Consider the following 72,089-nt stretch of genomic DNA (forward strand, 5'->3'; position numbering starts at 1 on the left):
TATAAGCTCTGTTTGGTAATGTTCCTAAAATAAGCTAGTAGTTTAAAATAAGCTAGTAGCTTCCTAACTTTTTTTCCATCTTTAACCTTATTATTTTAAAGAAATGACATCATTTACGCATCTCAATTAAAACCTTTTTGGCTAAACCTCAAACTTTTTCTCTTCAATATGTTTGGTTGTAATTTTAATTTGACATTTGTGTTTGAACATTGATTTTTGTATGAACTAATCTTATGAATTATAAACATTTTGTTTTACTTTATATATTTTCAAATATATGTTCTTACTTTATATTTTATTAAAATATATTGATTTCACTATTTTGTATTTTAATATATAAACAAACCTATTTAAATTTAAAACTATTTAAATTGTATGAAGATGCCATTTTTTTGTCTTTTTACATTTATCAGCTTATCAGAAAGCTAATTTTACCAAACACTTTTAAGCATAACATCTAGCTTAACAACTCTTCAGATTTCAGCTTCAAACTTATAGCTTTTCAGTTTTCAGCTACTTTTCAGCTTTCAGCTACCTTTTCAGCTAGATTTGCCAAACATAGCCCTAGAAGCAGCAAAGGTAGTTTGTGCAACCAACTATAATGATATGAAGTCTACTTTTCCTAATGCAATAGAGGACTTTTATCCATACTATTGCTTGGATTTGGTATACCAATACATATTGCTCGTGGATGGATTTGGTAAGTTCGAACAATTTCTTGTTTTAGATAGGTACCCTACATATATTATTAAAATTTACTAATTTTATTGTCATGAAATGTATGTGAAACTTACAGGTGTACATCCTAGGAAGGAGATTACGGTGATAACTGAAGTTGAGTACAAAAACTACATGGTTGGAGCAGCTTGGCCCCTTGGTTGCGCCATAAACTACATGGTTGGAGCAGCTTGGCCCCTTGGTTGCGCCATTGACGTGATGGTTGGAGCAGCTTGGCCCCTTGGTTGCGCCATTGACGTGATCTCATCGTCAGCTAATAAATTGTTATCCGCCATTGACGTGATCTCATCGTCAGCTAATAAATTGTTATCAAAATATTAAGTTATCTCATCGTCAGCTAATAAATTGTTATCAAAATATTAAGTTAATGTTCTTGATTTAATAATGCTTTAATTTTGGTTTTATGCCACAGTGGCCTGCAAGCTCATATAATAATCATGTTTACCGTTGCCAATATCAATAAATGTTTATCACGTCAGGCCACCTTATTGGGTGCACATATATTTATTTGGCATGTGAGCTTGGAAAAAATAACGACTGATATTTTAAAGATAACGACTATAACAATTATTTCGTGATAATATATGTTATTGTTTTAAAAATAATTTTATCAATATTTGTGTAAGTATTAAAGCGGTGTTGTCCTTCAAAATTGATACAAATATCTTAATATTTGATCCGTAGATTAAAATTTATACTAGCTCACAATATTTAGAAATTGATCGATATGGTTGGAGATAAGAGAATATTGAAAGTGCTGACCGACTTGACCTAAGCGAAAAGACCGAGCAAAGGCTTAGCTTGCAGTAGTGTTCGCCCGCCTTAAGATCCGCCCCGACCTTCTTATTAGGTCGTGATGAACTACCTGACCTTCTCCACTTGCAAAGCTAAGCCTTATTCCTTTAGTTCAACCCAATCCTAGTAGAAACAAAGGCAACAGGAACCTTAGCACACGTGGGGAATCAACAGAGCCTCCGACCTCCCCCTATGCATGGGTCACACGTGTCGCACATGCTGAGCTTTCGGCATGTGCTCCCTTTCCACCCCCAATAAATACTGCATTAAATGCTAGGGAGGGGAACTTTTGGCGTCTTAACTTATCATACCATAGCTCGAGAGTCTCTGACCTCACGTTATTACCCAGGCTTAAACTTAAACCAACAAGAAGACTATTAAATGAACGCATCTACGATCTGAAATCATGAATTTGTACGTATTTGGGGAATCACGACATATTTACTACATTTTGGTGCTATCTGTGGAGATTCGGTATAGAAAAGCCGTTCGTTATGTTCATACCGATCTTTGAGTATGTATCCATACCTAGATTTCTTCAACGAGCTAGAGGCTTAGAAAAGCAGTTCAGATTTACAGTCTCACTTAAATTCTCGGATGGATCTTAACCAGACCCCAACAAGGTGGGCGATTCCACTCGAGCTCGTAAATATGATACACCAGGTACCCACATTCCCGGCTGCTCCTACTTAAGCGCTTTATCAATTCCAAATGAATCCAACAAGAGTACAAGACCCGACCTTCTAATGGTGCCAAAATTTGCCTCGTTTTTATGCCCTTACTTATCCATACCAGCTTATGCCACCGATGTATCCACAACCAATGTACATATACAGCCTTCGGCGCTACTAGAAGCTGTGCCATTCGAGTCATCCTAAACCTTCTCTCTTACCTCATAGGCCAGTGTAAATCAAACCTGGTTGGTTCCGGAAGGAGAACCTAGTGTATATTCAAGTCCACGATGTAGTGATTTTGATCGGATCCGACTGCCAGTGCGAGACCGTTTGGGGGTACGAGCCTAGGGGCGAATGTCGGTTGATCACTCATCCGCTGGTGGATGGGGAGATTCTGAGGAGAGTAGTGATTCCAATCCTTGTCGCCAAAGGATCTCACGGTAGGAAAACTGAGCTAAGCTTCCTATAGGGATACTAGATAAAATCCGACAAGAGTTCAATAGGTGGAAGCAAAACTAGATGCCTCAACCTGCAGAAACGAGCACACCTCTGCTGGACAAAATCAGCCTACAAACTGGAGCAGTGTCGCTTGGACGATTCTAGACGCGTCGAGAATTACTCTCGACGTCGAGAGTTGGCAGAATGCCAAGTTTTGGGCACTATAATGTCTCGACGCGTCGAGAAGTCCCAGATCTGAAATTTTTGCTACGCGGAATTGCCTGTTTTACCCCATTCTCCACCCCACTATAAAAGCACCATTTCCTCTCAATCCTAAGGGTTGGGCTGCGGTTTTGGAAGACAAATGGAGTGAAGATGAGTGATTATTCACACTCCAAAGGTGGAAGGAGGGATCCCAACACCTTGGAAGAAGAAGAACCATTGCAAAAGCTTTGAAAGGAAGATTGGATGATCAAAAGCTCACACGAAGAGAGGAAAAGAGATTGGAAGCATAATTTGGGAGAATTTCTTCATCTCTTCTTTAATTTAAGTTTTATTAAATCTTCCTTTGAATTGATTGTTGTTGAAACTATGATAGCCATGCTTGGCTAAGCTTTTATTTGAGATTTTTTTGGATTGAAGAGTGTTTATGAACCTATATGCCTTGTTCTTTATTTCCTTTATGATATATATATTTGGGTTTATATCTTGTGTTGCAATTGTGTTCTATCTTGTTGATGCTTGTAATTGGTGGCCTAAATTACTTGTATCTTGCTATAGTTGTGTCTCGATGGGAGTTAGGGCATAAATTAGAGTACCCACAATTGCACTTGGCTATTGTTTCTTGGAAAAGAGCTTTTGGTAAGGAATTTTAAGATGCTTGTTCTTGTATTGTTGGAATTATGGGAATAATTCCCCGCTTGTATGCATTTTCACACTTGTTTGAATCCAAATTAAATATTTCACTCTAGGTTGACATTAGGTGATTAACACTTAACCCCCAAAAATCCCGCTCTTACTCTCTTGAATCCAAAATTAAAATCCGTTTGCCTTGTTTTATTTATTTTGTTTGCATATTTGTAGCTAATTATCTGATAGAGATTAATTCATCTATGTATTCAAGTGTATAGTAATGTAAAGTACAGGGGAGAATTTAGCCCAAAGAAGCTCTTTTTATTCACCATTCTTGAATAGTTAGAGAGAGATCAGAGAGCATTCTTTCTGGGTCATCTTTAGAGAGAAGAAGAGAAAGGCCAAAAGCCAAAAAGTCCTTTCCATGGTGCAATAAGGCCCCTTAAATAGGGCTAAGTTTAATACCTGTATTCATATACTAGTATACGCATTAAATACCCCTATCATTATCCATTGTAAACGTTAATTAGGAATAACTTCTCATGAATGAATTAGTAGCTTGTGCTTGATACCCCACTTCCCTGTGGATCGATAACCCCGGAATACTCTGGGTATTTGTTTGTTAAAATATGCTACAATCAACTATTAAGATTTGCGTAATATTATAAAATATGGTAATACAATTCCTAATATAATATATTCTTTCCTACTTTCCTATTCGTAATATAATTCTATATTAAAATTACTAATCGTAATAATACAGTACATATATTTCTCTGCAACGTAATATATACCATTAATAAAAACAAAATCCTCAATTTTAACTTCTTGCCCAAAACACTTCAATACTATTAAGGTTTGTTTAATATTGTAATAAAATTTCTATTCGTACCATAATTATTGTACATTAAAATATGGTAATACAATTTCTAATAAAATATATTCATCTCTACTTTCCTTTTCGTAATATAATTCTAGATTAAAATTACTAATCGTAATAATATAGTGCATATATTTCTTGCAACGTAATCTATACTATTAATAAAAACAAAATTATCAATTTTAACTTTCCGCCCAAAACACTCATACACTATTAGTATAAGATTTGCGTTATATTGTAAAATATGGTAATACAATTCCTGTTCGTACTACAATTGTACATTAAAATATGGTAATACAATTCCTAATATAGTATATTCTTTCATACTTTCCTATTCGTAATACAATTCTAGATTAAAATTAATAATGATAATAATAGAGTACATATATTTTCCCTGCAACGTAATTTATACTATTGGTAATTCATAATGTTGAATAAAATACAGACTGTTATTTCACTATTAAAATTGTTCTATAAATAACATCAAAAGCAAAGAACAATTCTAGTATTGAATATTGTCTATTCTTTTATGCTATTTCTCCTTATTGTTTAGTAATGGAGTCCAGAGAATATCAACGCTCTACGATCAACCAACAAACACTCAAGTGTTTATTCCATTACTCCCAGGTAATTTTTTTTCTAATATAGTTATACTTACTGAATATCAAAATATAAGTGTATCTCAAGATATCTCACGTGTCAAATATTCTTAATATATTATAACAAATCAATTCCGTGCATCGCACGGGTGAAAATACTAGTTAATTAATTATAATACGTACATAATTTATTAACTGTAAGTACATAATAAATTAATTGGGAGTACGTAATGTATTACTTGTAATAAATATAAAACTTATTAACAAAGGTAGCTAATATGAATTTTGAATTGTTTTGAATCAAGGTTCATAATCTAATATGGACTCTAATACATGGTATAACAAACGAGGCAAAAGTAATTCAGCTGGAAGCTATAGCCCGCCCAGGAGCTCCCAACTACAACCTAATAAGGTCACGGGTTGCAGCTGAAAGTTATAGCCCGCCCATGTGCTCCGAACTACAGCTACATACCGTCCAGATTTGCGATCAAATTATTATTATTTATATGAGGGAGTAATATAATACTTTATGCAAAGTATTCTTGCTCAGTAGTGCCCTCATCCTGCCCCATAATGGTCGGTTGGAACTTGGAATTTTACTAACAGCCCCCAGAAGCAGCCACACTGGCCACTACATACCATACTTTTTTATATTTATTTTGAGCAAATACCAATTTTGGTCCCACGACTATTAGCAAAATGACAATTTTGGTCCACATGTTTCATTTCTACCAATTTTTGTCCCACGACTATTGTTTTAGTACCAATTTTCATCCACGACTATTGTTTTAGTGCCAAAATTTATCGCGCCGGTCACTCATCCGTTTAAAACGTGCAAAAATCTAAAATTGTTAAGCGTATTTTCATCATTTTCAACTTAATATCTTAATTTGAGTATGAATAAATGGATTTAAGTCCTAAAATCGATCAAAATTCGCAGTTTTCCTCCTCATTTTACCTTAATTTGAGGAGGAGAATTGTGAATTGTGATCGATCTTAGGGCTTAAATCTCTGTATTCATGCTCAAATTGGGATATTGAGTTGAAAAGGACGAAAATACCTTCAAAAATTTTAGATTTCGGCACGTTTTAAATGGATGGGTGACCGGCGCGATAAATTTTGGCACTAAAACAGTAGTCGTGGGACCAAAATTGGTATTAAACAATAGTCGTGAGTCCAAAATTGGTAGAAATGAAACATATGGACCAAAATTGTCATTTTGCTAATAGTCGTGGGACTAAAATTGGTATTTACTCTTTTTATTTTTGTATAATAACTCCCCATGTGTTCTAATTAAAGTTACCTGTCTACCACATATAAACAGGGGCATGATTTCATAAAAATAACCCATTTTGTGAGAACGGTGAATTAGATCTATTTCATCTTGTATTGCTTGATTGTGCATCTGAAAACATCCTCCAAATGTGTTGTCAAATATATTTTTTTAAAATGCGGTGATATTTCTGTATTACAACTATGCATATTGTAATGCATGATTGTGCATTTGTGAATAACTGCGCATCTTCTAATGTATGATTGTAAATTCAGTGTCTATTACTTTTCAAATGCAAAGTCAACTATCAAATTTTAACCACCCATAGTCCTTCCAAGAGGACCGCGACTGGTTAAATTTTGAAAGTAGAAAGACCATGGGTGGTTATCTTGGACCAGGGATGGTAACAATTTGAAAGTCGAAAGATCAATGGTGGTCAATTTGAATGTTTAAGGCTAAATATGGCAAAATCACTATATTGAGAGGACCTCATATGACATTAACTAATGTATAATGTACTTTATGTGTTCGAATAATGAAATTTCTGGGGTAAGATAATGTACGTTATGAGTTAGAATATAATAATGCACTTTATGTGTTAGAATAATATACTTTATATGGAATGAGTGTTTGGTAAACAGTTGTTAGCTGATAGTTGATTGGGTTTTAGTGGTTGTGATTAGTTGATGACATTAGCTGATTGTATAAAGATGTTTGGTAAATTAGTTGTTAGCTGATAGTTGATTACATGCAAAATGACTTTCTCAAAAAGATTATCAAAAAGGCTGCTCAAACAGCTTTTTGAATTTTAACGTTTTGGAGCAATAAACTGTTACAAAAAACTAATTAATCAAATACTCGTATTGCTTGTTTAACCAAGTCAAATAGCTAACAATTGTCAAATAAGCCAAAATTGACTAATAAGCTAACTATATGTTACCAAACATGGCCTTTATTCTTAACACTACATAGTGCAATTTGTAACCGAATAGAGTGAATGTTTTTTTATAAACTCTACAACCTAAACAAAAATATTAAACCTTAAAGTTAAAGAAACTAAATCATAAATTCTAAAATGTGAACCCTTACAATGCACTGCATTCGGTAGACAGGAAATTGGTTTTTAATTTTTTCCTAGAGTAAGTTCTCAAAAAAATATGTACATTTTTTGCACATAAGGAATCTAACCCAGTCAAATCCAAACTTTCAATATTTATGGCAAAATCAAACCCCCACCCCACACACCTTACTATTGAAAACAGGTCTTAAATGAAATTTCTCATCTAATAAACCAAATTATATTTCTTTGGACTGTTGGTTTGCTAGTCATTAAAATTTGAATAATTTTCACTCCAAAGAGAATTTATGTTCACCTAATTAAAACCCTTATCACAAGTAAATCACAAATTAATTTGTGTTTATAGGATACTTTCGATCATAAAATAATTGATGTATACACTTATTTTAAGGATAGTCAAAAAAAAAAAAAAAAGGAGAGAAAGAAAGAAAAAAAGATATGTACTTTTTTATTTTGATCATAAAATTTGAATGGATTTTAGCACTCAGATTTATAAAAATATAATGTTACATAAATTTAAAAAAATTTAACAAGCCTTTTAACATCAAACATAATTGTATATGATTAAGTTGTGGTAAGGTTAATTAATTTATATGTAATTAATGCATACAAAATAACCATGATCTTTTAATTTTCTCTTGGTGCAAAGAGTTGTTTTTTGCCATGAAAAGAGTGATCAAGTGGGTTAGACATGTTTACTAAATCAGAATGTCACTAGTTCAATTATTGTCAAATACTCTTTTAATCGATTTCGTTACACGATCTCCTGTGTTGTTTAGAAACTATTACACATGAAAAACGTATAGATAGTATCACTCAAGCATCCATACAAGCGCAACAAGCTCTCCCTCTCGATCTACGTACTGCACAACCCATACGGCTACAATAATGATCAATGAATTGAACACTATGGCTTCTGTTTGTCTAACTGTAGAAATTTGGCATTTGACATCCCATAATTCATTGAATTGAGATTACTTAAGAAGAACGTCATTTACATAAGCTTTAAGATTCAAGTATGAAGATCCATTTTCTTTCATGGAACTTTTAGCTAATTCTCTCCATTTCACAGCATTCTTTCTCAGCTCAGCTCCTTCCTCTCCCATCACGCATTCAATGCACCTCGTCAGCTCACGAGCTTCAACAATGTCGTCGTCTTCATTAGCTCTCACTCTCGCCCCAATTTTCCAAACATCTTGAATGAGCTTAGCATTGCAAATTTGGTCACTCCACAGTGGGAATGCCACAACTGGAATCCCCAAAGCCAAACTCTCTATAGTCGAATTCCATCCGCAGTGAGTCACCCTATAGCCAGGTGTTGCAGAACTTCTACTTGTGCACTCCAACGAACTATCTTCCCTTGCTTCTCCAATTCCTCCTTGCAACTCAACTTTTCTTCTGGCTTTTCCCCGTTGGCCGTCTCTCTAATCACCCACAAAAATGGCATCTTACTTTCCACAAGTGCTTGAGCAATCTGTTCCGCCATTGTGGTTGGGAGATCAGAGTAGCTACCAAATGCTAGGTAAATCACAGAACCCTTGGGTTGAGAGTCCAACCATTCAACATACTCATCTGACTTATCTCTTAAGTCACCTCCAAACGAGGTATCATAAGGATCTTTCCCATCCAAATATGCAGAAGGAACCAAGGGGCCAATCCCAATCAGTGTCATCTTCTTTATAGCCCTCAAAGCATTAACCTCCAAGTCATCAAAAGTGTTGACTAGAATTTTGGGGTTCTCTTCACTGTTAATCAGATCGATCTGATCTTTCATGGCCTAGATACCCCAATCCAAAACAACATTTTTTGTTGTCTTGGATAACATAAAAGAAGGGAAATCAGTGGGCGCAAGGGCCGGCAACCCAGGAAACTCAACCACTCCATTCTCACTACAACTTCTGAACAAATAATCCTGGTAACCAGAGAAATAATAGTAATAAATGTTCAAAACCGTGGCAGGTTGAATCCAAAGAAGTGTAGCCGGTACTTGAAGACTCCAGGCAACTTCCCCAACCCATGCCATAAGCGTGGTGAAGATAATCCGGGTAAATGGAGTACCCTCCGCAGCCTTGACCTTGACAAGGTTAGCCACGTATTCCGACCCTCTAGCCTTGACGGAATCGTACATTTGGTAGAAGCCATCAGCGGTGCCTTTGTAGCCGTCGTCATAGCCATCGGAAAAGGGGGCGAAATCTATGCCGGGTGGTATCGCCGAGTGACTAGATATGCGGCGGATAGCGAAGAGAGTGGTTGAGAAAGTGACACCAACTCCAAAGTTGACAAGGCGCTTAGCGAACTGTAAGCATGGATTAATTTGGCCATGTCCTGGAAATATCACCAGAAGAACATGGCAGTCGTCTCCCATCTTGGCTCTCTGAATCACTGAATGGCCAGAATGAACCACAAACGTATATTTCTAATCTCTAGTATGGGTTAAAGATATATATTGCATTGGCATAGCTTTTGGAGGTTTATCTAAAGAATCTGTTAAGAGAACCGACAAAACAATGACATTTTGAATGACGATATGTTTTTTTTTTCTTTTTTTTTTTTTAGTAAAAGAACTTCATTATAATAAATGTCTTTTATGTCTTAGGTCCAAAACTGACCATAAAACAAACTTAGCTCTAAAGAAGAGGTCCAAATTAGACCAAATGAGTAAACAAATAAAATAATGAACCCAAACCAAAAAACAGGCTCAGGCCTAACGAATGTAATCATTATTGTGTGTGTTATGGTCTATATAGCTGTGTGGACTATACTATAAAATAATGTAATTTTAGTACATTAAAAATATACATTGTATTCAAAGAAAGTATATTATTTGAGTACTGGAAGTACATTATTTTGTATAATGTACATTCAGTTTACGAATAATGTACTTTTAGTATATTAAAAATACACTTTTTGTCTGGTCCATATAATAATTTGCCAAAGAATGGAAACTAATAAAATAAAGAAAGACTCAAGTCAACCAAGACCCATCCAAACCTACAAAATGAAATATTTGAAATAAGAAATGTAGAAATGCAGGTGCAGAACCCCCTAATAAGCCCAAGTCTTCCCGTCAGTACTCAAAATCCGGCAGCATAATGGCAGAGCATTGGCATATCAACACTGCTAGGAACAACGTGCCAAGCAGACCATATAATACATGAGGCACACATATTGCCATAAAAAAATAAGGGGCATATGCTCCCATCAAAACTTGGCACACAGGCCATCAATCACTAAAAAAGATGGCACGCATGCCAAAAGTAAGTAAATGGCTTGCAGGCCGAAAGTAAGAGCATGACACGCAAGCCCAAAGGAACATGTCATGCAGACTACCAACTGAAAATAGTGTTAGCATAACCAGCAACAATCGAACACAATAACCTAAACCCTAACGGGATTAACTACTATTGGAAAGCAACAAGTTGATCAGACCAACGGATTTGATGAATCCTACCCGACCACTGTTCAGCTCGGGCCAGGGTGCAACTTCTTACCGTAAGCACCTACGTTGAGACATTGCATGTTTAAAGAAAATCCCACAAGAGCCAAACCGAGAAACTTGACACAAAGCCAAGCCATCACTGCCTTCAAAACAAGCAACCAACAATACCAACTCTCTTTCTCTTTTTCTTCTTCCTTTTGATTTTCTATACTTTTTTCCATTTTTTTCATCTCTTTCATTTTTATTCTCCTTTTTCTTTTTTTCCTTTTTCTTTTTCCAAAAACAAAGTGACAGGATAATTGGGCATTGACCCAAATCATCAGCAGTTCAGCACTGACCCGAAGACAAGACAACGGACGTTCAAACTAGCCGTTCAGCACTTCACTCCAACGGCTCCTCAGCTCCTCAACGTTAATGCTCAATTGCTCCTCAGCTCCTCAACATTAATGCTCAACGACTCCTCAGCACCTTAGCATTAACGCTCCATTACTGTGCTGAGGAAGATAAAAAGACGCTCACAACACTTGCAGAGGGACGACATTCTTACTAGACTAGAACACACACTGAATTGATCATTGTATTGAACACAAACACTGTGATCAACACTTCACCACTGTACTCAACACTATAGAAATACTAATACAAAAATACTCCGGTAACCATTATTACCGTCATTGGTGCTTTCATTGAGAGCCGAGATCGTATCCCAGGCAAACTTCACAAATCACAAAACACCCAGCGCATCTCATCACTATCGATGGTGCAATTCGGATCCAGCCCCGCTCTCATGGTTCTCATCGAGTGAACAATGGTCATCCCGGATCCAGCAGCTCTCATGGTTCTTATCAAGTGAACAATGGTCATCCCAGATCTAGTAGCTCTCATGGTTCTCATCGAGTGAACAATGGTCATCCCGGATCCAGCAGCTCTCATGGTTCTCATCGAGTGAACAATGGTCACCCCTCGGGTGATCTTCGTGGGCAGCTAAATGGTCACCCCTCGGGTGATCTTCGTAAACAGCTCAACAGTAACCACGTGGGAGATCGCCGCAAGGGTGATCTCCGTAGCCAACTCAACAACAGCCACGAGCGCTTCCTCCTCAAGTACCGTCCACCTCCTTCACTTGTGCGATCACCTCTTGTAAGCAGTGGCGCTACCCAGTGAGCGCTGCTCCCATCCAAGCAGTGGACTTACAAGCAGTGGCGTTATCAAGTGAACACTACTCCCATCCAAGCCATGGAATTCCAAGCAGTGGCGTTACCGAGTGAACGCGGCTCCCATCCAAGCCGTGGACTTCCAAGCAACAGAGTCATCTCCTCGAGATCTGAGTCAAGCCGAAGGCTTGGTTTCAAAGAACACCAAACTTTATTCCCTTAGAGCCGGCACGAGATCCGATCTCGCTAGCTACCTGACGGGAGAGTGTTTTTCTGAGTCAAGCCGAAGGATTGGTTTCAAAAAACACCACAGTTTAATCCCTTAGGGCCGGCACGAGATCCGATCTCGCTAGCTACCTGACGGGAGAGTGTTTTTATGACTCAAGCCGAAGGTTTGGTTTCAAAAAACACCACACTTTAGTCCCTTAGGGCCGGCACGAGATCCGATCTCGCTAGCTACCTGATGGGAGAGCAGACCTTCGACCACGCCTACGACTGGTCGAGGTGAGCTAGCACGCAAAAACGGAAAAACAAAAAAAAAGAGAGGCCGACCTCGCCAGTCGTGGTCGAGGCCGACCTCGCCCAGTCTTGGCCAAGGCCGACCTCGCCAAGTCTTGGCCGAGGTCGACCTCGCCAAGTCTTGGCCGAAGCCGACCTCGCCCAGTAGTGACCGAGGCCGACCTCGCCTAGTCGTGACCGAGGCCGACCTCGACCACTCATAGCCGAGGTCCGACCTCAGCCAATTATCCTGTCACCATCCGATCTCGCTAGCTACCTAACGGGAGAGTGTTTTTCTAAGTGAAGCCGAAGGCTTGGTTTCCAAAAAACACCACACTCTATTCCCTTAGGGCCGGCACGAGATCCGATCTCGCTGGCTACCTGACGGGAGAGTGTTTTTCTGAGTCAAGCCGAAGGGCTTGGTTTCGAAGAACACCAAACTCTATTCCCTTAGAGCCGGTACGAGATCCGATCTCGCTAGCTACATGACGGGAGAGTGTTTTTTCTGAGTCAAGCCGAAGGCTTGGTTTTAAAAAACACCACACTTTAGTCCCTTAGGGCCGGCATGAGATCCGATCTCGCTAGCTACTGACGGAAGAGTTTTTTTATGACTCAAGCCGAAGGTTTGGTTTCAAAAAACACCAAACTTTAGTCCCTTAGGGCCGGCACGAGATCCGATCTTGCTAGCTACCTGACGGGAGAGCAGACCTTCGACCAGGCCTACGACCGGTCGAGGTGAGCTCGCACGCAAAAATGCAAAAAAAAAAAAAAAAGAGGCCGACCTCGCCAGTCGTGGCCGAGGCAGACCTCGCCAAGTCTTGGTCGAGGCCGACCTCGCCAAGTCTTGGCCGAAGCCGACCTCGCCCAGTCTTGGCCGAGGCCAACCTCGGCCACTCATGGCCCAGGCTAGACCTCGGCCAATTATCCTGTCACCATCCGATCTCGCTAGCTACCTGACGGGAGAGTGTTTTTCTGAATGAAGCCGAAGGCTTGGTTTCCAAAAAACACCACACTCTATTCCCTAAGGGCCGGCACGAGATCCGATCTCGCTAGCTACCTGACGGGAGAGTGTTTTTATGAGTTAAGCCGAAGGCTTAGTTTCAAAGAACACCAAACTCTATTCCCTTAGGGCCGGCACAAGATCCGATCTCGCTAGCTACATGATGGGAGAGTGATTTTCTGAGTCAAACCGAAGGCTTGGTTTAAAAAAACACCACACTTCAGTCCTTTAGAGCCGGCACGAAATCCGATCTCGCTAGCTACCTGACGGGAGAGTGTTTTTCTGAGTGAAGCCAAAGGTTTGGTTTCAAAAAACACCACACTTTAGTCCCTTAGGGCCAGCACGAGATCCGATCTCGCTAGCTACCTAACGGGAGAGTGTTTTTCTGAGTCAAGCGGAAGGATTGGTTTCAAAAAACACCACACTTTATTCCCTTAGGGCCGGAACGAGATTCGATCTCGCTAGCTACCTGACGGGAGAGTGTTTTTCTAAGTCAAGCCGAATGTTTGGTTTCAAAAAACACCACACTTTTGTCTGTTAGGTCCGGCACATAATCTGATCTCCCTAGCTACCTGACGGGAGAGCCGACCTTCGACCAGGCCTACGACCGGTCGGGGGAGCTCGCACGCAGAAACGCAAAAAAAAAAAAAAAAGAGGCCGACCTCGCCCAGTTTGACCGAGGCCGACCTCGCCAAGTCTTGGCCGAGGCCGACCTCGCCCAGTCTTGGCCGAGGCCGACCTCGCCCAGTCTTGGCCGAGGCCGACCTCGCCCAGTCTTGGCCGAGGCCGACCTCGCCCAGTCTTGGCCGAGGCCGACCTCGCCCAGTCTTGGCCGAGGCCGACCTCGCCCAGTCTTGGCCGAGGCCGACCTCGCCCAGTCTTGGCCGAGGCCGACCTCGCCCAGTCATGGCCGAGGCCGACCTCGGCCACTCATGGCCGAGGCCCGACCTAGGCCAATTATCCTGTCACTATCCGATCTCCCTAGCTACCTGACGGGAGAGCCGACCTTCGACCAGGCCTACGACCGGTCGAGGTGAGCTCGCACGCAGAAACGCAAAAAAAAAAAAAGAGGCCGACCTCGCCCAGTTTGACCGAGGCCGACCTCGCCAAGTCTTGGCCGAGGCCGACCTCGCCAAGTCTTGGCCGAGGCCGACCTCGCCCAGTCTTGGCCGAGGCCGACCTCGCCCAGTCATGACTGAGGCCGACCTCGGCCACTCATGGCCGAGGCCCGACCTAGGCCAATTATCCTGTCACTATCCGATCTCGCTAGCTACCTGACGGGAGTGTGTTTTTCTGAATGAAGCCGAAGGCTTGGTTTCAAAAATACACCACACTCTATTCCCTTAGGGACGGCACGAGATTCGATCTCGCTAGCTACCTGACGGGAGATTGTTTTTCTTAGTCAAGCCACCTGACGGGATAGTGTTTTTCTGAGTCAAGCCGAAGGCTTGGTTTCAAAGAACACCAAACTATATTCCCTTAGGGCTGGCACGAGATCTGATCTCGCTAGCTACCTGACGGGAGAGTGTTTTTCTGAGTCAAGCCGAAGGCTTGGTTTAAAAAAACACCATACTTTAGTCCCTTAGGGCCGGCACGAGATCCGATCTCGCTAGCTACCTGACGGGAGAGTGTTTTTCTGAGTCAAGCGGAAGGATTGGTTTCAAAAAACACCACACGTTAGTCCCTTAGGGCCGGAACGAGATTCGATCTCGCTAGCTACCTGACGGGAGAGTGTTTTTCTAAGTCAAGCCGAAGGTTTAGTTTCAAAAAACACCACACTTTTGTCCCTTAGGTCCGACACGAGATTCGATCTCGCTAGCTACCTAACGGGAGAGCAGACCTTCGACCAGGCCTACGACCGGTCGAGGTGAGCTCGCACGCAGAAACGCAAAAAAAAAAAAAAAAGAGGCCGACCTCGCCCAGTTTGACCGAGGCCGACCTCGCCAAGTCTTGGCCGAGGCCGACCTCGCCCAGTCATGACTGAGGCCGACCTCGGCCACTCATGGCCGAGGCCCGACCTAGGCCAATTATCCTGTCACTATCCGATCTCCCTAGCTACCTGACGGGAGAGCCGACCTTCGACCAGGCCTACGACCGGTCGAGGGGAGCTCGCACGCAGAAACGCAAAAAAAAAAAAAAAAGAGGCCGACCTCGCCAAGTCTTGGCCGAGGCCGACCTCGCCCAGTGTAGGCCGAGGCCGACCTCGCCCAGTGTAGGCCGAGGCCGACCTCGCCCAGTCATGACTGAGGCCGACCTCGGCCACTCATGGCCGAGGCCCGACCTAGGCCAATTATCCTGTCACTATTCGATCTCGCTAGCTACCTGACGGGAGAGTGTTTTTCTGAATGAAGCCGAAGGCTTGGTTTCAAAAATACACCACACTCTATTCCCTTAGGGTCGGCACGAGATTCGATCTCGCTAGCTACCTGACGGGAGAGTGTTTTTCTGAGTCAAGCCGAAGGCTTGGTTTCAAAGAACACCAAACTATATTCCCTTAGGGCCGGCACGAGATCTGATCTCGCTAGCTACCTGACGGGAGAGTGTTTTTCTGAGTCAAGCCGAAGGATTGGTTTAAAAAAACACCACACTTTAGTCCCTTAGGGCCGGCACAAGATCCGATCTCGCTAGCTACCTGACAGGAGAGTGTTTTTCTGAGTCAAGCCGAAGGTTTGGTTTTTCTGAGTCAAGCCGCATGAAGATTTCCTTGAGGCTAGCAAACCCAAACAAAACAAAGGCATAAGAGCAAAGGAAACATGGCCTGGAAACATCAGAATCTAGAGACCAAGGAATAACAATTGAAGTGTCAACATAACCCTCAAGCTCATACAGAATTGACTCTAAAACCAAACATCTAAAGCTCTCAGCTAGACACAATTTAAGACAGCAAAACAGAACTCGAAAAATATCCCGAAACCCATCAACTACCGAAAGGGCCAACCCATAGCATAAACCATCCCTTAATTATACACCATGGCCACAGTGCTACCCACAGATTCAAAGTATGAGAGATTGACCTTTAAAGAACTATCTAGCAGAGGCTCCCATCTAATAGTACGAACCACATGCAGGGGCACGTATGAGTTAAAGTATGACAAAATGACAAACCTGTTTGGTGGCAAAATGTGCTCTCTCAGCCATCGCCTAAAGAGACACTCTGCCATACCCTTGGCCAAACCATACACCACCCGCGGCACACTCGACAATCCTCTACCATGCAAGCATGCATACCTGTGTTTCCATAAAACCCAAAGAATGAGAAAAAAACAACTTGCAAACAACAAAGAAAACAAGACGATTATGTGCAATCATCTGCCTCTACCCAGCCAACAGAGTCCACAGACAATGGTCTGCTAACCACATAAAAAATCGCTACACAACCTTTATGGTATCCCTTGTATAAAAGATGTGATCAATAATTTCCCTAACATGAATATGGCAACACTAGCACCTTGAAACTATAATGTGCCCAAACCTAGCCATAGCATCATCCATGGGCAGACGCCAACGTAGCACCCGACAGGCCAAGAAGGAGACTTTAAAGGGCAAGTGCTTATGCTAACATGCACTCAAAAGATGATCAAATTCAGCGGGCTCAAGTCTAAAAAGAGATTTAGCAGAAGAGAAGGAAATTAAAACATACCATCTGCAGCCACTTGCCAAATGGGCATATTAGCCGAACGTTGCTCTAAATGGGATATCACCATGAGTCAGACGTACGCCAACCCAAGACTGCTTCCACCTCGTCCCTAGCGCTGAGCATGCGCTTCCAAGTAATTAAATCTGGACTCTACACCAATTTCACCACCAGGTGAACGCAACTGCAATACTTAGCTCTCATGAAATTTCCTCACAAAGAAAACATTGTACAAAAATTTCACCATAGCTTCGCACTAGATGCTCGAATCAGGTCCAGATCAAGGAAACCCATACAACCTTCTTTTTATGGGGGGCGAGTGTTTTCAATGATGCTTAACTGTAACGAGCACCCTCCCCCCCCCCTTTCCTCCAAAAGAAGCTTACGAAGCACCACTCTGGATCCTGGATAACCTACTCAGGAGGAGCACAAGCTGCAATAAGATGTAAAGGAATAACCTGCAAAACAGAATTGATCAAAACAACCTTCTACCCTTTGGATAGTAACCGACGCTGCCTCCCAAGGCACTTGGCTTTAACCTTGTCCACCATAGATGAGAAATAGATACGCTTCTTCCTACCCACATAAATAGGACATCCCAGGTATGTAAAAGGAAATGGCCTATGAATGCACTTAGTAACATCCCTAATCCTACGAATGACACGACTATAAGTGTGAGGATGCATATAAAAAGCCCTGTTTGAAAAACTGACTGACTTGAAATCTCCTTGATCATATTCTTTCAAAGCCCTAATGACCTTAAAGATAACCCTTTGCCTACCAGTACTAAAAATAAAAACCTCATAAGTGTAAGCAAGATGATGAATATGAGGAGTATCATCATGCTGAGAGAAACGAGGATACAGCATCACGAGGGGCTATCACGCACATGAGGCATGCCGTGAAACAAACTTAATAGAGCTACATCTACTATCACGAGCAGCGTTATGTTGTGGTTCAGTTCGTGAGTGACTAACTTCAAAGAGTTTGGCATGCCTGTCACGAGGCCTATAACGCCACGATAGGCCTCGTGAGGAGCATAATTTGTAGCTATAAATAAGGGACCTTGTGTTCATTTCAAGGCAGTAGATATTAGACATTAGAATATATAGGAATTGTTAGTTATATTGACTTTTGCTCTAGACAATTTCCTTTTATGTTCTTAGCTCTTAGAACCCTAGATAAACAAGGATATATAGTAAAAACCTACATGGGTTATAAGGAGAATAGTGGAATAGGAAATATTTTTCGAACCACTATAAAAATATCTCTCTCATCACTTGCACTTTAAAATTTATATCTTATCTCGCGACTAAGTTTCATACACGATTGTTAAAGTACATCCCATGATATGGGATGTGGTAGAGAACGAGCTAATAAGGATCGAGAATAGATATCAACATGTACGGCATCTCTAGCAACATGAGTAGGACTGTCGAACCAAAGTTCAAATTAGGATGAAGAAGAAACCCCACCTCCACCTCTAAGACTAGTGAGAGTTCCAAAACCGGCCCTATGACAAATAGACCAAGGAGGACTACGTCCTAACCAAACTTGACATTGATGCTAAGAACAAGATCATGAAGAGATTTAGATAAAGTAATCTTTGGCAAAGTAAAGGTACACACGGCAACGACCAAACAACTTTGGGACAAGCTAGCTAATCAAGCTCTCAACTAGAAATGAGCATTCTTAATAATTATTATTACTTAAAAAAGAATGTCATTTACATAAGCTTTAAGATTCAAATTTGAAGATCCATATTCTTTCATGGAACTCTTAGCTAATTCTCTCCATTTCATAGCATTCTTTCTCAGCTCAGCTCCTTCCTCTCCCATCACGCATCCGATGCACCTCTTCAGCTCACAAGCTTCAACAATGCCTTCTTCATTAGCTTTCACTCTCATCCCAATTTTCCAAACATCTTGAATGAGCTTAGCGTTGCAAATTTGGTCACTCCACAATGGGAAGGCCACAATTGGCATCCCCAAAGCCAAATTTTCTATCGTCGAATTCCATCCGCAGTGAGTCAAGAAACACCCTATAGCCTGGTGTTGCAGAACCTCTACTTGCGTACACCAACGAACTATCTTCCCTTGCTTCTCTAATTCCTCCTTGCAGCTCAAATTTTCTTCTGGCTTTTGAACACCAGTCAGCGTCTCCCTAATTACCCACAAAAATGGCATTTTACTCTGAATAAGTCCTTGAGCAATCTCTTCCATCATCGCGTTTGGAAGATCAGAGTAGCTACCAAATGCTAGGTAAATCACAGAACCCTTAGGCTGAGAGTCCAACCATTCAACATAGTCATCGGACTTTTCTAGCAAGTCACCTCCAAACGAGGTGTCAGAAGGATCTTTCCCATCTAAATATGAAGAAGGAACCAAAGGGCCAATCCCAATCAGTGTCAACTTCTTTATAGCCCTCAAAGCATCAACCTCCAAGTCATCAAAAGTGTTGACTAGAATTTTGGGTTTCTCTTCTCTTCACTGTTAATCAGATCAATCTGATCTTTCATGCCCTGGATAGCCCAATCCAAAACATTCGTTGTTGACTTGGAGAACATAAAAGAAGGGAAATCAGTGGGAGTAAGGGCCGGCAACCCAGGAAATTCAACCACTCCATTCCCACTACAACTTCTGAACAAATCCTAGTAACCAGAGAAATAATAGTAATAAATGTCCAAAACCGTGGCCGGTTGAGTCCAAAGAAGTGTGGCCGGGACTTGAAGACTCCGGGCAACTTCCCCGACCCATGCCATAAGTGTGGTGAAGATAATCCGGGTAAACGGAGCACCCTCCTCAGCCAAGTTTAGCCACGTATTCCGACCCTCTAGCCTTGACGGAATCGTACATGTGGCAGAAGCCATCAGCAGTGCCTTTGTAGCCGTCGTCGTAGCCATCGGAAAAGGGAGCGAAATCTATCCCGGGTATCGCTGGGCGCTTAGAGATGCGATTGATAACGTAGAGACTGGTTGATAAGGTGACTTTAACTCCCAAGTTAACAAGGCGCTTAGCAAACTGTAAACATGGATTAATTTGGCCTTGTCCTGGATATATCACCAGAAGAACATAGCAGTCGTCTCTCATCTTGGCTCTCTGAATGGGCAAGAATTGAATCACAAATGTATATTTCTAATCTCTAGTATGTGTTAAATAAATTGCATTGGAATAGCTTTTGCTTTTGGAGGTTTATACAAGGAATCTGCTGAGAGAACCGACAAAACATACTATGATATGTTTACAATTTAAATCTCGATCAGAAAGCAAATTTCATTTTATATTAATTGAGCTTTGTCCAGAGTATTTGATATTTAATACTCCCTTTGTCCCATTTTACCTGTTCTATTTACTATTCATTGGTCAAACCAACTCTTTCTTCTTTGCTTATTTTCTTTAGTAATTTTTTATTATTTTTAAATTTAATTTTTTGTGTTTAATAGTACTTTTAATGTAGTTTCTAAATATATAAATTTTATATATTAATGCTAAACTTAATATTATGAAAAATTGGATTAAAAATTACTTCAGTCAAGCATCGTTAAACGAACCAGACAACCATTTTGGGACGGAGGTAGTATAATTATATAGAATTATATAAAACTCAATAATATGATAAGTTTCTCTAACCAAGTACAAATGTGCTGGGTACTTGTATGGCTTGCATAATAGTTTAAGGCAAAAATTTGCATCAAGCCGTCTCATAAATCCTTGTTAACGAGACCGGTCATGTTAGATAAGGGGCCGGGGTGCAAGGGGTGCATATATATCACAATTTCTGTTATATGTATTACAATATTTATTACTAGTAACAATTAATTTTACCCTAAATAGTACACAATTTCAAATATAAATATTACAATATCAATCATACATAACGATTTATTTTTATTTCAAAATTATATTAAATTTCTACAATGAATATTACAATTTCTTTCATAAGTAAAATTTCGCATATAAGCTAAGTATTGCAATATTTATGTAGATTACAAATACAATTTGTAAATTTCACAATTTCAATTATAAGCAGTGTTGCAAAAGTCTCGCCTAGGCGCTAGGCGCCGGCCGGTCGCCTATTCTATCACCTTAATCAGTGGTCTAGGCGGCCGACTAGGCCGCCTAAGCACCGGCTATACCGCTAATTAGGCCTAACCGCCTAGGCTTCCTTGGCACCAACTAGGCCACCTAGTCGGTCGATTAGCTATTTTTTTAATGGGTTATTGCACTCAAAAAAATATCGTTTTTAGCGAAATAACCTTAAATTGTTCAAACTCTAGATGTTTTTTAGGTTAATATTTAATATTTTAGTATTAACTATTAAAGTATTTGTATAGTTTATAATTATTAGTCTTTTAAAAATTAAAAATACTTAAACAAATTTTTAATAAAAAAAATATACGGCCGCCTAGGCGCCAATTAATCTCCGCCTAGGCGTAGGTGCCTCTGAGCGCCTAGCAATTTTTTCAACTATGGTTATCATTAGTAACAATCATATTTACCTTAAATAGTATCACAATTTCACATTTAAATAGCACAATGTTATTATAAGTAACAGTTATTTATTTCAAATTGGTATTAAATTTTTTGTTGGTCCCGATAGGGTGGTGAAAAGTCTAGAGAGGGGGGGGGGGTGAATAGACTTTTCTAACAATTTAAAAACTTTATAACACTTCAACAACAAAGATTTCAAGTGAATAAAATCAACTTGAAATTTGCAGCGGAATATCGTACGGTAAAGTGCTATAAAATAAAACTGAAGAGATACTTGACATGCAATACGATAGAATATCTTAAAATAGCTCAAGGAATATGTATGCAAAGTTTGAGACACATGCGAACGTGGGAACACACAAACCCAGATGATATGATCAACACAGTACGTAAAGGGTTAGTTAGTTAAAACATGCAAATAAGTAAAGTGTAGTAAAGTAATTGAGAGGCAGAGATTTATAGTGGTTCGGAGATGGTGTAATTCTCCTACTCCACTTCTTCCTTGCTCCAAGGAAGGTTTCCACTATCTTCAATCACCTAGATACAATAGTGTGAAACTCCCGTGAGCTACGCACAAAGCTACACTCAACCACGAGCTCTCCGCACCCAGCTAAGCTCACGAGCGTTACGCACAAAGCTACGCTCGAACGCTACGCACAAAGCTACGTTCCCGAACGCTACGCACAAAGCTACGTTCCAACTTAGTGTTACGCACAAAGCTACACTTAGTTTATCCGAGTGTTACGCACCCAGCTACACTCCTTTCTACCCTCGGTAGAGATACAACTGATGTTTTAAAGAAATAAAGATTTCTTTTCTAAGACTTGAATTTCTCTCGTGTATAGCTCAATATCTCAGCACTTTGTATTTTTCGTTGTAAGTCCGATCTCAGTATTCCCCCGTTCTCACTTGTGTATCTCTTCGTCGTGCTGTTCTTTAAGTCTTCTTGGGCTTTTTATAATTCAAAGAATTATTTGCCCGTTATGAACATTCAAATTTTGAACGTTCGCTTGATTTGATTGGGCATTCCAATCTGATCTTGATGGCCATACCTTCTCATTTAATGACCATACCGTTGATCTGATAACTTGCCAAATTGATCTGATAAAATCTTCATTTTGATCTGCACATTTAATGTCGCTGGTAACTTTTGACAAATTACCTCTGTAAATTGCTCACAAAGTCTTCTTTTACGGCTTGATTGATCCTTGAAACTTGTAGCCTCCAATTTTTGACTTTGTTGCCTTCTCAGCTTGATATTGCGGACTTTGTATCCTTCAGAGCTTGATATTTTTGACTTTGTTGCAATCTTGATTTGATCCTTTGGGCAAGTTGATCTTTTAAAATATTTTCTGGGTGGTTCTTGCTTGAGTATTAACAATGATCTTCAGAAAATCACCACCTTCAGATTTCTTCTGGTTCATAGCATCACGTACTGGAATAAATATGAATTTCTTCTGGTTCATAGCATCACGTACTGGAATAAATATGAACCATGCAAAAATGGTTAAGTATAAATTCCACTTTAGATTGCTCCATGCAAAAATGGTTAAGTATAAATTCCACTTTAGATTGCTCCAAAGAGCTCTTCACGCATGTATGAACAATTTAGAGGTCACGCGCATATAATCCATGCAAAGTTGCTCCATGTTGACTTTGACTTCCTCCATTGACCAAAATTGACTCCAAAGGTCTTGGCCGTGTGACTAGCTCCAAAGCTTCTTCCTTAGTATTAAAATGTAGCAAGTAGAATTCAAATGCTGGACCTTTAGGTATGTCTTTTTAAGCCTTTAACCATTTCTCCATTTCAACTCATTCAATCATATCCATCAAACAAATATATTTGATCCTTCTTAGCATTTCAACTCATTCAATCATATCCATCAAACAACCATCAAACAAATATATTTGATCCTTCTTAGCATTTCAACTCATTCAATCATATCCATCAAACAAATATATTTGATCCTTCTTAGCATTGTGTAGCGATATATTTGATCCTTCTTAGCATTGTGTAGCGTATGGTGTAGGGTGTAGAGATAGTGGATCTTGAACTTCTTCTCGCCTTTGACTATTTGACTTAAACTGCCTTTGACTATTTGACTTAAACTTCCTCCATTGGACTTTGACTAGCTCCATGAGTTACTCCATAGGTTCCTCTATTGACCCGAAAATTGACTTTGAGCTGTGATACTACTAGCTCCATTTCTTGCTCTCCAAATTCAAAATGTTCTCAATGGGATTCGAACTTGTGTCTTCTAGTGTCTTCTAGCAAAGATAATTTAGCCTTGTCCATTGGATCATATACACTCATGTGTATAGTGGAAGCAAATGACTTACAAGAGTCATGACAAAATAAACTCTAATAAGCAATAATTCGAACCAATCTAATGTCATGACTTGTCTTCCGGGTCCAAACTCTACACTCTAAAAATAAAATAGGGGATTTCTAAAATTACAATTTGGCTCATCAAAACTATTACAATTTTATTCCTAATAATTTCCCCCTTTTTGATGATGCCAAAACCTATACTCAATCATATTTGGTTCAGTCTAGAAATCAACTGCTTTTTTTTTTCAATTTTATTGCGACTAGCCATTACGATGAGTTTTCAAAAATTTTTGACCTACGGCTTTATTAATTTTGACTTGTACGAAAAATATGCATTGTTGGGTTAATTCATTTTAGAATTTTAATTTTGTACCAACATGCATGCTACATAATATTAAGTCAAATTAAAGACATAACACACAAAACTAACAAAGATAGATATAATAGCATAAGAGACCTATAAATTCAAACCATTACAGAATAATTCGAATCATGTCAAAATATCATCATATGTCATGAACTTGCAATTTTTAAAGTAAGCTAGGAATAAATTTAAATGCCCAACATACTATTTATTCTTTTCCTTAGCTTACCAAAGTCATCCTTGTCTTCCAAGTGGTAGAATTTCTGAAATACTCTACCCACTTTGTAGCATTCTGCGGCCTCACGTAGATCATTTGCGGGAAAAACTCCACGCAAATACCATCTCGCGCATTCTCTTGGGTTTCTTTCTTCTTGATCCAAAATAGCATCATGTGTGACTCCAAAGTGATCGGCAAATAAATCTACCATACGATCTTCACGCTCCTGTTCAGTCATAGCAGGTGCATTCGGTTGGCTTGCCTGCCTTGCTCCTGTAAATGTAGAAAATACATTTCCTGCGGGGTTAGCAAAAATTTTAAAACTTGATTTTACTCTCCCCTTGTGTTCGTTCCCCCTGAGTTGGTGCGGTGGAACTTGAACCAACTTGGCCAAATTGATTGACCTTTCTTCCCCCTGTTTTGGCAGCATCCAATATACTTGGGAAATAGTGTGCATCCCCTTTCTGTTACACCCGAATTTCACGATCAAGAGAGAGGCATTCTTCTTGCTTTCCTTTGAGATCCTTAATGTCCTTGGCCATGTCATGCAACAAATCAACTAATGAATTACAAGTGCCATAAATTGTTGCATTTTCTTCCCTTACTTTTTGAATTTCCTCATTTTGAACCTTGCAAAAATTATCAACTGTTTTCTTCAAACCTTCCAACTGTTGCATTTGGTGCGTGTACATGCCTTTCAAAATAGTGACTTCACCTTTTTGAGCTTGAATAATTTCGGCAATTGCAGCTTTGTCCTTTTGAAAATTGACACTCCATTCGGCTTTTAGGGCCGTTATTTCATCAGCATCACTGGATTAATTCTTGCAATTTTCTTCTCCATTTCATTCATCTTTTCACTCAAAGCTTGAATTTTATCATTGGTGGCCTTGGTAGAATTCTCAAATCTTTCATTAAAGTCTTCCATTCCATCTTTAATGTGCTCAAAGTGTTGCTCCAATTCGCTTCGTAGACTCTCCAAAGTATTGATGAGCATATTTTATACCTTGATTTAAATAAGATTAATTTTATATTTTATATTTAATTATATTTAGTATATGTAGTTATATTAGGATTAGAGTACTTAGTTAATTAAATTTATATAATTGAGCTTATTAGTTAGATTAACTTCAATAAATTAATTTAGTGGGTACCTGAAGGAATGTAGGTGTAGTGGGAATTGCATGTGAAGGTATGGAGGGTGTTAAAACGAAGAATCATGAACTCCCCGAGTGTCGTATCTCTCACGGATGGCAAATTGGAGAATATACAACTTTGCTACCTTGGTTTGTTTGAATAACGTTAAGATGGATCATGTGGATTTTGGTAAAAAGAAAATATTAAGAGGGCAAAGGTTAATGGAATAAAGAGGTAAACAAGGGAAATAAAGGCGGATGGGGCTAAGATGTCATGGAGATTGGGTCAAAGCACAAGGTAGAGTGTTGATTTCTTTTGAGTTACGGTTGAAGGAGCTTAATTGGAACATTGTCCTGAGTGGAATCACACTCAAGCTCCCAATCCTCAGTCGGTTGGGGAATTTTATCAAACACTTTATCTACAAGTTCCCTCCGGATCTCATCTTCTCAGATTGAGAGCGGGAGATGTGGGTAGTGGGCTACATCTCTTTGCGATATCTCGACAAAGAGATGATCATATACTCTTGAAAAGATCGGGGCCCTCGATTTAACAAGATCATACAAAACATACTCACAAATTCAACATTCCCCAAAGAAATCAAACTCATTCATCAAATTAGATCATGAACACCAATCATCCATTCAATCTAGCCCCTATCCTAGGGATTAGCCTCTCATAGGCTTCAACAACATAAAAGCATCAAAATAGAAAAGCATATCTACAAGATCAATGTAAAAAGCAAACAACTTTAAGGAAAAAGGAAAGGCAAGAGTAATCCAAAGAGAAAACAAATCTTGAATGAAAGCAGTTACCCAAAAGATCTTCAAAGCTATGGAGATCTAGTTTTCTTCTCCAAGGAGCTCCTCCTCCTCCCCTAATCCTCTCTAAACCTAACCTAATATTTGGAATAGAAAAATGTGAGAAAAGCCTCCCTAAACCTAGCTGAAATGTCCATTAAATACTAAAACATCGCGCAGATTTTCTGGTGCCGCCCCACGTCTGCCACACGCGTGTGGACTGGCGTGGACGGTTACTGGAATATTTCCACGCCAGCTCACACGCGTGTGAGGCTCGTGGGCGTGGTTTCTTCATTTTCGTTTCCTTTTGTTGTTTCTGGTGTGGTCTTCGTGTGCTCCCATGTGGATTGATTCTTCCTTTCAATGATTTATGCTCCTTTTCGGTTGATTTCAGCCTTCATTCCTGTGGGAATTCTTCAAAACACTCTACACAGAACTCATTTGCAATTTGTTAGTAAAATAGCATGTAAACACGTAATTGCACTCTCTAAGACTTATTTTTAGCAAGAAATCGACTTAATAAGTCTCTCTAAGACTTATTTTTAGCAAGAAATCGACTTAATAAGTTATAGATAAATAGGTATTTAGCAAGAAATCGACTTAATAAGTTATAGATAAATAGGTACTTTTGGCGAAATCGACTTAATAAGTTATAGATAAATAGGTACTTTTGGCGTCTATCAAAGTTTCCACACTTTAGAAATAGGTACTTTTGGCGTCTATCAAAGTTTCCACACTTTAGCTTGCTCGTCCACGAGCAAATTGTACATTCAAAACCTTCTCATTTAGATGCCAAAAGTATCTAAGCTAAAGATATGCTCAATGATAATCATTCATTCAGTATCTAAGCTAAAGATATGCTCAATGATAATCATTCATTCAAAACACAATCTAAAGATATGCTCAATGATAATCATTCATTCAAAACACAATCTACCAGGAGATGTGAAATCCTTCACACATTCAAAACACAATCTACCAGGAGATGTGAAATCCTTCACAGTATCTTCAAGGAATGATAAAAATGTGCCATACACTGCTATGAATATTCAAACAAAGCGAAACCCCTGTCGGTCACAAGTTGGACGGTTAATTAGTTTTCACAATATCAAGCATGCAGTCCAAAATTTCATTCACCTCTTATTGTGCAAAGGCCTTAAGTTGATCCCCCTAGTGGGAACGATGTACAAAACCTAATCAATCGGCCTCCCTTATCGCCAAAGCCCAACATAAAAGTAAGTGAAAATAGATCCATGGGCCTCTCTTCGCCAGTGGCTTGGGCGGTTACTCATTTTTCTCACTTCCTAGGGTAACATCGTCAAGCAACCCGACTTCACATGGAGCTCCATGATTTTTCGAAGGCAGTGCAATGGGTGCTTGAATCCTAGCGAAGCGGCTTCCCTCATCTCAATTTTCTCATCTCCTAGGGCCATTTTATTGTGAACAACCGACTCCAGATATAACATTTGTATATTTAGGAGACTATGGTTGTTCACCACCTAGCGAGATGGCTTTCCTCGTATCTTATCTCGGGGATTGGCCTTTTTGCCTTTTCTACTCATTTCTCCGAATAACAACCCCTCATGCCTTTTACTTGGGAAGCGGGGATATTTCTCTCAATGCTCACAGAAAGCTCTCCTTTTGCCCCATGTTCTATTCTATGATTATTCAATTCTGGGCTTCGCTTAACTTATCTTTCATAAATTAGGGGTTGTACACTCCCACTTCGAGAGATCCTTAACTAAGGTCTTTACAAAATATGAGGTGAATACCACACAAGCATACAACTTTTCAAAATTTTTAAAGGTCAAGGTAGGGGTACTTCCAAGGTTATTCAAAGAGTAAACTTTTTGGCACAGATTTAGCATTCTCCAAAGATAGAATGAATAACAACACATGCTTGTGGCTTGATTATTTTTCAAACAAATGAGATAAAGCTCTTAATTAAGATTTTCATTTCAAGCACAACTACAGCTCTTTCCACACTTTAGATCAAACATCGTCCTCGATGTTGACATAGAATGTAATAAAATAGAGAAACAACAAAACATGCATTTTTCCACACTTTAAAAGGAAAACATGAGGTTCACATAATAGATAAACAAGGGATAAGAGGTAGATGACCTAGTAAGCATCCCATGTCATATTGCTTCAAAATGCTTGGATGGATGATTCTCATGTTCTTGCAACGAGATCTGCATGGAAATATGGAGTCTACAAAAATAGGGAATTTCAACTCGGATGTTATTTGACATAATAAAGTAAGGATAGTAATAAAGCATGGTAAATAACGGGGTGCCTCCCGGTCAGCGCTACGTTTAACGTCTTTAGCCCGACGAAAATGTCATGAAGATTGTGTTATTTATCTTCCCAGGGTATTAGCTTGCAACATTGGACTGTCCCTTTCGAATTTTCCGTTCCATAGTATTTCTTGACTTGGTGGCCGTTTACTTTAAAAGATCATTTTTCTGGATGCATGATCTCCAAGGTTCCATAAGGAAATACCTTTGTAACGATATAAGGCCCTGTCCATCTTGATTTAAGTTTCCAAGGAAACAATCGCAGTCTGGAATTGAATAACAACACTTTATCTCCCTCAATGAATTCTTTGTTTTTCCTGATATGCATGTCGTGGTAAAACTTGGATCGTTCTTTGTAAGATCTGGATGTCTCATAGGCCAGCAAACGCCATTCTTCCAATTCATTCAGTTGAAACATTCGCTCCTGCCCTGCTATGAATAGATCTTCATTTAGTTTTTTAATGGCCCAATACGCCTTATGCTCGATTTCAACTAGAAGGTGGCATGCTTTGCCATATACCAATCTGTATGGAGTAGTTCCTATCGGCGTTTTATAAGCAAGTCCGGAAGGCCCATAATGCATCGTTAAGCTTGTCAATCCAATCCTTTCTATGCCGAGCTATTGTCTTTTCCAATATGGCCTTAATATCTCTATTTGCATTCTCAACTTGCCCGGTAGTCTGAGGATGATATGGGACTCCCCCCCGGTGTTGTATACCTTGCTTTTGAAGTAATTGATGAGCACAACTGATGAGTGTAAAAAGGGTGTAATGTCGTTCCGCTGAGGATTGGGGCTATGGCACGTAATTGTGTGAATTACCAGGCACTAGAGTATATGAATTAATAGAATCCAAGCAACAAAGACTGAAGGATGTAAAAGAAAGCAATTGATTCAGGTGTAAACTGTATGATAAAGGTATGGGCCAGATTAGGGGGATTGTAATCTTGATGTTCCAACCAACTCAGGATTAGGGAAAGAATAATTAACCAAGGGATATATGGGCAATGCACAAAAGAATTCTACTCAGCTACTTTCGTAATCAATAAGAGAACTACGCTAAAATTGCCCCACTGTCGTGATGCATCAATTATAACCTTAAACACCTAAGCATTGTAAGCCTCCAAAATTACCTCTACTTTCATAGCAGGAAAATTAGGTTGAAATTGGTAAAACTCGAGGTCTCCATCCAACTTTCATTGTAATGAATCCCTCTCCTAGACTAGCAATTAATTGTGGCCATCAATCAATAACAAGTAGAAAGAAATCCCCAAATCAACATAAACCCTAGGTAAAAGATTCAATCCCTTTATGCAATTAATTACCAATTGAACATCAAGATTAACAATGGATACCTAATCCAAACCCATAAACAAACTACTCCCGCATGATGGGAGTAAAAAAAACAAAGCAATAATTAATAACCATAAACATTGCAAGAAAGTAATAAAGGAATAAGAGAACTTAACTGATAAAGAACAAATCCAATCTTCAATCATTGATTCCAATCTTGAAATAAAATAATCTAATGTAAAACTAGTCTAAACTATGCTGGGGAAAATATAAACTAAAAACTAGGGTTCAGAACTCTATAAGGGAACCTCCTCCAATTGTAGAGAATAGGTAGAATATATAGGAGATAGATGGGCCTTGGCCCATTAGGCAACTTATAATCCTTTTCCCATTTGTATTCTTGTTTCCTTTCTTCCTTGTAATTCCCTTTTCTTCCAGAACTTGTCCAAAATGCTCCAAAATTCCTCCTTTGTTGTTCCTTGTAGATAATTCAACACTTGGACAATATAACACACAAACAATTCCCACTTTCACTAGGATAAGGGAAATACAATTAAAATAAGGGGTGAATTATTGTATAAAATAGTAGATATCAACTCCCCCACACTAGAACTTTTGCTTGTCCTCAAGCAATTACCCAGGATAATCTTCTTTCCAAGCAATGAAACTGATCACACTTCCTTCCTGCTTAACCAATCATTCCACCAACCAACTCATGCAACCTAACCTGCTTCAAGAATCATCTCAGAATCACAAGTGAGTTTCCTTCTCAAGCCAATAACCGAGCACCAGAATTAAGGTAGATTAGAACCCTGTATGCACATGTACTCAGTTGAGATTATGCAAGACATGGCTTAAGATGAACTCCCATATACATACCCTTCTTGTGAACAATCTCTTTAGAAATCTTGTTACACTTCTTGCATCATTGTTCCGAAGTGCTTCTGCTTCAACCCATTTGGAGACATAGTCCACTGCGATAAGGATATATTTGAAACCTTTGGAATCCGGAAATGGTCCTGCAAAGTCTAGTCCCCATATATCAAAAATTTTGCACGCAAGTATGTAATTCTGCGGCATCTCATCTTTTCCAGTGATGTTCCCAGTTCGTTGACATCTATGACAGTTTCTGACATAGATTTGAGCATCCCGAAATATTGAGGGCCAGTAGAATCCTGCTTCAAGTGCTCTCCTAGCAGTTCGGTTAGCTGAATGATGGCCCATTCGATGGCATTCTCCAAGGATCTCATGTCCTTCAGCCTCTGTAACACAACGACGAATTATTTGATCCGCGCACACTTTGAAGAGATATGGCTCGTCCCAGAATTAATATCGAGATTCTGCTATTAACTTCCTTCGGGCATGTGTATTCAAAAATTCCGGTAACTCTCCCCCTACAAGATAGTTAGCTAGATCCGCATACCAAGGTGTGAGATAGAGACCCATCAGTTTTTCCTCTGGAAAATATTCATTCACTTCCCTAGTCATATCCTGCCCTTTCTCACACTCTAACCTTGATAAATGATCTGCTGCATTGTTTTCAACTCCTTTACGATCCACGATAGTCACGTCAAATTCTTGCAATAACAAAATCCATCTGATCAATCTTGGCTTTGCTTCTGGTTTAGACATAAGAAACCTGATAGCCGCATGATCAGTATGAATGACGACCTTTGACATTAAAAGATATGATCTAAATTTATCTAATGCGAACACGATTGCAAACAGTTCTTTCTCGGTTGTGGTGTAGGCTTGCTGTGGCTTAGTCAACATTTGACTAGCATAGGCGATAGGCTGAAATTTCTTATCATTTTTTTGTCCTAGCACAACTCCGACAGCGAAATTGCTCGCGTCACACATCAACACAAAGGGTTGATCCCATTTTGGTCCTACAAGGATTGGAGTATGTACCATGACATCCTTTAAATTCTGGAATGCTTTCATTGCGTCCTCGTTTAATTCAAACACTGCGTCCTTTTCCAACAGTTTGGTCAACGGTCTTGCGATTTTCGAGAAGTCTTTAATAAATCTTCTATAAAATCCCACATGTCCCAAGAAACTTCTCAGAGATGTCACGTTGTGCGGTGGTGGTAAGGTTTCAATAATTGTTGTTTTAGCTCTGTCAACCTCAATTCCTTTTTTTGAAATTTTATGTCCAAGCACAATTCCTTCTGTGACCATATAATAGCATTTTTCCCATGATAATGCTAGATTCATTTGCTGGCATCGTTTCAGAACTTTTTCCAAATTTCTAAGGCATTCTTCAAAAGTTTCCCCAAAAATTGTGAAATCGTCCATGAAAACTTCCATGAAATCGCCAATGAAATCTTCGAAAATAGCCAACATGCAATGCATGAAGGTGGCAGGGGCGTTACAGAGACCAAGAAACAGTATCCGCTCATGCCGTCTAAGAAACAGTAGTAACCGTACCCGCTTACTCTTTCAATCATTTGATCTATAAAAGGCAATGGAAAGTGATCCTTACGGGTGGCTTCATTGAGCTTTCTATAGTCAATACAGACTCTCCATCCAGTTATCTTTCTTGTAGGAATCAGCTCCTTGTTATCATTCTCAGTGACTGTGATTCCTCCCTTCTTTGGTACTACGTGAGTCGGGCTGACCCATGTGCTGTCCGAAATAGGGTAGATCATGTCGACATTCATAAGTTTGATCACCTCGTTTTTCACGACTTCAAATGTGTTTGGGTTAAGTCGACTCTGCGGTTGCGCCACAGGTTTGGATCCTTCTTCCAATAGAATTTTATGTGTGCAAATGGCCGGATTAATCCCCTTCAAGTCAGTCATCTTCCAACCTATAGCTTCTTTGTTTCTTTTCAGCACTGTTATCAGTTGTTCTTTTTGTCTTTCTGAAAGATCTGTCGCGATAACAACTGGTAACTCTTTCCCTGTTCCTAAATAGGCATACTCAAGATGAGCAGGTAGAGATTTTAATTCTCCTTCATGCATTATCTCATCGTCTTCTTTCCTGTTCTCGTTTTCATCATCATATTCCTCCTTAAATTCATCAAATTCATCCCCGTCATTTCCAACCATTCCCTCCGAGACTTCACCAACAGAGTTTATATTCTCAACAAATTCAGAAACACAATCATTATTAAGCAAATTAAAACGATTGACCTCTCGGTGTAAAGCAATATGTAAAGAATTAAGTTCATGCTCAAAAGTACTTTCAGTATAACTCTTAGCACCTATGGGACATTCCCAATTAAGATCATGCCTCTTAGCTTTAGGTACTTCACACAGATAATCAATTTCATCATGTACATAATCAACGAAAAAGCATTCATCACCATCTAAAGGATATTTCATCATTTTAGTCACGTCGAAGCTAGCAGACTCGTCTCCTACACGGATAACGAGTTTGCCTTCTCCCACATCTATTAAAGCTCTAGCAGTCGCCAAGAAAGGTCTGCCCAAGATGAGAGGAATTTCCACATCTGGGTCCAAATCTAAGATCACAAAGTCCACTGGAAAAATAAATTTATCAACTCGGACTAAAACGTCTTCCACTATACCCCTGGGGTACTTGGTAGATCGGTCAGCTAATTGAATGCTCATGCGTGTGGGCTTAAGGGTTCCTAGATTCAATTGTCGGTATAATGCAAAGGGCATTAGATTGATGCTAGCACCTAGGTCTGCCAAGGCTCTATTAAAAGTCGTTCCTCCTATATTACAAGGTATAGTAAAGCTTCCTGGATCTTTTAACTTTCTAGGCACATCCTTATGTAATATAGCAGAACATTCCTCTCCTAGCACAACAGTAGCAGTTTCAGCTAATCTCTTTTTATTAGATAGAAGATCTTTAAGGAATTTGGCATACCTCGGCATTTCTCCTAGTGCATCGATGAATGGCATATCAACGTGTAATTGGCGTAGCATTTGTAGGAATTTGTCGTATTTGGCGTTGTCGATATCGGTGCGGAATCTCTGAGGGAACGGAAGTTTTGCTTTTGGCACAAGCGGTGGTTCTTGCATGACTTCTTTTCCTTTCCGAGAAGGTTGTGGTTGTATTTCTTCCTTCCTGAGTTCTTCTTCAAGAGCTCGTTCGGCTTGCGTTGAATTGGTGGTCTCTTCATTGTCCACTCTTGACTCTTCTGTCGGAATGGATTGCGGAGGAGGTGGAACAATGTTTGGAAGTGCTCTTCCGCTTCTCAATGTTACGGTATTTACATCTGTTTCTCCCTGGGATTGGATCATTTCCATAATTTTCGCGAGTGTGCTTTCAACCGTTTGAGGTGGTGAAAGTGTCTCGTGGCGAAGTTCTTGTATTTCTCCAAGCATCTCCTTAGTAATGGTTTCTTTAAGTCTGGCATTCTCCTCCCTCGTTTCTTGGATGAAATCATTTAAACGTTGTTCGAGGGTGGTTCGGTTATTTTCAGGCGAAAGAGGCTGCTCTAAGGAAGTAGAAGAATAGGCATGTGCATATGATCCGTCCACGTTCTCACCACGCGTGTGACGCGGCGTGGAATTGTTCCAGTGAGCTCCCACGCCGGCACATGATAAGCACTGTTTTTATATTTAATTTAAATTAGTTTTTATAATAAATTAGTTTTATTTACTTTGTATTATATTTATTTTAAACTTTATTTTATATTTTATCCTAATATAATAATTATTTTAATAATTATGCTTAATAAATATTTTTGGAGTAATCTTTTTCTTTATATTAAATTGTTTTATTTAATTTAACCTAGTTAATTTAGTTTGTTTTGTTATTCCACAGCCGCCAAGCTTAATTTATCATTTATTATTATTTTAGTTTTATTTTATTTTCTTTTGTTATTTTAGTACGTAGATTAACATCATATTAGCCCCACTTCTTTTTTAATATCATTTGTTCTTTTTTTTTTAAAGCTATGTACGTAGGGATTAGGAAACATCAAATTCAAGACTTGGCCAGTGGCAATTCAGTCGACCGAAAACTGCTGAAACGTGTGGCAACTTCGTAGGCTTTTGCATGGACGAAATTGAATTGATGAGAGGGAAATTAGGGCTGTTTGTTCAGTTGATATTAGTATAAATAGGATGGTTTTTCTTTTCAGTAGGAATCAAGTTTTTACGAATCAATCTATATATATTTTTATTTTGTAATCCTTACGATGTACTGCTGAGTTCATATCTTTCCAATTCGAGGATTATTAAAGTTTGATTCTACAAGACCAGTAAGCTTTATTTAGCCTTAATTATTCTTTGCACTTTATTATCTATATATCTTCTGTTATATTCATATATATGAATTATTGCTTGATTAATTGTTGCAATAGGGCCCATTGTTCAATTGTTAAGTTATTAAATTGCTAGTCAGAACCTTGAATCCGTAATTGTTTAAGTGTTTTGATGTTAGTAGCAAATAGCACCATTTGATTATAACTGATTTTCAGTTTTTGTTATGAAGATATATAGTCTAGCTTAAATGAACCGAGCTTATGAGTTTGTTGGCTAGGATTGGTAGTCTTTCTAATTCGATAATGCTGGTAGTAAATTAAATCCTAAGAGCTTGTTTAGGGTTGTTTATTAGCTAGGGAAGTAATTGAAGAGCTTGTTTTAATTACCGACGAAGTAAGGAAAGACAGGTTGTTAGAGCTTGTTTATAACCATAACCAATCTAGTAAAGAGTGAAGTTAGTTTGGCTTACATATCAATATTTGTCTTGTTAGAATTAAATTGATATTATTCCTTGGGTTGGATACTATTTGCCATTGACATTCACTTGATAATTATTTGCTATTTGATATTATTTTCCATTTTCCATTTTATTGTTACTATTTAAGTTTCTATTCTTATGTCATTATTTATTAAATTTATTGCTAAAGATAAGTCTAACCAGTCTCTGTGGATACGACCTTACTCATCGCTATTACAATTCAAATAAGAGTAAGTATTTATTATTTGTTGGTTTCGACACCCATCAAATTTTTGGCACCATTGCCGGGGATTGGTGTCAATTAGATTTATTTTTATGCCACGTTCTTCTCGTACGGGTCAGTTGCAATACGATCCTGAGATTGAGAAGACTGCAAAAAAGTTAAGGAAGGAGACTAGATTGCGTAAAAACAAAGTGGTTTCTTCAACATCTGTTCAATCAACTACCACAACTGAATCAATTGCATCTTGTTGCGATTCTGAAAAAGAGCAAACAATGGCCGAAGAACGAGCCGTAGCTGAAGAACAAAGAACTTTAAGGGAGCTTTCTGCACCGAATTTAAATCAACAACCGCTTTGTATTCAACATCCTGCCTTAGAGGTTGGTTTTGAATTAAGGTCAGGTTTGATTCAACTACTCCCAACATTTTGTGGTCTTGAAAATGAAGATCCACATAAGCACCTAAAGGAGTTCCACGTGGTGTGTTCGAGCTTCAATCCTCAAAGAGTGACGGAAGATCAAATTAAACTACGTGCTTTCCCATTCTCATTAGCCGATAGAGCAAAGGATTGGTTATTTTACCTTCCTTCAGGTTCAATCAACACATGGGATGAAATGGTAAGACTATTTCTTGAAAAGTTTTTCCCAGCATCACGAGCTGCTAGGATTAGAAGGGAAATATGTGGCATCAAGCAAAGAGACACAGAAACTCTCCACGAGTACTGGGAACGCTTCAAGCAATTGTGTGCTAGTTGCCCTCAACATGGAGTTTCTGAACAACTCCTAATTCAATACTTTTATGAGGGATTGCTTCCCATGGAAAGAAATATGATGGATGCAGCCAGTGGAGGTGCTATAGTGAACAAAACTCCTTGTGAAGCTAGAGATTTGATATCCATAATGGCTGCCAATTCACAACAATTTGGATGCAGACAGGACACAACTTCTAAAAGAGTGAATGAGGTGAACATTTCTTCCCTTGAGAATCAAGTATCTCACTTAACTACTCTTGTTCAACAATTAGCTCTAGGAGGTACACATCAGGTAAAAGCTTGTGGGATATGTGCTGCTACTGGACACCAAACCGACATGTGTCCGACACTTCAATATGATTCTTGTGAGCAAGCTAATGCAATTGGAGGGTTTCCAGGCCAACCACAAAGAAATTATGATCCCTATTCAAATACATACAACCCAGAATGGAGGGATCATCCAAATTTCAGCTACAAGCCACGTCCACAGTTTCCACAATTTTCACAGTTTCAGCCTAGACAACCCATTCAACAACAACCTCCATCTTCACAACAACCATCTTCTAATTCAAGTATGTCATTGGAGGATATTGTTAAGTCACTTGCCACTAACACACAACAATTTCAACAACAAACACAACAATTTCAGCGAGACACACAACAATTTCAGCAACAAACACAACAATTTCAGCAAGAAACAAGAACAAGTATTCAACACTTGGAAAGTCAGATGAGCCAGCTAGCTTCTACTGTGAGTAGATTGGAGTCTCAAGGTAAGTTGCCCTCACAAACTATTGTTAATCCAAAACAAAATGTGAGTGTTTTTACCCTGAGAAGTGGAAAAGAGTTGGAAGACCATACTCAAGTGCAAAAAACACCCAACCGAGATGAGGAAAATGAAAAAGAGGTCCATCAACCTCAAAATGATCAAAAGCTTGTCAAAGAACATCCAAAGTCTTTGGTAATTCCTCCTCCTTTTTCTAGTAGGTTGGCCAAATCCAAGAACGTCGAAGAAGAAAAAGAAATACTTGAGACATTTCGAAAGGTCGAGGTAAATATTCCTTTACTTGATGCTATTAAACAAATCCCTCGATATGCTAAGTTTCTTAAGGAGTTGTGCACAAATAAAAGAAAGTTGAAAGGCAATGAAATGGTAAGCATGGGAGAAAATGTTTCAGCTATTTTACAAAAAAAGTTACCTCCTAAATGCAAAGATCCAGGTATGTTCACTATCCCTTGCAAAATTGGAAATGTTAATGTTGAAAGAGCAATGTTAGCTCTAGGAGCTTCAATTAATGTGATGCCTTTATCTATTTATTCATCTTTGAATGTTGGCTCCTTAAAAGAAACTGGTGTAATTGTTCAACTTGCTGATAGATCGAATGTTTATCCTGTCGGGGTTCTAGAGGATATTTTAGTACAAGTTGATGGATTGATTTTTCCTGCTGATTTTTATGTGCTAGATATGGAAGAAGACAATTCTCCCAATTCCTCATTGATCTTATTAGGAAGGCCATTTTTGAAAACATCTAAAACTAAAATTGATGTACATGATGGTATATTGACAATGGAGTTTGATGGTGACATTGTTAAATTTGATATATTTAATACTACCATGAAACATCTGAATGGCATGTCATCTGTTTTTGTTGTGGATATTTTATTGCCAGAAGATAATTGTCATTTGACTGGTGGTGATAAACCGAATGTTGCGTTGCATAGAAATCCTAACTTTGAGGATGTGCTTGGAAGAAAATGGCGTCTAGCCAAAGACGTTAAAGAAAGGCGCTACTTGGGAGGCAACCCGAAGGGAGTTTATTCTACACTTCCCTTTATTTGTTTTACATTTTTATTAATTTTTCTCTTATCTTTACATTCTATTTAACATTGGGGACAATGTTAAGAATAAGTGTGGGGAGGGGATATGATTATTTTCTTCTCTTCAAATTGAAAAAAAAAACAAATCTTTCTTTTTTCTACTAAAATTTTCAAAAAAATAATAGTATTTTTACTAAAATTCATAACATAATTGAATAAATGGTCTTGCATATTATGAGTATTTAATTAGTGTTTTGTTTGATATGGTGGTGGCTAAACTAACCAAGCATGAACCTGTGAGATATTTGAGCCTTTGACTGACACTTCAGTCCAATTATTTTATTCTTGTGTGATATCTTCCATAGACTTGTATCTCTAGAACTTGCCTTGATTCTCTTTAAAGCTAATTTGATTCATGCATGATTTTTAATATGATTAAGGCCATCTTTTATTTTTAGCCTCACTAGCCAAATAGTCTGTTCATACCCTAATTATTTTCCTTTGTCAGCCACTTTGAGCCTGTCAACCGTATTTTTGTTCTTATTGAGCCACATTATAATAAGCCTCATACCTGAAATTAATTTCCTTAACCTTGCCTAGAGGACTAGGGGAGCTTTGATTGGGTAAATGAATAAAGATTGAGTGTGGGGAAAGAAGTTGGCAAAAGTGTCTAAAAGAAGTGAGAATAATGAAGTTGTCCTTGGACTTCTATGAGCTTTTTGGTTGGTATTTTCAAAAAGAAAAAAGAGTTGATGTAGTTGTTTCGATTTGATATTGTTTCTACACTAAAGAGGGTGAAATGTGTGGTGGAAAGTGTTTTTCTTCTACTACAAAAAAAAAAAAAAATTCAAAAGAAAAAGAAAAAAAAAAGAAAAGAAAAGAAAAGAAAAAACGAAAAGTAGCCATACAAAAAAGAGAAAATGAAATTATCATTTTCTGGTTGTTACTAGTATTCCTGCTGAATAAAGTATGAATAGTTTGTGATCTTATGGGATGTGATAGTTTATTTGGTTGGAGTTATCAAAATAACAAGAGAGATTGGGTTCATTTGGTTTTTATTTTTGAGTTAGTTCATTCAATCATGCTCTTCTAGTTTTGAAGGCTTTTTGAACCACTTTTCCAAATAATTCCTACCCTTTGCCCTTAGCCCCATTACAACCTTAGAGAAAGTCCTTATGATTTGATCATGCATGTTATCTTGTAGTGGAGAATGAGAAGATATGCAAGCCTATGGTAGAGCATTTCTATAGGGATTGATTTGAGTAAAATTTATACACCCTTCAAACACTTTTGAGTGACGAGTGATATACCCGTGAGGGCTTGGTTATTTAGTTTACTCCATTTTCAAATAAACTGCTAGCTAAGCATTTATAATTTGTTTGAGACCAATGTTCATGAAGTGTTATGAGTTTATATATTTATGTTTTCTTAAATAATGTTTTTGTTTGAGGACAAGCAAATGATTAGTGTGGGGAATTTTGATAAGCACTATTTTTATATTTAATTTAAATTAGTTTTTATAATAAATTAGTTTTATTTACTTTATATTATATTTATTTTAAACTTTATTTTATATTTTATCTTAATATAATAATTATGTTAATAATTATGCTTAATAAATAGTTTTGGACTAATCTTTTTCTTTATATTAAATTGTTTTATTTAATTTAACCTAGTTAATTTAGTTTGTCTTGTTATTCCACAGCCGCCAAGCTTAATTTATCATTTATTATTATTTTAGTTTTACTTTATTTTCTTTTGTTATTTTAGTACGTAGATTAACATCATATTAGCCCCACTTCTTTTTTAATATCATTTGTTCTTTTTTTTTTAAAGCTATGTACGTAGGGATTAGGAAACATCAAATTCAAGACTTGGCCAGCGGCAATTCAGTCGACCGAAAACTGCTGAAACGTGTGGCAACTTCGTAGGCTTTTGCATGGACGAAATTGAATTGATGAGAGGGAAATTAGGGCTGTTTATTCAGTTGATATTAGTATAAATAGGATGGTTTTTCTTTTCAGTAGGAATCAAGTTTTTACGAATCAATTTATATATATTTTTATTTTGTAATCCTTACGATGTACTGCTGAGTTCATATCTTTCCAATTCGAGGATTATTAAAGTTTGATTCTACAAGACCAGTAAGCTTTATTTAGCCTTAATTATTCTTTGCACTTTATTATCTATATATCTTCTGTTATATTCATATATATGAATTATTGCTTGATTAATTGTTGCAATAGGGCCCATTGTTCAATTGTTAAGTTATTAAATTGCTAGTCAGAACCTTGAATCCGTAATTGTTTAAGTGTTTTGATGTTAGTAGCAAATAGCACAATTTGATTATAACTTATTTTCAGTTTGTGTTATGAAGATATATAGTCTAGCTTAAATGAACCAAGCTTATGAGTTTGTTGGCTAGGATTGGTAGTCTTTCTAATTCGATAATGTTGGTAGTAAATTAAATCCTAAGAGCTTGTTTAGGGTTGTTTACTAGCTAGGGAAGTAATTAAAGAGTTTGTTTTAATTATCGACGAAGTAAGGAAAGACAGGTTGTTAGAGCTTGTTAATAACCATAACCAATCTAGTAAAGAGTGAAGTTAGTTTGGCTTACATATCAATATCTGTCTTGTTAGAATTAAACTGATATTATTCCTTGGGTTGGATACTATTTGCCATTGACATTCACTTGATAATTATTTGCTATTTGATATTATTTTCCATTTTCCATTTTATTGTTACTATTTAAGTTTCTATTCTTATCTCATTATTTATTAAATCTATTGCTAAAGATAAGTCTAACCAGTCTCTATAGATACGACCTTACTCATCGCTATTACAATTAATATAAGAGTAAGTATTTATTATTTGTTGGTTTCGACACCCATCAGCACACACGCGTGTGGATCTCGTGGCAGGATCACAGCTCGCAAAAATTTCAGGATTTTGATGTTTTGGCTCGTCGCAATGCATTGGAGGGTAATAAGAAGGTATCTCGTGAGTAGGTTATCTCTGGGGTTGAAAATGTTGTGTTACGTATGCTTGTTCATGATAATAAATTGGTAGAGGAGGTAGTGAGTACGGGAAAGAACGTGGGTAGGGAAAATGGTAGTTATGATGGTATTGAGGTGGTGGGTATAAAGGTTGGGGTGATGAAGGGTAGTAGGGATTTCTTCCGTATGGTATATGACTGTGGTAAGCTTGATCATTAGGTGGCAGTGGATCCATGATTATATCGAAAAATTCCTGCAAACAAATTTTCAGATATGGAATCAGAGTACAAGAGGTAGCTCCTTTCACAGATTAGCTCAAATAGTGTGTGGTTGGGTGCGGAAGTGTAATTAGTAATAAAACAAGTCAAAAGAAAAGAAAGTAAACAAGTTATCCAAACGATTCAAGGTAGTAAAATTTTAAATTCACCGTTTGCCATCCCCGGCAACGGCGCCATTTTGAAGGAATGTAGGTGTAGTGGGAATTTCATGTGAAGGTATGGAGGGTGTTAAAACGAAGAGTCATGAACAACCCGAGTGTCGTATCTCTCACGGATGGCAAATTGGAGAATATACGTCTTTGCTACCTTGGTTTGTTTGAATAACGTTAAGATGGATCATGTGGATTTTGGTAAAAAGGAAATATTAAGAGGGCAAAGGTTAATGGAATAAAGAGGTAAACAAGGGAAATAAAGGCGGATGGGGCTAAGATGTCATGGAGATTGGGTCAAAGCACAAGGTAGAGTGTTGATTTCTTTTGAGTTACGGTTGAAGGAGCTTGGAACATTGTCCTGAGTGGCGTCACACTCAAGCTCCCAATCCTCAGTCGGTTGGGGAATTTTATCAAACACTTTGTGTACAAGTTCACTCCGGATCTCATCTTCTCAGATTGAGAGCGGGAGATGTGGGTAGTGGGCTACATCTCTTTGCTATATGTCGCCAAATAGATGATCCTATACTCTTGGAGAGATCGGGGCCCTCGATTTAACAAGATCATACAAAACATACTCACAAATTCAACATTCCCCAAAGAAATCAAACTCATTCATCAAATTAGATCATGAACACCAATCATCCATTCAATCTAGCCCCTATCCTAGGGATTAGCCTCTCATAGGCTTCAACAACATAAAAGCATCAAAATAGAAAAGCATATCTACAAGATCAATGTAAAAAGCAAACAACTTTAAGGAAAAAGGAAAGGCAAGAGTAATCCAAAGAGAAAACAAATCTTTAATGAAAGAAATTACCCAAAAGATCTTCAAAGCTATGGAGATCTAGTTCTCTTCTCCAAGGAGCTCCTCCTCCTCCCCTAATCCTCTCTAAACCTAACCTAATATTTGGAATAGAAAAATGTGACAAAAGCCTCCCTAAACCTAGCTAAAATGTCCCTTAAATACTAAAACATCGCGCAGATTTTCTGGTGCCGCCCCACGTCTGCCACACGCGTGTGGACTAGCGTGGATGGTTACTGGAATATTTCCACGCCAGCTCACACGCGTGTGAGGCTCGTGGGCGTGATTTCTTCATTTTCGTTTCCTTTTGTTGTTTCCGGTTTGGTCTTCGTGTGCTCCCATGTGGATTGATTCTTCCTTTCAATGATTTATGCTCCTTTTTGGTTGATTTCAGCCTTCATTCCTATGGGAATTCTTCAAAACACTCCACACAGAACTCATTTGCAATTTGTTAGTAAAATAGCATGTAAACACGTAATTGCACTCTCTAAGACTTATTTTTAGCAAGAAATCGACTTAATAAGTTATAGATAAATAGGTACTTTTGGCATCTATCAAAGTTTCCACACTTTAGATTGCTCGTCCACGAGCAAATTATTCATTCAAAACCTTCTCATTTAGATGCCAAAAGTATCTAAGCTAAAGGTATACTCAATGTTAAACATTCACTCAAAACAAAATCTACCAGGAGATGTGAAATCCTTCACAATATCTTCAAGGAATGATATAAATGTGCCATACACTGCTATGAATATTCAAACAAAGCAAAACCCCTTATGGTCACAAGTTGGACAGTTAGTTAGTTTCCACAATATCAAGCATACAGTCCAAAATTTCATTCACCTCTCATTGTGCAAAGGCCTTAAGCTGATCCCCCTAGTGGGATCGATGTACAAAACCTAATCAATCGACCTCCCTTATCGCCAAAGCCCAACATAAAAGTAAGTGAAAATAGATCCATGGGCCTCTCTCCGCCAGTGGCTTGGGCGATTACTCATTTTTCTCACTTCCTAGGGTAACATCGTCAAGCAACCCGACTTCACATGGAGTTCCATGCTTTATTTTTCGAAGGCAGTGCAATGGGTGCTCGAATCCTAGCGAAGCGGCTTCCCTCATCTCAATTTTCTCATCTCCCAAGGTCATTTTATTGTGAGCAACCGACTCCAGATATAACATTTGTGTATCTAGAAGACTATGGTTGTTCACCACCTAGCGAGATGGCTTTCCTCGTATCTTATCTCGGGGATTGGCCTTATTGCCTTTTCTACTCATTTCTCCGAACAACAACCCCTCATGCCTTTTACTTGGGAAGCAGGGATATTTCTCTCAATGCTCACAGAAAGCTCTCCTTTTGCCCCATGTTCTATTCTATGATTATTCAATTCCGGGCTTCGCTTAATCTTATCTTTCTGAAATTCGGGGTTGCACACTCCCACTTCGAGAGATCTTTAACTAAGGTCTTTACAGAATATGAGGTGAATACCACACAAGCATACAACTTTTTCAAAATTCTTAAAGGTCAAAGTAGGGGTACTTCCAAGGTTATTCAAAGAGTAAACTTTTTTGGCACAGATTTAGCATTCTTCGAAGATAGAATGAATAACAACACATGCTTGTGGCTTGATTATTTTTCAAACAAATGAGATAGAGCCCTTAATTAAAATTTTTATTTCAAGCACAACTCTTTCCACACTTTAGACCAAACATCGTCCTCGATGTTGACTTAGAATATGATAAAATAAGGAAACAACAAGGTATGCATTTTTCCACACTTTAAAATGAGAACATGAGGTTGAAAGAATAGATAAACAAGGGATAAGAGGTAGATAACCTAGTAAGCATCCCTTGTCATGTTGCTCGAAATGCCTGGATGGGTGCTTCGCATGTTCCTTTAACAAGATCTGCATGGAAATATGGAATCTACAAAAATAGGGAATTTCAACTCGGATGTTATTTCGACATAATAAAGTAAAGATAGTAATAAAGCATAGTAAATAACGGGTTGCCTCCCGGTCAGCGCTACGTTTAACGTCTTTAGCCCGATGAAATTGTCATGAAGATTGTGCTACTCATCTTCCCAGGGTATTAGCCTGCAACACTGGATCGTCCTCTTCGTATTTTCTGTTCCATAATATTTCTTGATTTGGTGGCCGTTTACTTTGAAAGATCCTTTTTCTGGATGCATGATCTCCAAGGTTCCTTAAGGAAATACTTTTGTAACAATATAAGGCCCAGTCTATCTTGATTTAAGTTTCCCAGGAAACAATCGCAGTCTGGAATTGAATAATAACACTTTATCTCCCTCAATGAATTCTTTGTTTTTCCTGATATGCATGTCGTGATAAAACTTGGATCGTTCCTTGTAAGATCTGGACATTTCATAAGCCAACAAACGCCATTCTTCTAGTTCATTCAGTTGAAACATTCGCCCCTGCCCTGCTATGAATAGATCTTCATTTAGTTTCTTAATGGCCCAATACGCCTTATGTTCGATTTCAACTGGAAGGTGGCACGCCTTGCCGTATACTAATCTGTATGGAGTAGTACCTATCGGTGTCTTATAAGCAGTCCTGAAGGCCCATAATGCATCGTTGAGCTTGTCAACCCAATCCTTTCTATGCCGAGATACTGTCATTTCCAATATGGCTTTAATATCTCTGTTTGCATTTTCGACTTGACCTATAGTCTGAGGATGATACGGGACTCCTCCTTGGTGCTGTATACCTTGCCTTTGAAGTAATCTTCGCATGGGTACATTCCGGAAGTGTGTCCCCCTATCGCTAATCACAATCCGAGGTACTCCAAATCTTGTGAATAATCTTTTCAGAAATCTTGTTACACTTCTTGCGTCATTGTTGCGCAGCGCTTATGCTTCAACCCATTTGGAGACATAATCTACTGCGATAAGAATGTATTTGAAACCTTTGGAGTCCGGGAATGGTCCTGCAAAGTCTAGTCCCCATATATCAAAAATTTCGCACGCAAGTATGTAATTCTGCGGCATCTCATCTTTTCCAGTGATGTTCCCAGTTCGTTGACATCTGTCACAATTTCTGACACAGATTTGGGCATCCCGAAATATTGAGGGCCAGTAGAATCTTGCTTTGAGTGCTCTCCTAGCAGTTCTGTTAGCTGAGTGATGGCCCATTCGATGGCATTCTCCTAGGATTTCATGTCCTTCAGCCTATGTTACACAACGTCGAATTATTTGATCTGCGCACACTTTAAAGAGATACGACTCGTCCCAGAAGTAGTATCGAGATTCTGCTAGTAACTTTCTTCGGGCGTGTATATTTAAAAATTCCGGTAGCTCTCCCCCTACAAGATAGTTAGCCAGATCTGCATACCAAGGTGTGAGATAGAGACCCAACAGCTTTTCCTCTGGAAAATATTCATTCACATCCCCAATTATATCCTGTCCTTTCTCATTCTCTAACCTTGACAAATGATCTGCTGCACTGTTTTCAACTCCTTTTCGGTCCACGATAGTTACATCAAATTCTTGCAATAGCAGAATCCATCTGATCAACCTTGGCTTTGCTTCCGGTTTAGACATAAGGAACCTGATGGCTGCATGGTCAGTATGAATGACGATCTTTGACATTAAGAGATATGATCTAAATTTATCTAATGCAAACACAATTGCAAACAGTTCTTTCTCGGTTGTGGTGTAGGCTTGCTGTGGCTTAGTCAACATCCGACTGGCATAAGCGATAGGTTGAAATTTCTTATCATTTTTCTGCCCTAGCACCACTCCAACAGCGAAATTACTCGCGTAACACATCAACTCAAAGGGTTGATCCCATTTCGGTCCAACAAGGATTAGAGTATGTATCATGGCATCCTTTAAACTCTGGAATGCCTTCGTAGCATCTTTTTTTAATTCAAAAATGGCATCCTTTTCTAACAACTTAGTCAATGGCCTTGCGATTTTTGAGAAATCTTTTATGAACCTTCTGTAAAATCCTACATGTCCCAAGAAGCTTCTTAAAGATGTAACATTGTGCGGTGGTGGTAAGGTCTCAATAACTGCTGTTTTAGCCCTGTCGACTTCAATTCCCCTTTTTGAAATCTTATGCCCAAGCACAACTCCTTCTGTGACCATGTAGTAGCATTTCTCCTATGATAAGGCTAAATTCATTTGCTGGCATCGTTCCAAAACTTTTTCCAAATTTCCAAGGCATTCTTCAAAAGTGTCTCCAAAAATTGTGAAATCGTCCATGAAAACTTCCATGAAATCGCCAATGATATCATCGAAAATAGCCAGCATGCATCGTATAAAGGTGGCGGGGGCGTTACAGAGACCAAATGGCATTCTCCTGTAGACAAATGTACCAAACAGACAAGTGAACATTGTTTTCTCTTGATCCTCCAAAGCTATTGGAATTTGAAAGTATCAACTCATTCCGTCCAAGAAACAGTAGTAGTCGTACCCGCTTACTCTTTCAATCATTTGATCTATGAAGGGCAATGGAAAGTGGTCTTTACGGGTGGCTTCGTTGAGCTTTCTATAGTGGATACAGACTCTCTATCCAGTTATCTTCCTTGTAGGGATTAACTTCTTGTTATCATTCTCGGTGACTGTAATTCCTCCTTTCTTTGGTACTACGTGAGTTGGACTGACCCATGTGCTGTCCGAAATAGGGTAGATCATTCCGACATCCATAAGTTTGATCACCTCGTTTTTCACGACTTCAAATGTATCCGGGTTAAGTCGACGCTGCGGTTGCGCCACAGGTTTGGATCCTTCTTCCAACAGAATTTTATGTGTGCAAATGGCCAGATTAATCCCTTTCAAGTCAGTCATTTTCAAACCTATAGCTTCCTTGTTTCTTTTCAGCACTGTTATCAGTTGTTCTTTTTGTCTTTATGAAAGATCTGTAACAATAACAACTGGTAATTCTTTTCCTGTTCCTAAATAGGCATACTCAAGATGAGTAGGCAGAGGTTTTAGTTCTCCTTCATGCATTATCTCATCGTCTTCTTTCCTATTCCCATTTTCATCATCATATTCCTCCTTTAATTCATCAAATTCATCCCCGTCATTTCCAACCATTTCCTCCGAGACTTCACCAACAGAGTTTATATTCTCAACAAATTCAGAAACACAATCATTATTAAGCAAATTAAAACGATCGACCTCTCGGTGTAAAGCAATATGTAAAGAATTAAGTTCATGCTCAAAAGTACTTTCATTATTACTCTTAGTACCTATGGGACATTCCCAATTGAAATCATGCCTCTTAGCTTTAGGTACTTCGCAAAGGTAATCAATTTCATCATGCACATAATCAACGTAAAAACATTCATCACCATCTAAAGGATATTTCATTATTTTAGTCACGTCGAAGCTAGCAGACTCGTCTCCTACACGGATAACGAGTTTGCCCTCTCCCACATCTATTAAAGCTTTAGCAGTCGCCAAGAAAGGTCTGCTCAAGATGAGAGGAATCTCCACATCTGGGCCCATATCTAGGATCACAAAGTCCACAAGAAAAATAAATTTATCAACTCGGACTAAAACGTCTTCCACTATACCCCTAGGGTATTTGGTAGATCTGTCGGCTAACTGAATGCTCATGCACGTGGGCTTAAGGGTTCCTAGATTCAACTGTCGATATAATGCAAAGGGCATTAGATTGATGCTAGCACCTAAGTCTGCCAAGGCTCTATTAAAAGTCATTCCTCCTATATTACAAGGTATAGTAAAGCTTCCAGGATCTTTTAACTTTCTAGGCACATCCTTATGTAANCTTGCGATTTTTGAGAAATCTTTTATGAACCTTCTGTAAAATCCTACATGTCCCAAGAAGCTTCTTAAAGATGTAACATTGTGCGGTGGTGGTAAGGTCTCAATAACTGCTGTTTTAGCCCTGTCGACTTCAATTCCCCTTTTTGAAATCTTATGCCCAAGCACAACTCCTTCTGTGACCATGTAGTAGCATTTCTCCTATGATAAGGCTAAATTCATTTGCTGGCATCGTTCCAAAACTTTTTCCAAATTTCCAAGGCATTCTTCAAAAGTGTCTCCAAAAATTGTGAAATCGTCCATGAAAACTTCCATGAAATCGCCAATGATATCATCGAAAATAGCCAGCATGCATCGTATAAAGGTGGCGGGGGCGTTACAGAGACCAAATGGCATTCTCCTGTAGACAAATGTACCAAACAGACAAGTGAACATTGTTTTCTCTTGATCCTCCAAAGCTATTGGAATTTGAAAGTATCAACTCATTCCGTCCAAGAAACAGTAGTAGTCGTACCCGCTTACTCTTTCAATCATTTGATCTATGAAGGGCAATGGAAAGTGGTCTTTACGGGTGGCTTCGTTGAGCTTTCTATAGTGGATACAGACTCTCTATCCAGTTATCTTCCTTGTAGGGATTAACTTCTTGTTATCATTCTCGGTGACTGTAATTCCTCCTTTCTTTGGTACTACGTGAGTTGGACTGACCCATGTGCTGTCCGAAATAGGGTAGATCATTCCGACATCCATAAGTTTGATCACCTCGTTTTTCACGACTTCAAATGTATCCGGGTTAAGTCGACGCTGCGGTTGCGCCACAGGTTTGGATCCTTCTTCCAACAGAATTTTATGTGTGCAAATGGCCAGATTAATCCCTTTCAAGTCAGTCATTTTCAAACCTATAGCTTCCTTGTTTCTTTTCAGCACTGTTATCAGTTGTTCTTTTTGTCTTTATGAAAGATCTGTAACAATAACAACTGGTAATTCTTTTCCTGTTCCTAAATAGGCATACTCAAGATGAGTAGGCAGAGGTTTTAGTTCTCCTTCATGCATTATCTCATCGTCTTCTTTCCTATTCCCATTTTCATCATCATATTCCTCCTTTAATTCATCAAATTCATCCCCGTCATTTCCAACCATTTCCTCCGAGACTTCACCAACAGAGTTTATATTCTCAACAAATTCAGAAACACAATCATTATTAAGCAAATTAAAACGATCGACCTCTCGGTGTAAAGCAATATGTAAAGAATTAAGTTCATGCTCAAAAGTACTTTCATTATTACTCTTAGTACCTATGGGACATTCCCAATTGAAATCATGCCTCTTAGCTTTAGGTACTTCGCAAAGGTAATCAATTTCATCATGCACATAATCAACGTAAAAACATTCATCACCATCTAAAGGATATTTCATTATTTTAGTCACGTCGAAGCTAGCAGACTCGTCTCCTACACGGATAACGAGTTTGCCCTCTCCCACATCTATTAAAGCTTTAGCAGTCGCCAAGAAAGGTCTGCTCAAGATGAGAGGAATCTCCACATCTGGGCCCATATCTAGGATCACAAAGTCCACAAGAAAAATAAATTTATCAACTCGGACTAAAACGTCTTCCACTATACCCCTAGGGTATTTGGTAGATCTGTCGGCTAACTGAATGCTCATGCACGTGGGCTTAAGGGTTCCTAGATTCAACTGTCGATATAATGCAAAGGGCATTAGATTGATGCTAGCACCTAAGTCTGCCAAGGCTCTATTAAAAGTCATTCCTCCTATATTACAAGGTATAGTAAAGCTTCCAGGATCTTTTAACTTTCTAGGCACATGTATAGTAAAGCTTCCAGGATCTTTTAACTTTCTAGGCACATCCTTATGTAATATAGCAGAACATTCCTCTCCTAGCACCACATCCTTATGTAATATAGCAGAACATTCCTCTCCTAGCACAACATCCTTATGTAATATAGCAGAACATTCCTCTCCTAGCACAATTGTAGCAGTTTCAGCTAATTTCTTTTTATTTGATAGAAGATCTTTAAGGAATTTGGCATACCTTGGCATTTCTCCAAGTGCGTCGATGAATGGCATATCAACGTGTAATTGGCGCAGCATTTGTAAGAATTTGTAGTATTTGGCTTTGTCGATATCGGTGCGGAATCTCTGAGGGAACGGAAGTTTTGCTTTCGGCACCAGCGGTGGTTCTTGCATGATTTCTTTCCCTTTCCGAGAAGGTTGTGGTTGTATTTCTTCCTTCTTGAGTTCTTCTTCAATTGTTTGCTCCGCTTATGTTGAATTGGTGGTCTCTTCATTGTCCACTCTTGACTCTTCTGTTGGAATGGTTTGCGGAGGGGGTGGAACAATATCTGGAAGTGCTTTTCCGCTTCTCAATGTTACGGCATTTACATTCGTTTCTCCCTGAGATTGGATCATTTCCATGATTTTTGCGAGGGTGCTTTCAACCGTTTGGAGCGGTGAGAGTGTCTCGTGGCGTAGTTCTTGGATTTCTCCGAGCATCTCTTTAGTAATGGTTTCTTTAAGTCTGGCATTCTCCTCCCTCGTTTCTTGGATGAAATCATTTAGGCGTTGCTCGAGGGTGGTTTGGTGGCTTCCGGGTGAAAGAGGCTGCTCTGGAGAAGTAGAGGAATAGGTATACGCATAGGATCCGTCCACGTCCTCACCACGCGTGTGAGTCGGCGTGGAATTAATCCAGTGAGCTCCCACGCCGGCGCACACGCGTGTGGATCTCGTGGCAGGATCACAGCTCGCAAAAATTTCAGAATTTTGATGTTTTGGCTCGTCGAAATGCATTTGAGGGTAATGAGGAGGTATCTCGGAAGTAGGATATCTCTGAGGTTGAAAATGTTGTGTTACGTATGCTTGTTCATGATAATAAGTTGGTGGAGGAGGTAGTGAGTATGGGAAAGAAGGTGGGTAAGGAAAATGGTAGTTATGATAGTATTGAGGTGGTGGGTATGAAGGTTGGGGTTGTGAAAGGTAGTAGGGATTTCTTCCGTATGGTATGTGACCATGATAAGCTTGCTCATTAGGTGGAGATGGATCCATGATTTTATCAAAGAATTCCTGCAATCAAATTTTCAGGCGAAAAATCGGAGCACAAGAGGTAGCTCCCTTCACAGAATAGGCTCAAATAATGTGTGGTTGGGTGCAGAAGTGTAATTAGCGATAATAATAAGACAAAAGAAAAGAAAGTAAACAAGTTATCCAAATGACTCAAGATAGCAAAACTTTAAATTCACCGTTTGCCATCCCCGGCAACGCCGCCATTTTTGACAAGGATTGTTCGTATGGGTGAGTGGATGGTTAAGGTATGGAGGGTGTTAAAACGAAGAGTCATAAACTCCCCGAGTGTCGTATCTCTCGCGGATGACAAATTGGAGAATATACGGCTTTGCTACCTTGGTTGGTTTGAATAACATTAAAATGGATCATGTGGATTTTGGTAAAAAGGAGATATTAAGAGGGCAAAGGTTAATGAAATGAAGAGGTAAACAAAGGGAAATAGAGGCGGATGGGGCGAAGATATCCTGGAGATTGGTTAGAAGGTGTAAGGTAGAGTATTGATTTCTATTGAGTCATGATTGAAGGAGCTTGAAACATAGTCTTGAGTGACGTCACACTCAAGCTCCCAATCCTCAGTCGGTTGGGGAATTTTATCAAACACTTTGTCTACAAGTTTCCTCCGGATCTCATCTTCTCAGATTGAGAGCGGGAGATGTGGGTATTGGGCTACATCTCTTTGCGATATCTCGCCAAAGAGATGATCCTACACTCTTGGAGAGATTGGGGCCCTCGATCCAACAAGATCATACAAGACATACTCACAAATTCAATATTCCCTAAAGAAATCAAACTCATAATCAAATTAGATCATGAACACCAATCATCCATTCAATCTAGCCCCTATCCTAGGGATTAGCCTCTCATAGGCTTTAACAACATCAAAGCATCAAAATATAAAAGCATATCTACAAGATCAATATATAAAGTAAACAACTTTAAGGAAAAAGGAAAAGTAAGAGGAAGACAAAGAGAAAACAAATCTTTAATGAAAGAAGTTACCCAAACGATCTTCAAAGCTATGGAGATCTAGTTCTCTTCTCCAAGGAGCTCCTCCTTCTCCCCTAATCCTCCCTAAACCTAACCTAAAATGTAGAATAGAAAAATGTGACAAAAGACTCCCTAAACCTAGCAAAAATGTCCCTTAAATACTAAAATATCGCGCAGGTTTTCTGGTGCCGTCCCACGTCTGCCACACGCGTGTGCACTGGCGTGGACAGCTACTGGAATAATTCCACGCCAGCTCACACGCGTGTGAGGCTCATGGGCGTGGTTTCATCATTTCCGTTTCCTTTTGTTGTTTCCGGTTTGGTCTTTGTGTATTCCCCTGTAGATTGATTCTTCCTTGCAACGATTTATGCTCTCTTTTGGTTGATTTCAGCCTTCATTCCTGTGGGAATTCTACAAAACACTCCACACAGAACTCATTTGCAATTCGTTAGTAAAATAGCATGTAAACACGTAATTGCACTCTCTAAGACTTATTTTTAGCAAGAAATCAACTTAATAAGTTATAGAAAAATAGGTATTTTTGGCGTCTATCATATAACTGTGGTAAAAAATCAAAAGGATGAATTGGTACCAATGACAATACAAAATGGTTGGAGAATGTGCATAGATTTTAGAAAGTTGAACTTAGCTACAAGAAAAGATCATTTTCTTTTACCTTTTGTTGATCAAATGTTAGAAAGATTGGCTGGGAAATCTTGTTTTTGCTTTTTGGATGGATTTTCAGGTTACTATCAAATAGCCATTGCTCAAGAAGACCAAGAAAAGACTACTTTTACTTGTCCATTTGGAACATTCGCGTTCAGGCGGATGCCGTTTGGTTTATGTAATGCACCAGGGACATTCCAAAGATGCATGATGAGTATTTTTTCTGAATTTATTGAAAGCTGCATAGAAGTGTTTATGGATGACTTTACTGTTTATGGAGATTCATTTGAAGTTTGTTTAAATAATTTGTCTAAAGTTTTAAAAAGATGTATTGATGCTAATTTGGTTTTGAATTATGAAAAATGTCATTTTATGGTTAGTCAAGGAATTGTGTTAAGGCATGTAATTTCAGCTAAGGGGATAGAAGTTGATAGAGCTAAAGTGGATTTGATTGTGAACTTACCTTACCCTACAAATGTTAGGGAAGTTCGTTCTTTTCTTGGACATGCAGGATTTTATCGCAGGTTTATTAAGGACTTCTCAAGGATTGCTGTCCCCTTGTCTAAGCTGTTGCAAAAGGAGGTTACTTTTGAGTTTGGGAAAGAATGACAAGATGCTTTTGACAAGCTTAAGGCATTGCTGACAAGTGCGCCTATTATTCAACCCCCAAACTGGGAACTACCCTTTGAGATTATGTGGGATGCCAGCAACTATGCAGTTGGAGCTGTTTTGGGCCAGAAAGTTGGGAAGCAAAGTCATGTCATATACTATGCTTCAAGAACATTGAATGCTGCACAGTGCAGTTACTCCACGACTGAGAAAGAACTTTTAGCTGTTATTTTTGCTTTAGATAAATTTAGATCTTATTTGCTTGGTTCTAAAGTCATCGTTTTTTCTGACCATGCAGCATTGAAATATCTTTTGGGAAAAAAAGAATCTAAACCTAGACTAATAAGATGGATTTTATTACTTCAGGAATTTGATTTGACAATAAAGGATCGAAAGGGAGCTGAAAATCCAGTGGCGAATCATCTAAGTAGGTTGGTAAGAGATGAAGATACACTTCCGATTTATGAAAATTTTCCTGATGAACAGTTGTTCCAGATGTCAGGTATGGTTCCTTGGTATGCTGATCTTGTTATTTACTTAGTCACTGGAGTTTTACCTGATTACCTTAGTAAGTCTAGGAAAGAAAAAATAAGAAGTGAAGCTAAATATTATGTTTGGGATGAGCCATATCTGTGGAAATTTTGTGCTGATCAAGTAATAAGACGATGTGTGCCTGAAAATGAACAACAATCAGTTTTAGCTTTTTGTCATAATTATGCATGTGGTGGTCATTTTAGTCCTAAGCGAACTGCGAGAAAAGTGTTGGATAGTGGTTTGTATTGGGAGAATTTATTTAAAGATGCATATTTGTGTTGTAAGACTTGTGAAAAATGTCAAAACACTGGTTCATTGTCTCATAGGAATGAAATGCCTCAGATTCCTATTCTAATTGTGGAAATATTTGATGTGTGGGGCATTGATTTCATGGGACCTTTTCCATCTTCTTGTGGCTTTCATTATATTTTGTTAGCTGTTGATTATGTGTCGAAATGGGTGGAAGCAAAAGCCACCAAAACTGATGATTCTTCAGTAGTTGCAGGTTTTATGAAATCTAACATCTTTAACAGATTTGGAGTTCCGCGTGCTGTTATAAGTGATCAAGGGAGTCATTTTTGCAATAAAACAATTGAAGCATTGTTCAAGAAGTATGGTGTGCATCATAGAACAGCCACAGTGTATCATCCCCAAACCAATGGGCAAGCTGAAGTGTCCAATAGGGAGGTAAAGTCCATTTTGGAAAAAACTGTGAACACAGGTATGAAGGATTGGAGCTTACGCTTAGATGATGCTCTATGGGCCTGTCGGACAGCTTGGAAAAACTTGTCATTTGCCTGTAGAGATTGCACATAAAGCCTACTGGGCAGTACAACGTTGTAATATGGAGATGAAGAAGGCCGATGAAGAAATGAAATTGCAGTTGCAAGAATCGGAGGAGTTGAGGTTAGATGCTTATGAAAATTCTAGAATATACAAGGAGAAAACCAAGATGTTCCATGACAACATGATTTTGAGAAAAAGCTTTGAGGTAGGATAAAAAGTTTTATTATACAATTCTCGTTTGAAGCTTATGCCTGGTAAGTTACGTACTCGTTGGATTGGACCTTCAGTTGTTTCTAACATTTTTCCTTATGGTGCAATAGAGATTAAAAGCATTGATACAGGAAAAATTTTTAAGGTTAACGGTCACAGGTTAAAGCCCTTTCATGAGGGAATGACAATTTTGAGTTTGGAAGATGTTGATTTAGCCCTCCTGGAGTATTTGTGATTGAAAAAGACACATACAGGGTTGCGTCGGGCATAACGACATTAAACAAATGCGCTCTTGGGAGGCAACCCAATTCAATAATTCTTTTTTTTTTCTTTCTTTTCTCTATTTGTTTTTATTTCTTTTCAAATAAGTTTTCTTAAAATATGCTCAATTTCTGTGTGAATATGTGAAGTTTTTATGTGTGCATACATTGAGGACAATACATGAATTAAGTGTGGGGGAGCGTGTAGCACATTAATGATGACTTGTTTGGGTTACTTTCTTGTTATTTAGGGATATGTCTTAAGTTATGATATATTTTTGGTTTAGAGTTTTAACACATGTGAAAAGCAAGCATGATTTTATTTTATATTTATTTTTCTTTCTCTTTTATACGAAAAATTATTTTCAAATCCTTGTTAGTTTTATTAAATGAAAATGTGCAAGACTTGATGCAATTTGACCCTTTTGGTGAGCTTTTGAGCCTAAAGAGCAACACTTTGCTCAATTTTCTTTGTTGTGTGACATCAAGCATGACTTGTGTATGCTAGAACTTGTTCTTGAATGCATTTTGAGACCACATTCAAGTGAGTTAGAACATGGAGATGAAAAGGGCACCTAGGTTGAACCACTTTTAGCCAAAAAGCCTACCTTGCATTTTAACACCTAGTGAGCCACTTTGAGCTTTTAGCCTTTCTTTTCTTTTAATTGCCACATTACAAGTTATTTTTCCCTTTTCTTTGATTATTTTCCCCCAATAAATTGAAGGAATCATATTAGTTTATTTGCACAAAGTTTTGTTTGTCCTTATTGCCAATAAAGTGTTACTATGAGTTCAAGATACAATTGGAAACTGAAAAGTGTAGTTTTTATTGGGAGTTGAATTAATTTATCTAAGTGATGGTTCTTTTTATGTGAAACATTGTTTGTCTATGAAAAATGAAGTTGAGAAATATGGAAAAGGAAAAAATGAAGAGAATTGAGGAAAGAAAGTGTAAGAAACAAAAGAAAGAGTTTGAAAAAAAGTATGAAAATGAAAAAAGTGAAAAAAAAAAAAGCATGAAAATGAAATGTGAAGGTGATGGAGGAATGAAAATATGTTTATGGCTTTGTAATTTTTCTTAGGGTGAAATTTTGTGTAGAGGCTTATGTGGTTCCTTCAACTTGTTAAGCCTAAAAATTCCTTTTACCATATCCCTTTACCCTAGCCAAGTTACAACCTTTAATGAAAGACCCTTTGATTCATGGTTTAACTCATGTTTGCTAGTGGTAGAGATTTGATTTACTTGCAAGCCTATTGGATTACTTGCTATGTTTTGATTTGAGAGTTTGATACACTATACCTTAGACACTATGAGTGCAATGAGTGGATTCTGAATCTTTGTGAGGTGTTAAGTCTTGTTCATTTCCTTTTGATAAAACTAGTGAGTCATTTTATTTATTTATTTTCAAGTGTTATCAATAAACCATGCTTGTTCTCTTGAGTGTGTTTCACCTCTAGCCCTTAAATATATAATAACTTTTGAGATATTTCTAGGTGGCTTGGAAGGAGTTTGGAAAAGTCTATGTTTGAAGGATGAGGATATGCTTGAGGGCAAGCATAGTTTTAGTGTGGGGGAATTATGATGAGCATATTTTATACCTTGATTTGAATAAGATTTTAAAGATTAATTTTATATTTTATATTTAATTATATTTAGTATATTTAGTTATATTAGGATTAGAGTACTTAGTTAATTAAATTTATATAATTGAGCTTATTAGTTAGATTAACTTCAATAAATTAATTTAGTGGGTCCCACTTGTTTAGGAATGCTGATTATATTTTGCTTCTTTATTTTATTTCATTTGTTTCTCCTATGCGAACATTGAGACCATTACTTTATTTTATTTTCTTTTAATTTTGTTTACGTACATTAGCCAACGAAGCTAAAGGTAGAGCGCAGAAGTGGGGTTGCAAATTACGATCGAAAGGCGCAAGCAGCTTCAGGCGATCGACTTCGACCGATTCTCATTCGCGGAAGATCAAAAATCAACCAAGCTTTTGAATTTGAGGTTGAAATTGTGAGAGAAATCAGCCTTTGATTTGGTAAGAGCAATAATTTTAGGGAAAATTGTTGGTTCAGAACCCTATAAAAGGAGAGCTATTCTGATGTATTTTAGCAGATTATTCTTTTCATATTCTTAGAATTTTAGAGTAGTTTTTCTCCATGTCTAGCTAATTTTCTTAATTTTGATTCAAGGGATTGAAGTTTTAGTTGTGAATTTAGGGAGGTTCGATTTCAATTAATTTGTTGGATTCATGTACTTCTTGTTTTTTTAAAATTAATTTTCTAGGAAGATTGATAATGAATTAAACTGACAACTTAGTTTATTATTGTTTTCCTATTGCTATCTATGAGTTTATGATCCGTAATTGTTATAAACGATTAGACTCTGTAGCCTGTATTAATTATATTACTGTGATTAGTACAGAAAGGGCAAGAAGACTAAGTTGCAGGTTGTAGCTATCTCAATCTGTGATTTAGGCTTAGTTATTTTCCGTTAAGTGTAATGATGTTATTGGGTAAATATGGAACACTATCGTCCCCAGTTTATTCAATAACAATTCTTCGTTTGAATGCTTAATTTGAATTAGTTAATTTAGGGAGATTAAAGGCTAGTTATAGCTATCGTAATTAATCTTTGGCTAAGTGCTTGAATTGACAATTTATTTGTAAGAACCAATGATCTAAGTCACATCTTTAACACTTCTTTCTCCTTGAATCAGAATTCCACATTCCTGAACTTGTTTACGATTATAGTTTACTTTATTTACTTATTTCAAATTATTTCTCACACTCTAAGTTCTTTTAATTTAAGAAACGAGACTAATTAGTTCTCTTGGGATTCGACCTGGTCTTGCCACTACTACAAATTAGTGGAGTGAGCCAGTATTAATTTTGTAGGGCTTCGACAACCCTGCCAAGTATCATTTTGTGGACCACTTGAACTCCCAACTTGCACTCCTATTTCCTCCACAACATGCTCCACATGTTGCTCCCTAGGTTGCTCCATGACTTCCTCCACGGGTAGCTCCCTAACATCCTCCATGGGTGGCTCCACAATGTTATCAAAAGTTGGCAATTCTTCCCTTGTTTCGACATTCTCCTCAAAATGCACATGAAAATTTTCCTGTTCTTCCTCAACTTCTTCTTCATCTCCACGGGTTAGACCTTCACTTGGAGTGTTTAAACCAACACTCTCAAGAACTTGACTTAGAGTGGTTCTAGGTGCATCCCTTTCGGTTTGTTCACCTTCGTCAACATCATCACGAACAATGACCTCAAGACTACTTCTTCTTTGGCTTGGTAAATTTAGATCAACAACATTGGTTCTCCTCGGACAGGAACTTCCTTCACCTTGTGTCAAACACGCCATTTCCCTCGGCTTTCTCTTCTTATTTCTTTTTAACACAAAGTTGTCACGAGTTAAGCTCTTAACTGCACCAATCCTCACACCTTTCCTTCTTAGAATTTCACAAACCAAAAGGTCGTACCCCACATGACCTTTAGCAATCACAAAATGGCACATCCTCTCAAACATTGATCTACTCCAATCAACACTGATTCCGTGAAACACGGCATACATTGCCCTTGCATATTTTAGGGACATTTTATCAATCCCTCCCAACAAATGATACACACATTTTTGTATCACATCCGATAGCAACTCAAACTCCCACTTCAACTCCACTTTGTATCTAGAAAAATCCGGGACAACCTTCAGCTCATTCACACGCACAACTCTCCAAAACTCATCAAGATCAAATATAATATCATCAACAGGTAAAGCATTCTCAGGAAAATCATAAACATCTCTAATGTCAGCAACAACAATTTCCACAGGAGTGTCATTAACAGTACACGAAATCACACCATTCGCGTGTGAAGCATGCTCGAAAAAGTGTAAAGATGCATCTATGAAGGCTCCTTGAAAATGATAGTTGCATACCTTTAATAAATTGCTTTGTTCCATTCCAGTGAGCAAAGCTTGAGCCAAGTCCTTGTTTCTAGCTTTGTTGAGAAAATCCCCATTTTCGAGTAGATACCCTTGCGAAACCTTGGTGACATGTTGATTTATTTCAACGGGTTGGGGTTGAATAGGAGAGTTGGGTTGAGTGGGATCCATTTTAGGAATTGATTTGGAATGGGTACGATTTTTGGAGTGGGATTTTGGAATTTTTGAAGCTTTTGGCTATGGTGGTGCGTGAGAGTGGTGAGGAAGATGAAGGATTTGGGTTTTGATATGGGTTTGGGTGGAAGGAGAGAGAAGGGATCTTTTATAAATGCTAGATAAAGGTAGAATGATCACAATGCCCTTTTATTAAAAATCCACTCCCTAGTTTAAATAAGGGTGTTTTTGGAATTTTGAGGGGATGTTTCGGCCATTATAGGTCAACTTTGGTCAAAAGGCGGGTATTTTATTGACTCGGATAGCTCAAGATTATTCACGTGAATAGTCCCATGCAAAAATAAAACTATACAACAACATTTATTTCATGTGAGCAATCATATGCTAAAAATAGAATAAAAGAATGTACAGGCATGTAGGGACATACAAAAATTACCAAACTATCCAACTAAAACAATTTTATCAAAAAGATAAGAAGCAGGTGAAACATAATAATTTCTACTGCATGCATGAACACACGTGTAAGGGTGACTCACCACAGTAAAAACATAAGCAGGTGAAAATTAAAAACACACATGCTATGCATACAACACGTAAAACACACATGTAAGCAAAATAAAAACATAGCTTCAGCTAAGATCACATAATCACGCCACATAGGATGTAAATATAAAACACTTGGCATAAAATAAAAATACTTAGCTGATTTCGATCATCCCCATTTCGTGCCTTAAGATCGCGAAGCGAGATTCACACAACGGTTTTGTGTGAATGTTTGCAATCTGATTTTCTGTAGGGATATGATCGATTCTTAAATCTTTCTTTTCGACATGGTCTCGGATAAAATGATGTCGTACGTCGATGTGCTTCGTTCTTGAATGAAGTACAGGATTTTGTGAAATTGCAATCGCGCTAGTATTGTCACAGAAAATACTAACGTCCTCGCAATTAATTCCGTAATCTTTCAACTGTTGCTTCATCCATAAAATTTGCGAACAACAACTCCCTGCTGCGATATATTCGGCTTCGGCTGTGCTTGTTGCAATGGAGTTTTGTTTCTTACTGAACCATGAAACTAACCTTCCCCCTAAGAACTGGCATGTTCCGGAGGTACTTTTACGATCAATTTTGCAACCTGGAAAATCTGCATCTGAATATCCGGTTAGTTCAAAATTACCTTCCTTTGGATACCATAATCCAACATTGATCGTTCCCTTGAGATATCGAATGATTTTCTTCGTAGCATCAAGATGACTATTTTTCGGCTTTGACTGAAATCTCGTGCATACACCCACTGAGTAAGATATATCCGGTCTACTCGCAGTGAGGTATAGCAAAGATCCAATCATTCCTCGGTAGATCGTTGGAACAACGTCCGTTCCTTCGTCATCCTTATCTAATCGCTGTGCTGTACTCATGGAAATTTTGACTGAGCTTTTCCCTTCTAAGCCAAATTTTCTGATCAAATCTCTAGTGTACTTGGCTTGATTTATGAAAATTCCTTCCTTCATTTGTTTAACTTGCAGTCCAAGGAAGTAGTTCAATTCACCCATCATGCTCATCTCAAACCTGTTCTGCATGAGCTTAGAAAATTTCTCACATAACGATTTATCAGTACTTCCAAAAATAATATCATCAACATAAATTTTTACTAATAAAATGTGATTATTTTCTTGAATTCTAAATAAGGTTTTGTCAACTAGTCCTTTGGTAAAACCACAACTAATTAAGAATATTGACAGGGTATCGTACCAAGCTCGAGGTGCTTGTTTTAACCCATATAATGCCTTCTTTAGTTTATAGACTTTGTCAACATCACCTTTTACCTCAAATCCGGGTGGTTGCTCAACATATACTTCCTCTTCAAGTAAGCCGTTCAGAAACGCGCTTTTTACGTCCATTTGATAGACTGTAAAATTCTTGTACGCTGCATATGCTAGGAAAATGCGGATTACTTCTAATCTTGCCACTGGAGCAAAAGTTTCATCAAAATCTATTCCTTCTTCTTGCGAATATCCTTTTGCGACCAATCTCGCTTTATTCCTAACAATGGTGCCATGTTCGTTTGCTTTGTTCCGGAAGACCCATTTTGTACCAATTACGTTGTGATTGTCTGGTCTTGGAACAAGCTCCCATACGTCGTTTCTTTGGAATTAATTCAGCTCTTCTTGTATGGCTTCAATCCAACTAGGATCACTTAAAGCTTCATCTATCTCCTTTGGTTCAATCTGAGATAGGAAACACGAGAACATTGCATCTCTTGCTGCAGATCTGGTTTTCACGCCTTCATGCACATCTCTAATAATTAAATCTTGTGGATGATTTTTGAGCCATCTCAAATCTGGTTGAAAATTGTTTTGTGAAGTGGGTGGCAGAATGGGTTCATTCTCACGTGTAGAGAGAGAGGGAAAGTTAGTGGGTTCACTTTGGGTCCCACCACTAATTCCAACTTCCTCCACAACTTCCTCTAAAGGTTCCACTCCATCCCTTGCATTAACTTCCACTTCAACTTGCTCTACAACTTCCACTTCTTCATTTCTTGAATTTCCTGCGCATGGTGCGCCATTTTGCTCTGTATTGGAGTCTTTAATTTCCAGATCTTTTAATCCTTGTAAAACATTGTCTCTTGAAGCTTCATTAGTAATAATAAAATTATTTGGAACATTATTACCAATTTTTGGATCATCAATTTCCTTGACTTTTGACGATTCATCGAACACGACATGAATTGATTCTTCTACCACTATCGTAGATTTATTCCATACTCTGAATGCTTTGCTGGTGGATGAATATCCAAGAAATATAGCTTCATCTGCACGCTCATCAAAAGTTTTCAGATAGCTTTTGCCATTATTGAGTACAAAACATTTGCATCCAAAAGAATGAAAATAGCTAAGGTTAGGTTTTCTCCCTTTCCATAATTTATATGGTGTTTTGTTGTGCAGCTTGTTGATAAGGCTTCTATTCTGGGTGTAGCAAGCAGTATTAATTTCTTCTGCCCAAAATCGTTTCGGTAAGTCGGCTGCTGTAATCATTACTCGTGCGGCTTCTTTGAGTGTTCGGTTTCTTCTTTCGGCAACACCGTTTTGTTGCGGTGTCCTTGCAGCTGATAATTGATGTAGAATTCCTTGCATGATGCAGTAGTCTTGTATCACGCCGTTTACGAACTCTGTACCTCTATCCGTACGTATTTTTGCTATTTTGAGTTCCTTCTCGATTTGGAGTTGTTTCAGCAATTCTGGTAGCTTCCTTTCAACTTCATTTTTCTTGTTGAGAAATATAGTCCATGTGTACCTGGAAAAATCATCAACAACAACAAGTGTATATTTCTTACCACTCATACTTACTAGGTCTACTGGACCAAATAAATCCATGTGCAGTAGACTAAGAGGTCTTGATGATGATTCTTGTGTCTTTAACTTGAATGAAGATTTGATTTGCTTTCCTCTTTGGCATGCATTGCAAATCTGGTCTTTCTTGTAGACTATTTTGGGTAGACCTTTGACTAGATCGTTTGCTGCAAGCTTGTTGATGGTCTTGAAATTCAGATGATTCAGCTTCTTGTGCCATTCCCAGCTTGTAGCATCTGTGTTGTTGGCAACTAAGCATATTGACTCTTTTTTTGTAGACCATTCAACAACGTACATGTTCCTTTTTCTTGTTCCTTGTAGTACAATATCTCTAGTAGTTTCATCTTTCACTTGACATTTGTCTTTGAAAAATTCCACTAAATAACCTTTGTCACAAAATTGACTTGTACTGAAGAGATTGAATTTGAGTCCTTCCATATATGATACGTCTTCAACTTTTAATCCGTTATGCTCAACTGTTCCAAATCCTTTGGTTTGGCCGTATCGATCTTTTCCTCCAAAAACTACTTTTGGTCCTTCGATATTTTTAAAATTCACTAGACTAGATTTATTTCTAGTCATGTGATGCGAACATCCACTATCGAAGTACCAGACTTCCTGTAAACAAATTAAACATTTTTAGGTACCCAGTTTTGCTTGGGTCCTTGGGGTTAGTAATTTTTGGTACCCAAATCCACCTTGTCCTTACTGAACCAAGTAAAGGTGATTTGTAATCATTGTTGACTTTATAATCATAACCAATTTTGGAAAAGACTTTCGGTGCCCGTGTAACACCCCAATTTTCAACTCTTACATTTATTACAAATCAGTATTCATATGCTGCGGAAGCTTACATCTTATCAGCAGAAAACTGGGTGCTACCGCCACACCTAGAGTGAATTCTATCACCTCTTTGACAAACTCCACTCTAAGTGCACAGACTAAACTTACAACACTAACAACAATCCCTGTCTACATCAAAGAGTAGACCCCAACCTCAACTTCCATCCTATTCAGAGCTCATCGGGCTACAGGAACCCACCCTATATAACATCTGTTAACAGAAAACACATTGAAGTGTTGTTAGCACGACGACTAAGTAAGGATATCCATGGGTTATTCAAAACTAAATAAAGGTTTTGTAAAAATTGTTACATAGGAAACCCTATACCTTACTCATCGGCAAAGATTCTACCTGCAACAGTTATAAATAGCAACTTGCATACATTATGAGCAAAATTCAATAACGTCTCAAATCATTTTCCCTCTTGACAAGGTCATTTGGTAATCATTTACATACCCAATAATATATTGTTAAACAATTAAGCATACTAGTAAGTAACAGAAAACATAAATCACACATCTTGTTTGTAATCACCTTAGTAGAAAAACCTTTCCCTCATAATGAAATTCTCATCACTTTTCACTCTTCAAAGAGTGAGATCACCCACAACCTTTGGGTACTTAATTACTTGTCACATCTTTCTTTCCCGTAGCTACGGCGTAACTATATTGACATTTCAAAACTCCACTTAGTCCTAGATAGAAAGTGAGTGTGAGGCCTCTAGAGTATCCTTTCTCCACTTTTGACTGACCACTTGGATCATTCAACTCGGGTTCAGTGGTCATCGCCCGGTCTAATACTGATCCCCTGGACTTATAGGAGCGTTGGAATGATTCCTAGCTAGCCTCACTAGGTTCATAAGAACGACCCCTACCCGAAAATAGAGTGACTATACTTAAGTGTGCACACCCCCGCAGGAGACCCTTTTCCTTCCGGGTGATATAGTACTCGGCGAATAGACTTCGCCCACAGTATGAACTGGTCATAAACATAACCACCATACGGGAAGGCACTTTAAGCTCTCTATCCCGTAGGCTACAAGACAAGGTCCTTCACCACTTTTACTAGAACTAAGGTTTGAAAACATTTTTCCACCTTTTCCCTTTTCTTGCTTTGAAAATATTTNGGAAATTTCCCTTTTCTCTTGCAAAACATTTAGATAATCCACTAACAACCCTTCACAATGGTAAATCAAGTGTAACCATTCTACACTTCCAACCCCACATTTTTCACATAAGTTCCATACTTGACACATACATCTCAATACATATAACATATGTACTTCCGAACCTTAACATAGGCATAATACCCAAAATACATTTACTCTTTACATGTACATAATACCACCTCCTTATAAGAAAATTTCAGCTTGGCGCAGTCCGAAAGATTGAGCCGGTAAAAATAATTCCCGAACTCTTTTTCACTTGAAATTTTTATGGTAGAACCCCAACTCATAGTACTTGATGTCCATAAAAAGTTTTGATCATTTTGATCCGCGAATAAACACAGAAAATTCCATTTTTGCCCTTGGCAGTGTGCTGTCCAGAATTTTTTTCTCTGGACCAGTTTTGGAAAAAAATTCGAAAACCATACTTATACTACTCCGATCATTATGAAATTTTATATGCAGGTTCTACACTTATAGAACTACATATCTGAAGAAAATAGGATCAAAATACCTTACCAAATTTTCCCAATAAATCTCGGAAGTTACTGCCAGAAATCTATCTTGATTTTCAATATTTTCACAAGTATAAGCCTATATGGACATAAATACAACATATACATGCATATATTAGCTATGAACATGTACACAAAAACTACCAAAGATTCAAAGAGTAATTTCTTGAACCATCTAAGAGTTCCTCAAGTTAAACACATAATTTTCACATAACACATAGATTTCATGTACACCAATCAACCACAATTCACAACCTAGCTATCAATTATCTAGTTTCAAATAACCTCAACCAAATAAAGGGATTCCTTACCTCCTTGAGAGTATATTAACACCGTAGGATGAATTTTGGATCTTTTCCCCCAATTCACTCAAAACCCTAAGATCAAAATCAACACCATTACAACAAATATTAAGAACTTAAGCTTAGATTCATGCTATAGGAGGAAAAACAAAGCTTTCCACCGAATAAAATCGAAGTTTTACCGAATAGTTTGACACTTGAGAAGAAACTTGGCTATGGAAACAAGCTTTAATGGAGGAAAAATGGTGAAGAAGATGAAGATGATCACACTTTCTCTCTCTCTCTTTGATTTCGGCAATTTGAAGGGAAATGGAAAAAAAATTAAAGACAAAGCTTATATATTATATGAGGGAGCTTGTAGGATAAGCCACATTATTTGGATCATCTTCAAGAATTAATTAAATAATAACATGTGGCTAGAAATGGTGACAAGTGTCAAAATCTTATGGTAACTCAAGAAAAATATCTTCAATTGGACTGGTAAGGGTCAAAACAGATATAATTTCGGTAGGAAATAATTTAAATAGGAATAATTCCGAAACTAAAAATTTATCTCAGACTGAAACTCAAAATTGGGCTAGGTTCGGTACACCGCGAAATTCTGCGATGTTACGGTCAAAATAAATTTTCACCCTTGTAGTCCGTCTAATTCCAACTTAACTAAGCAGGAAGTTCATACTTAGTCATAATATGCATAATCATCCATTTCCTAGGAAATCCGAGCTGAAAATTCGTTCCTTAAAAATTTTACGGTTCGCGACCGGCACGTATAATCGCAGCTTATTTCCTAGACTCATTGGAATAGGCGAGGGGTTACAGTCTACCCTCCTTAAAAAGAGTTTCGTCCCCGAAACTTCTTTCTTATCATCCAATCCTTAAGATAATCCACCACTTAATTCCTTTCCCCACAATTATCCACTTAGGCTTTAATACTTTCTTATTCCCAATATCTCTCATAGCCTAAGCTCCCAAAGGTTCGAATAACCTTGATACCAACTTGTAACAGAGCTTATCAACTTATATTTCCAAGACCTTATAACCTTAAGCTCTTGATTTTAACTTTGTAGCAGAGCGTACCAAACTCTATTGTCCAAAACAAGGATTTCATATCCTAAGCTCTCATCTCCACTATGTAACAGAGCTTACCAAACTCTATTGCCCATAACAAGGATCTCACAACCTAAAGCTCTGATACCAATTTGTAACACCCCAATTTTCAACTCTTACATTTATTACAAATCAGTATTCATATGCTGCGGAAGCTTACATCTTATCAGTAGAAAACTGGGTGCTACCGCCACACCTAGAGTGAATTCTATCACCTCTTTGACAAACTCCACTCTAAGTGCACAGGCTAAACTTACAACATTAACAACAATCCTTGTCTACATCAAAGAGTAGACCCCAACCTCAACTTCCATCCTATTCAGAGCTCATCGGGCTACAGGAACCCACCCTATATAACATCTGTTAACAGAAAACACATTGAAGTGTTGTTAGCACGACGACTAAGTAAGGATATCCATGGGTTATTCAAAACTAAATAAAGGTTTTGTAAAAATTGTTACATAGGAAACCCTATACCTTACTCATCGGCAAAGATTCTACCTACAACAGTTATAAATAGCAACTTGCATACATTATGAGCAAAATTCAATAACGTCTCATATCATTTTCCCTCTTTGACTGACTGGGCGAAATATATTTACAATAAGGCTTCGGCCCAACAGTACTATTTTTGGCAATTTTTTCATAACCAATTCCTTGTCTTACTGTGCAATCTTGACCTTTGACAAATTTCACCACTTGTACTTTATTATCTAAAGTCGTAGTAGAATTGGTCAACTTCTGAGAGGCTTGAGAACACGATCGATCATAACCTAAACCGGTTTTATCTCCCGAGGGTTTCTGCATATTTACCATTTTATCCATTATTTTGGATGAATGAGTAAATGTAGCTATTACTCCCCTGAGGTTGTGTTCTCTCACTTCTCTTGATTTACACTCTTCTTGAAGGTAAATAATTTTAGCCTTCAATTCTTTCACCTCGGACAGAGCATTTTGCAATTTTTCATTTATTTCATCTTTTTCAAGAATCAAAAATTTATTGCGCTCTTCGAGTTGAGAGTGAGTGTCCATAACGGTCTGACAATCTCTCATAAATTGAGAGAAGGACTCTCTAGAAAAAGAAGTACTTGCAGAATCAAAAGATTTAGATGTTACCTCATCTTCTTCAACTTCATCCGCCATTAAGCATAAATCTTGAGTTGATGAACTACTTGAAGCATCCATGCAGAATAAAGCATTGTCATCCTTTGAGGTGTCACTTTATCCACTAGATGACTCATCACTATCACTTGACTCAAGTGGGTCACTAATTAAGGCTTTTCTTTTGTCTTTCTTGAATCTTCTTTCTTTTGCCTTGGTGTCCTCCTGAGCATTATCTCCTTGATTTTTGCTCACTTTCAGATAAGGACATTCTGCCATAAAGTGTCCTGGCTTTCTACAATTGTAACACAAGTTTGCATCTAGGCCTTCCTTTTTCGTCCATCTCGATGTATTGGCTTGAGGAAAATTTTTGTTGTTCTTCTTTCTCATGAACTTCTTAAATTTCCTAACAAACAAAGCAAAATTTTCGTCAAATAAAAATCCACTATTATCTACTGACCTCGATGTAGACGGTTGTTCGGTGACTAGTGCGGTATTTCTTTCTTCGCGTTCTTCTTCTTTTCTTGTCTTCATCTCAAACTCATAAGCTTTTAGATCACTAAAGAGTTTGTCGGTTGTAAGAGTTTTGAGATCCCTATGGTCTCGCATGGACGTGACTTTCATGTCCCAATTTGACGGTAGTCCACGTAGGATTTTGAGTGATATTTCCTTTTGATCAATCTCCTTTCCAAGATCAGCAATTTCTCCCAAGACTTTAATAAATCTTGCTTCCATTTCGGCTATGCTTTCACCATTTAGCATTTTGAAATCCTCAAATTTCTTTAGTGCTATTGTGAGTTTTTTCTCTTTTTCTTGCTGGTCTCCTTCGCCCATTTTGACTAGTGTTTGCCAGACATCTTTTGCGGTTTTGCATTTTCGGACCTTTGGAAACGTTGCATCGTCGATGGCTTTGAATAGTATATCCTTGGCAATGTTGTCCAAGTTGTTTCGTTGTTTGTCTTCAGGAGTTCATTCCTCTTTGGGTTTAGGAATATTTTGCGGTGTTGTGCTCGTCTGTGCGGTTGCGGTATTGGCTTTAAGAATTTTGATCGGACCGCTGGTAATTACTTCCCACATCTCATTGTGTAACGTGGATAAATGGACATGCATACGTATTTTCCAATCATCAAATTTATCTAATGAAAATAATAGGTTCGGAGCTAAGTCTCTCTTCATCTTGAAGGTTATGAGATCTGTCTAGCAGTCAAATATTGACTCAATAGACAACCGCTCTGATACCACTTATTGGTCCCGATAGGGTGATGAAAAGTCTAGAGGGGGGGGGGTGAATAGACTTTTCTAACAATTTAAAATCTTTATAACACTTCAACAACAGAGATTTCAAGTGAATAAAATCAACTTGAAATGTGCAGCGGAATACCGTACGGTAAAGTGCTATAAAATAAAACTGCGTAAAACTGAAGAGATACTTAACATGCAATATGATAGAATATCTTAAAATAGCTCAAGGAATATGTATGCAAAGTTTGAGACACATGCGAACGTGGGAACACACAAACCCAGATGATATGATCAACACAGTACGTAAAGGGTGAGTGAGTTAAAACATGCAAATAAGTAAAGTGCAGTAAAGTAAATGAGAGGCAGAGATTTATAGTGGTTCGGAGATGGTGTAATTCTCCTACTCCACTTCTTCCTTGCTCCAAGGAAGGTTTCCACTATCTTCAATCACCCAGATACAATAGTGAAACTCGCGAGTGCTACGCACAAAGCTACACTCAACCACGAGCTCTCCGCACCCAGCTAAGCTCACGAGCGCTACGCACAAAGCTACGCTCCTCGAACGCTATGCACAAAGCTACGTTCCCGAACGCTACGCACAAAGCTACGTTCCAACTAAGTGTTACGCACAAAGCTACACTTAGTTCATCCGAGTGTTACGCACCCAGCTACACTCCTTTCTACCCTCGGTAGAGATACAACTGATGTTTTAAAGAAATAAAGATTTCTTTTCTAAGACTTGAATTTCTCTCGTGTATAGCTCAATATCTCAGCACTTTGTATTTTTCGTTGTAAGTCCGATCTCAGTATTCCCCCGTTCTCACTTGTGTATCTCTTTGTCGTGCTGTTCTTCAAGTCTTCTTGGGCTTTTTATAATTCAAAGAATTATTTGCCAGTTATGAACATTCAAATTTTGAACGTTCGCTTGATTTGATTGGGCATTCCAATCTGATCTTGATGGCCATACCTTCTCATTTAATGACCATACCGTTGATCTGATAACTTGCCAAATTGATCTGATAAAATTTTCATTTTGCTCTGCACATTTAATGTCGCTGGTAACTTTTGACAAATTACCTCTGTAAATTGCTCACAAAGTCTTCTTTTACGGCTTGATTGATCCTTGAAACTTGTAGCCTCCAATTTTTGACTTTGTTGCCTTCTCAGCTTGATATTGCGAACTTTGTATCCTTCAGAGCTTGATATTTTTGACTTTGTTGCAATCTTGATTTGATCCTTCGGGCAAGTTGATCTTTAAAAATATTTTCCGGGTGGTTCTTGCTTGAGTATTAACAATGATCTTCAGAAAATCACCACCTTCAGATTTCTTCTGGTTCATAGCATCACGTACTGGAATAAATATGAACCATGCAAAAATGGTTAAGTATAAATTCCACTTTAGATTGCTCTTCACGCATGTATGAACAATTTAGAGGTCACGCGCATATAATCCATGCAAAGTTGCTCCATGTTGACTTTAACTTCCTCCATTGACCAAAATTGACTCCAAAAGTCTTGGCCGTGTGGCTAGCTCCAAAGCTTCTTCCTTAGTATTAAAATGTAGCAAGTAGGATTCGGACGCTGGACCTTTAGATATGTTTTTTTAAGCCTTTAACCATTTCTTCATTTCAACTCATTCGATCATATCCATCAAACAAATATATTTGATCATTCTTAGCAATGTGTAGCGTATGGTGTAGAGATAGTGGATCTTGAACTTCTTCTCGCCTTTGACTATTTGACTTAAACTTTCTCCATTGGATTTTGACTAGCTCCATGAGTTACTCTCGCCTTTGACTATTTGACTTAAACTTTCTCCATTGGATTTTGACTAGCTCCATGAGTTACTCCATAGGTTCCTCTATTGACCCAAAAATTGACTTTGAGCCGTGATACTACTAGCTCCATTTCTTGTTCTCCAAATTCAAAATGTTCTCAATGGGATTCGAACTTGTGTCTTCTAACAAAGATAATTTGGCCTTGTCCATTGGATCATATACACTCATGTGTATAGTGGAAGCAAATGACTTACAAGAGTCATGACAAAATGAACTCTAATAAGCAATAATTCGAACCAATCTAATGTCATGACTTGTCTTCCGGGTCCAAACTCTACACTCTAAAAATAAAATAGGGGATTTCTAAAATTACAATTTGGCTCATCAAAACTATTACAATTTTATTCCTAACATTTTTTGTAATAGATATTATGATTTCTATCATAAGTAACAAGTAACTATTCTAGATTCGACCCGTCTCATGGATTAAGAATTGTGAGACAATCTCACACAAGTGTGACTCTTATTATTTTTAATGAGTAAATACGAAGTCAAGTCCGATCCTCCGATTTTTGTGGTTTTGCCACCTTTAGTCCTAAACTTTCAAATCGACCACCTGTGCTCCTCCAAGTTTCAAAATGTTACCACATATAGTCCTAAACTTGAAAATTAACCATCTGTGGTACTCTGAGTTTTCAAACTGCTACCAATCATGGTTCTCCGAGTTTCAAAATGTTACTAACCGTGATCCAACCATTAATTTGCTCAGTCAACATCGTGTAAATGAAATGGAAAAAATGTTCTTTCATGTTATTCTTCTATTTTTAAGTGAAAATATAGCATTTGGACATAGCAAATGCATCTGTCTTTTTTTTTTTTTTAATAAATGATACCATAGCAAATGCATTGCTGGGTCCAAAGGCTATATTTTCACTTAAAAATGGAAGAATAACATGAAACGACATTTTTGCCATTCATTTACACGGTGCAAATTGAACAAATTAACGGGTGGACCACG

At 38.2% G+C, this 72,089-nt stretch overlaps 2 protein-coding genes and 3 pseudogenes across 2 annotated transcripts; 1 reads left to right on the top strand and 4 right to left on the bottom strand.

Moving 5' to 3' along the window:
• Positions 1-8,026: 8,026 nt before the first annotated feature.
• LOC116028906 lies at positions 8,027-9,752 on the bottom strand (annotated as a pseudogene).
• Positions 9,753-10,401: 649 nt separating this feature from the next.
• On the bottom strand, positions 10,402-16,778 carry LOC116029677 (annotated as a pseudogene).
• A 1,983-nt stretch (positions 16,779-18,761) lies between these two features.
• LOC116029678 lies at positions 18,762-20,141 on the bottom strand (annotated as a pseudogene).
• A 15,815-nt stretch (positions 20,142-35,956) lies between these two features.
• On the top strand, positions 35,957-41,645 carry LOC116029679. The gene is made up of 2 exons (XM_031271725.1): positions 35,957-38,386; positions 41,439-41,645. Exons 1-2 carry the CDS (start codon positions 35,957-35,959, stop codon positions 41,643-41,645), a joined length of 2,637 nt encoding a protein of 878 aa, XP_031127585.1.
• LOC116029680 lies at positions 41,642-45,407 on the bottom strand. Its single transcript, XM_031271726.1, has 2 exons — positions 45,053-45,407; positions 41,642-41,679 (listed from the first exon to the last, which is right to left on the bottom strand). Exons 1-2 carry the CDS (start codon positions 45,405-45,407, stop codon positions 41,642-41,644), a joined length of 393 nt encoding a protein of 130 aa, XP_031127586.1.
• Positions 45,408-72,089: the final 26,682 nt, after the last annotated feature.

The sequence above is a fragment of the Ipomoea triloba genome, chromosome 9 (assembly GCF_003576645.1).
Source record: "Ipomoea triloba cultivar NCNSP0323 chromosome 9, ASM357664v1".
Taxonomy (NCBI): domain Eukaryota; kingdom Viridiplantae; phylum Streptophyta; class Magnoliopsida; order Solanales; family Convolvulaceae; genus Ipomoea; species Ipomoea triloba.

What these genes read in the sequence shown, in the direction of transcription:
- LOC116029679 (XM_031271725.1), top strand. Translation starts at nt 35,957, where the DNA reads ATGCCACGTTCTTCTCGTACGGGTCAGTTGCAATACGATCCTGAGATT. An exon ending in AATGGCGTCTAGCCAAAGAC is followed by an intron (nt 38,387 to 41,438) that starts GTTAAAGAAAGG and finishes TCTCGTGAGTAG; the next exon opens with GTTATCTCTGGGGTTGAAAA.
- LOC116029680 (XM_031271726.1), bottom strand. Translation starts at nt 45,407, where the DNA reads ATGCGAAGATTACTTCAAAGGCAAGGTATACAGCACCAAGGAGGAGTC. An exon ending in GAATGAACTAGAAGAATGGC is followed by an intron (nt 41,680 to 45,052) that starts GTTTGTTGGCTT and finishes ATTTGTTTGCAG; the next exon opens with GAATTTTTCGATATAATCAT.